The 60,714-nt window shown below is 37.7% G+C and overlaps 3 protein-coding genes across 3 annotated transcripts; 1 reads left to right on the top strand and 2 right to left on the bottom strand.

Moving 5' to 3' along the window:
• Window positions 1-12,285: 12,285 nt before the first annotated feature.
• On the top strand, window positions 12,286-15,957 carry SUT4 (sucrose transporter 4). Its single transcript, XM_087322147.1, has 5 exons — window positions 12,286-13,698; window positions 13,903-14,762; window positions 14,846-14,909; window positions 15,341-15,384; window positions 15,485-15,957. Exons 1-5 carry the CDS (start codon window positions 13,206-13,208, stop codon window positions 15,641-15,643), a joined length of 1,620 nt encoding a protein of 539 aa, XP_087178273.1. The 5' UTR covers window positions 12,286-13,205; the 3' UTR covers window positions 15,644-15,957.
• A 1,282-nt stretch (window positions 15,958-17,239) lies between these two features.
• Window positions 17,240-51,488, bottom strand: LOC147861537 (callose synthase 3-like). Its single transcript, XM_087322701.1, has 45 exons — window positions 51,407-51,488; window positions 50,901-51,026; window positions 50,255-50,339; window positions 49,918-50,092; window positions 49,710-49,810; window positions 49,491-49,597; window positions 48,361-48,448; window positions 48,158-48,262; window positions 42,002-42,121; window positions 41,822-41,905; window positions 41,651-41,745; window positions 41,419-41,557; window positions 36,898-37,011; window positions 36,736-36,812; window positions 36,586-36,658; window positions 36,376-36,492; window positions 35,367-35,484; window positions 34,950-35,284; window positions 34,793-34,845; window positions 34,646-34,706; window positions 34,448-34,529; window positions 34,320-34,369; window positions 33,986-34,072; window positions 33,391-33,471; window positions 33,150-33,241; window positions 32,978-33,071; window positions 32,721-32,890; window positions 31,315-31,453; window positions 31,077-31,231; window positions 30,863-30,980; window positions 30,619-30,770; window positions 28,584-28,693; window positions 28,354-28,494; window positions 28,214-28,264; window positions 25,875-26,055; window positions 25,695-25,797; window positions 20,364-20,483; window positions 20,117-20,232; window positions 19,894-19,977; window positions 19,677-19,789; window positions 19,331-19,560; window positions 18,340-19,137; window positions 18,181-18,231; window positions 17,693-17,878; window positions 17,240-17,612 (listed from the first exon to the last, which is right to left on the bottom strand). Exons 4-45 carry the CDS (start codon window positions 50,081-50,083, stop codon window positions 17,376-17,378), a joined length of 5,694 nt encoding a protein of 1,897 aa, XP_087178827.1. The 5' UTR covers window positions 50,084-50,092; window positions 50,255-50,339; window positions 50,901-51,026; window positions 51,407-51,488; the 3' UTR covers window positions 17,240-17,375.
• A 4,413-nt stretch (window positions 51,489-55,901) lies between these two features.
• LOC147861536 (rop guanine nucleotide exchange factor 3-like) lies at window positions 55,902-60,489 on the bottom strand. The gene is made up of 7 exons (XM_087322700.1): window positions 59,855-60,489; window positions 59,362-59,481; window positions 58,739-58,893; window positions 58,408-58,482; window positions 57,356-57,628; window positions 56,839-57,213; window positions 55,902-56,546 (listed from the first exon to the last, which is right to left on the bottom strand). Exons 1-7 carry the CDS (start codon window positions 60,120-60,122, stop codon window positions 56,298-56,300), a joined length of 1,515 nt encoding a protein of 504 aa, XP_087178826.1. The 5' UTR covers window positions 60,123-60,489; the 3' UTR covers window positions 55,902-56,297.
• Between the last annotated feature and the right edge of the window lie 225 nt (window positions 60,490-60,714).

The following is a 60,714-nucleotide window of genomic DNA, read 5'->3' as shown; positions in this document are numbered from 1 at the left end:
TGAATACATTTATTTTGTTTGGTTTATCGTTGGACATTCGTGCGTGCTTCTTTATGAGTGTTAATGAACTAGACAGGTATACGGTCACAGTACTAATGATGTAATTTTTTAGACGCCCCTTTTTGTTTTGGATTTTTTTTTTCTAAAAATAAAAACTCATTCCATTAGTTATAAAATTTTACAGATGAGAGTATTATATACAAATTGCTGTAGGGACATGATAGTTTCATCTTATGTGGATGCCCAATGACTCAAGAAAGGGAGAGGACGACCATGGTTGTTTGGATGATCAAGGGTTTTGATGGGCAAATTCAAAGGTCTCACATATTCCTGTTGTTGTGTTAGCAACATAAATGTGTTGTTAAACATTATAGCTAAGGTAGATGAAAATGGACTTCTCAATGGAATAAACAATTATCAATGGTTCTCAAGTTTATACAATCATGAATCCTATGATTATGTATGGTTGTCAAGCTTGAAACCATCACCAAAATGATGGTGAGTAATCCTACTGGTTAGCCAAATTTGCTATTTGTTTCTAGACAGATTTAATTTTGCCAACTAACACTAACCATCTCCATTTGACTAATGATATGGCATGAGATAGAGGACCTCAATGAAACTAAGGTTAATATTATAAGTACGCAAGTTTAATATATTACCACATATAAATGGTGGAGTAAATAATCCTATAACTGAAAATTACTACACTAAGATTTGCAAATTGTCTTTGATTAATCATCTTTTAAATAAAGGGCATTTATACATAATATAAAAACAAGATTGGTAATATGATATAACAAACTAACTATGGGACATTGACACACCATATCTTAAAGACAAAGTATAACTCTGAATGTGAGATAACCAACAATGTTTATGAGAGTTGTTTGACAAGATACCACATTATAAATACGATATAAACCCAAGTTTAACAAGTGGATCAAACCCAAATTCAAACAAAGTGTAAAGTTTAAACCCTTCAAAAATAACTTAACTCGGCTAAAATCAAGGGCAAGAACAGTGTGGGAGAGAGCGGATGCATGAAAATAACATCTATATAATATATGATAATGAGTATAGGTTGAATACATTACTAGCAAAAGCAACCTTGCACATACTAAGGTGGTTCAAACTTCATACATCAACACATTGACCATGGTGACCATATGTGGGGGTGAAAGTAACACCGAACTATATGTTTAAAGCATAGACACATATTGCAATAATGATACACTATGGATGGGCTAGAAATTTTGGGACTTGATAAATTTAAGGCTAGAGAACATTGTGAATGGAATGGTGATATAAAAAAACAATGTAGCAACATAGCAAAAGTATCATAGGAGAAGATAAAACAAAAATAGTTTATTAAAATAGTAAAACTAAGTATGAAGAGGTGAGGAGAGAAAAGAGAAAAGAGAAGAAAACAAAAGACATTATGTGCAAAGCATGATACGATGCAAAGCATTTCTACGTTTAGTGACTTAATACGGGATTGTTAATATGTTGGTTGCATCAAGAGATGAAGTTGCTTGTTTGATAGACCCTTGAGATGCGAAATATTTATCTTGTTTATTGATGAAATATTACTGTACATAAATTATGGATGCATTTTTAATAAGGAAATTCATAAAAAATATATACTAGAAATTTCAAGCATTTGTTATTTTGTTGTAACTTGCTTGGATGACACACCATTTGCCATTTCTTTCTATGAGACTTTGTTGTACAAGTTGCCACAATATTTTTTGGTAGTAAAGTGTGTGTGTGCATATTATCAGGTAGTGGGAACCACTTATATACCAAACTAAAACGTCCACCTACAAGCATTCTTTTCTAGAATGGGGAAAATTCTAGCATGATTGTTCTTATTTTTTCTACAAGATTGAGTCCCTTGAGGACAATGACCGTGATACAAGCACCCACTCATGTGTGTAGTCAAAAGTGTTCCTTACGTCTATACTTTACAATATTTTGAAACTAGGCTCCTCAAATTAGTAAAGTACACCTTAAAGAGACAATGCTTGGAAAGCGAGAGAGGAGATAAGATATATTCATAAAATTTAATATACATATGAATTTGGATTTTTGACGTGTGTATCGTTGAGTCGTATGAAACATTATGTTGGTAGCATGTTGGAAATAATTTTATCATTTGTGCATATGTGTGTGTGTGTGTGTGAGAGAGAGAGAGAGAGAGAGAGAGAGAGAGAGAGAGAGAGAGAGAGCTCAGTTGGTAACATGGGTTCAACCCCCACATTCCACAGTGGCATCTAGTGAATTAAGTAAGAGATATAATTATGAAGTATATAATAGACAGAAGTGAGAAAATTGGGTTTCGAACTCAAGACACAGTGCTTGTAGTGTTAACAACTTACCACTAGGGTAAGCTAATTACAAAAGAGAGAGACAGAGAGAATTCAAAATTATTAACAATATCATTCCATTTGTGACATTGTTAGTTGAAGCCATTGTTTGAGGCTATTCTACCTACCTTGTTGACCGATATATTTTTTCCAAGGAAAGGAAAAAGAAAAAGAAAACTAAAGGATATAATTTTGAGGGAAAGAGGAAAACTAGAGGAAAATTTTACCAATTAATGTTTGCCTTGGTAGGTGCATCATTCATCATTCCCATATAAGGACATTCATTCATGTATTCTTCTCTCTAGTTCAAATATGTTTACTATTATTTTGTAGATGATAAGATTGTTGATGATATTAATCCAAAGGGTCTAGTTTTTGCATGAAATTTTCTCTATGGTCTGGGAGACACTAAGAAAGAAGGAAGGAAAACCTTGTAATTACTTTCCAACTTGCAGGAACTCTATTATATTTGTGTCAACAAGATTCAAGTTTCCAAAGCCCTCACAAGGAACCAAAGATTAACCTACCAACAAAGTTTGATGGTACTTGATATCAATTTTGATGATTTGAAAACTAGGTGCACCAACTTGTCATCTAGATGCATATTTGTGTAACGTTCTAAACTATAACAAAATTTACACTAAGGGCCACAACAAACTTATGCATTTGTGGTAGTGACCCCACGTTCAAGTCCTACTCAAGCACCTAACATGGTTTTAATGAAGGGTGGTCCACTCTAACAGAGATTGATGTTGCACATCATCAAGGCCTGTTGACGGAAACTAAAAAGTAGAGACGTTGAGCAAACCATATATGTTTGTATTGTGGTTGCCCACGACAAAATTAGGGATAAATTGTCCTCATCAACCTCGACATAAGTAAACCAAGTGCGTGCTAGTGGTAAATTTGATGTTGACTCTCAAGTTAAATCTAGCAATCCTAGTAACCCTACACCATCCTATAGGTTTGAAGTCCTTTGCAAACTAGATGGAGTGTTAAACCAATACAGATAGCCAAAAAAGCGTCATTCGTTGGACAACTCATTATTTGTAGAGTCAATCCAAAGTAATGGTTCCAATTTGCTGAATTCAGTTAGTAGTGTTTTTACTACACAACTTCTAGATTTTAGTCCTTGCCTCTAATATATTGGATTCAAGAACCAACTCTTGCTTCATAGACCAAAAGTTTTCCTTGACACACAAAATCCTCTTGAAAAAACCATGTTGTCCATCTATTATAGTTACAGATGGTCAATCTATTGCCTCTATAGATATAATTGATGCATTTGAGTCATTTTATGTAGATCATGGTGACCTAACTTGTGTGATTTCACTCAATATAATCCATAGTTTGAAGCATCCATTAAATGTCATTGGTTGGGTTTGAGGTTCACAATCTAGAGATTTCTTAGAGAACACAAGCGTATCCCCAGAATACCATAAAATCATGCATCTAACTTCCATGTTGTTCCAATATCAAGTTCTTTCTAGCAACGCTTCCTTTCAGTTTGTAGAACACAAGCTTATCCTTTCAGGGATTCAAACTGTCACGGACACACCAACTGCAGACTACGACGGAGCATGGATGACGAACGTAGAACTAGAAGTGACGAGGCTAGGAACTCTAGAAGCTTTGAGTGATGAGACTATGAACTTAGGAAACTATGGAGAGCATGAAGACAGAGATGAAGAATGAGACAAGATGGAATGGAACAAGAATACTAGATTGATGTGTCAATGATTGGTGTTGAATCCCTTGAAAGGGACCAAGGAGGTTGCAAGTATTTATACAAGTTTCAAGATTGAATATACTCGAGAAATATCTCTAAAATATACCTATCTAGAATATATCGTACAATATTTCTAGAATATACTAACAACTAGAATATTTTGATTCTGAAATGTACTATATGCTAGACCATACAATGCTAAATTATATACAAGTACATGCTCATATCAAAATTGTTGAGCATGACATCTTGTTGATGTGAGGTTGTAGGTTCAATCCTTACTAACTATGTATTTTATGTGACTGTGTTGTGACACAACGTATCCTATGGAACCCATGTATCAGAGATGAATTTGATAAACTAATTGGATCAAGTAAGGGGTTGTCATGGGGATACATTGCAGATGGTCTAGGAAAAAGTATAGAGTTGGAGATGGTTTATGTCATTGCCAATACAAGATCAAGCCAACATACTCCATGGAATTAGGGATGGATGGACTATGAGATTTGAAATTATTAACGTTTTACTGCTTAGGGAAGTTGTTAATCAAAGGACGACAATGGATAAATGGATAGGCTATGAGGAGGAGGGTTCTTTGATCCCAAGAGGTAGGGAAACACTGGACATGATCGAAGGCTTTGAATTGTGAGACAATGCGACACTAACATTGAATATGGCAATTCGAGTACTCGCATATACTGGTCATAAATGGATTGTAGATCCCGATCCGATCAAAGTACAACCAGAATGGCACATATGTAATCATGAAAACACATGGTTATGTAAGGTCACTTGGGACCCTTTGTAATGGACATGACGTGATCCTTATGTAAGGTCACTTGGGACCCTTTGTAATGGACATGACGTGATCCTTATGTAGGTCAAGGAAGCAAAACCATCCCTTTCTTCCAATTCACGACTAGATTAGGTCACCACATTCTAGCCGCTCAAACTGCTTGAGAGTCAGCTGCTGCAAAGGTTTGGCACACATATCATGTTCCTCACACAATTAGTACCAAGTTTTGGCAGAAAAACTAGAAACAACAACATGTGAGGCGAATTACCACGTTCCAATGGCTATTAATACATAAGTCACTATCGGCTGGAGTGTGGCAGTGTGTTAACCGTAGCTCTCCTAATTGTGTAGCGTGCCCAAATGCAATTGAATCAATCCGACATGCTCTGTGGGACTGCCCAGAGACCCATCGAATATGGCGAGGGGTTGGCTGCCAATTGCAATAATGCTAGGTGCAAGGCACAATCAAGTGGGGAAATGTATGTTGGTTAGCATGGTAGGCCCCAGTTGACATGTACAAGTATCAGGAGGAGGGGATGACTTTGGTGATAAAAGCACGAGAGATTATTTTTTCCACCATCGGCAATATCCACTCAACACCTATTAATGCCAAATCTCAAGTTGTGTTGGAATTGGTCAACCCAACAACTCTTTGGATTCTATTGAAACAATGGTGTAAACGGGTGTTCTCTAACCAAACCGCACATCCACTAATGTTAATGCAAGAGATATGGAGTGAAGTTGTTGTCACTCTAAAGAGCCAATACGATGGCCTCAAGGGCGGTTCCAGTGGAGTTGAAAGACAACGACTAGCCTTCATCCAACAATGGTTGTTGTTACGGGCATGACCATATAATATCCCGTGGTGAGAATTGTCGTAGTATTCTATACACGTGGATAAGTGTGAGGGTTAAACAAAGAGTCTAAAGAAGGGGAGGATTACTTTTAATCCTCGGGATTGAGACAACCCATGAGGCCAAGTGTGAACATGGCTGGGGGCCTTGAGAATTACTATAAATAAGAGGCCTAGCTACCCTCATTTCATCATGCATTGACTACGTCGAGACTCTGTCCGTGAGTGGAACGACTCTTGTAGCAAGCGCGCTATCATCCAGGTACGACTCGACGCCAAGGCGGTGGTATGGGACGCCGATCGAGGCTCGAGTCCGTCTCGATCCCTTCGCTCGGGGGTGGTCGGGTGGATCGGCACCCTTCTTTCTCTCTTTTCTCTCTATTCTTTCTAGATCTATCATTGATATATCCTTATTTTATGCTTACTTTAGTACCTAATCTCTAATAGTTGTCCTCTCCCTTTCTTGAGTTAGTGGGCATCCGCATAAGATGGAACTATTGTGTCCCTATAGGGATTTGTATATAACACTCTCATATGTAAAATTTTATAACTAATGGAAGGAGTTTTTTTTTGGAAAAAAAAGGTCAAAGAGAAAAAACATGGTTATATTATACATTTGAGAAGAGATCCATTGTATATTTGTTTTACAATAGCCAAACATAGCATTCCTTGTTCACTGATGTTGTAATTCACTATGCATGCACATTACAAACTTTGTTCGTTGATGCTGTGAATCACCACACACATATTTTATTGTGTATCAACTCATTTTTGCTTGCAATGAGATAATTTGTATTGCGCCTTAAGCATTGAAGGAAGGGGTGGATGTTTCAACATTAGAATGTTGTGTGTAATTGTGGAGTTAAATTTTTTCATGTAATGTATGGATGTATTTACAATACCACCATAATATTAACCTACTCCCCTCCTCTAGGTACCATGCAAGCTATACACATATGTTAGTAGATGGTTGAAGAACTCTCAACATCAGAATTGAGATCGTGGAAACACAAGAAGTTCCATATGTCATTCATGTAAATCTTGTGATACATATCACAAAGTTCTAGAATTTCTCCTTATATAAGCATATATCATATTAGCTTCCATTAGTTATAAAAATTTACAACAATGAATGTTATATACAAACCCCAGAAGGGGATCAATAGTTCCATCTTATGTGGAGGCCCATTGCTTCAAGAATGGGAGAGGATGACCATCGTTGGATGAAGGCTAAGCTTGTCTTTTGGGTCCTTCAGATTTGCTCATGAGGCCATCGTATTGGCTCTTTAGAGTGACAACAACTTCACTCCATATCTCCTACAATAACATTGCTTGTGAATGGTTTGATTCGAGAAGACCCACCTACATCATGGTTTCAAGATAGTTCATAGTGTTATTGGGCTGACCAATTCCATCACGACTTGATATTTGGTAGTGATGTGGGTTGAGTGAACATTGTCGGCAATGAAAAACAAAATCTCATGTGCCTTTATCACCAATGTCATCCCCTCGTCCTAATGTTCGTATCTATCAATTGGGGCTTGCCAAGATAACCAACATACATTTCCGCACTTGATTGAGCCTTGAACCTTGCATAATTGCAATATTCAGCCAACCCCCTTCCATATTTGATGGGGTTTCTAGGTAGTCTCATAGAGCATGTTGGATGGATTCTATTGCATTGAGGATCCGGTGGCGCCCCGCATCAACCAACAATTACGTTTATATTAATAACCATTGGAATGTGGTAATTCACCTATGTCACGACACACCAAACACGGACTAGGACGGAGCACAGATGATGGGGCTATGAGTGACAGATGAACTTGGAGCTCGATGTGACGAGGTTAGAAACTCTAGATGTTGTGAGCGACATGAGGGCATGAAGACAGAAATAAAGATCAAGGAGACAAAGATGAGGCAAAACGAGAATACTAGATTGATGTGTCAATGACTGGTGTTGAATCCCTTGAAAGGGACCAATGATGTTACAAGTATTTATACAATTTTCGAGATTGAATATCTCTAGAATATACTCGAGAATATACCCGTTTAGAATATACCACAGAATAATTCTAGAATGTATTAACGACTAGAATATTCTTGAATGTACTATACATTAGACTCTACAATATATACAAGTGCACAATCCATGTGGACAGTTCATAAGAGTTTCCATATGGTTGACACAACACAATGTACTGTGTGTTAAAGGTCAGAGATTCGAGTCTAGAATGTGACAACCTAGCTTGCTATTGTTTCCATAACTGCTACCAAAACTTGTCAATAATTGTAGGGGGATATGATATGTGTGCCATGTCTTTGCAACAACTGGTTCTCGGGTTGTTTTAGCAGCTAGGATATGATGACCCAATCTGGTTTTGAATTGGAAGAAGGGGACAACTTTGCTTCCTTGTCCCGCAAATGGATCATGCCATGTATTTTCATGAACACATATGTGCCACTATGGTTGTACTTTGACCAGGTTGAGATCAACAATCCACTTACTACCTGTATACATGAGCACTCAAACCGTCATGTTCATTGTTATTGGTTCCAAATTGACTTGCAACTTGTGGCCTTGGATCCTAGACGGTGTTTCCCGACCTCTTGGAATCAAGGATCCCTCCTCCATGTTGTTGGACTTCTGCAATGCTTCCTTGTGACATCCCCTTACTTGATCCAATTAGTTTACCTAATTCATCTTTGATGCATGGGTTCCAAAGGATGCATTGATGGAGCCGAGCAAGTTTGGATTTAGACTGATCGCACTTGAGCCCTCATCTTATGTCACACCGGGCCTTCCACATGGATGCACTGAATCTATCCTCCAATTGGCATGAGAACCTCGGTTTGAGAATAATGAAAACCCAGAACATGCAAATACATGATCCAACCTATGTTAATTGGATGACATTTATAATTGTGTCAACTTCACTTGGATCCAACCATCTTAGCCATGTAAGGAGAGAGAGGTGGCTTGGGAGAACATGAGTATAGCTTGTTTATTTCAATGAGAATGAATGTTTTTGAGCAAATATTCTAATATATACATTTGTTTGAAGCAATATTGATAATAATCATAGTAGCAAAGGTTTTCTCTACGTGCATGTAAACATATGACATATGTAGTGGAAATGGAGGACCAATGGAAAAGCACTGGTCTAACCATCACCTCTCCACATTATCCATCATGTGGACTCCTTAACCTTGATTGCGAAATCCACAATTATATTGTCCATAATTGCTCTTACATGTCTATATACCTTGTTGTTTTTATTATTATAAAAAGATACTTTCCATTAGTTAGATAGAGTGTCTTTACCAATAAGTACCATAGAAATGTAACCATAGACATTCAGAAACATTACCCCATTATGTGTTTATCATCCTGCAGTATGTAAAATTTATATACCTTATTGTTACTAAGAAGACTGCAAAACTATTGATCTCTAACAAGTCTCCTATGGTTTATGGGCCTAGATGCTATAGAAACTTTAAATGTTTTAGCTATGTTTTGTAATGTGATTAATGTTAGACCCAACACATCAATTTTTGACATTTGACGTATTTTTAATTAATTTAAGTTTGTTAAAATGTGCCTCAATATGTATTTTTTCTCTTGGCAATGCATGGTTCAATTAGTTCTAAAATATGTGGCAACTAAACATGCAACTAAATGATGCACACAAATATTACTCGAGCAATGTTCGAGTAATATTTGTCCTTTTCGGAGACCAATATATAGATTAACTTAGGATCTTGGAGAACTGTATTGGAAGGTGTGGGTACAAGATCACATCAAATACGTGCCGTTCTTTCAGTATTCTGTGAAGATTGGTAGGAAAATATTAGGTGCTAGATCATAGAAAGAACCAATTGCAAATGTTGTTTGGAGACAAAATGGACTTTCTCCAAAACATCTCAAACAATTTTGGAAATGGCTGTGGGGTATAAAGATGAGTAGGAAAATTGTTTGTTTTCGATGGTTGTTAGTTCATAATGCTATACCAATTAATGGGTGGCGAAAAGGAACTGTAGACAAGATGTGCCCTTTCTGTATAGATGTAATAGAGACTGCTAAACATTGTTTGTGGAGTTTGTGGTTTTGCTATGGACATATGGAAACGAATCATAAAATTATTAACTCCAGTATATCCTACAACGGTGTAGACATGGGGTGCAATATTATAGGCGGTGGTACATGATAAACCTATGGTGTATTAACAGGAGGAGGTTGCAGATGCTATTGTGATGAGACATGGTTTGATGGAATTTTTTTGATCACTTTGAATCCACAAATACAAATTGATAAACCTCAAATATGACAATTGGTAAGTAGTATTACAATTTGGTATATTTGGAAGGCTCGATGTTTGAAGGTATTTCAAATGTGACTACAAGACCTGCCCAAATAAATTCGGGAATTTGGATAGAGATTGTGCATAATCTCAGAGGGGTTTTGGATAGTATAAAAGGTAATACGCATCAAGTGGAGCTTAAGCGTTTGGAGTTTCATGCCATTTGGGACATAGGTATATTCTATAGACGACGTTTTGATAAGGTGGAGTGGTTCTACTCAACACCAAAGTATTTATTTAAGCCGATGGTTAGAATTTAGAAAAACATAAGAGATTGGTGGTATATCTTGTATGTTTAGCCTTATGGTGTTTTCTAATACTAATGTAGTATCTTTTTTGGGAATTCTTTTTTGTCCTTTTCGTTTTTTGGGAATTCTTTTTTGTCCTTTTCGTGTCCCGAATGGTTAATTAAAATTTAAAGAATAAAACAAAGGGGAAATTTCTTAAAATAATACTTATGAGTTTTTGTTTATTTCTTGAAACGTCCCTAGTCAACCCAAAAAGAGATAAAAAGGAGACAATTTGACCATACAATCGTTCCTATTGCACATGTGATTGAGATAAGGGGATGAATCAATTGTATAATTGATCATGTAGTACATATAAATGCGGAAGAGGGCATTGACCAAAGGGCATTTGGGGAATAAAGAAAACCTCACCTTTTTCCTAAAAAGGACATTTGATTCATATACTATTCTATAAAGAAATAGAAACAATTTGCTATGTGGATTGATTCCCTTAATTGTCTATATTTGTTTACCTATGAATCGTTCTACATCAAGAAAAAAATATCACACTGAGGCCATTAGAGCCTTGCCGATTTTTGACAAGCCACTGCAAGTTGAGCAATAGATCAATTGCCACAATTTTTTTGTGCCCAAAACTTTTGCCCCACAGGGACATGAATTACAATTGTGTGGTTGAATCTCGACAACTGAACTCTGGAGTCTCTAGAATGCTTAATTTTTTTGAGCAATAGAACTAGTGTTGGTGTGTACCTTTCGCTTTAGAATCAATTGTCGTTTTTCTTCTCTCAATTTGTTTTTTTCCTTTACTCGATTATATTGCGGATAGTAGGATCATGAAATGCAACAAAGATGGTTGGTTGACCAATTAGAACTGGGCAGTGTTGGTTGAACTACTCGTGCTCGGTCCTTACTTGTTTTTGTGGGGGAAGCTTAAAATATGTTGTACAAGAAAATTTCCACCTTGCATAGAATCAATCTCAATTGTCGCCCATTCAATAAGATCATACATTGAAACAAAGCCTCCATATTCATGCGAATGAACCATATACAATTCGAGTGTGGGCAGGTGATGCCGAGATGAATGATCAGTTGTGGGGAGTGGTCGTAAGCACTAACAAAGGAATGGCATTCTTCAATTCTTATATAACTTCCGCGAATGTGATCGTATTGGCATGATATCCTTCCCTGCACACACGGATTTCGCTTCCGAAGCTTGGCATTGAGCAAGCTTGTCCTGTATCGAGAACGAGGGATCGAAGCATCCAATCCCTGGTCCTGCACGAGTGTGAATGGACCCAAATGATCCCCGGCCCTGCACCGGTGTGAATGAACCCAAATGATTTGTAAAGTATGTAGCCCATATCTCTCTCTCTCTCTCTCTCTCTCTTTCTCTTCTTCACTTCACAAAGCCAAATTTGTCGCGCTCGTCTCTGCAATCCTTCTCGTATCCATGGAGGAAACGAACCCACTAAAAAGACGCAGACAGACGCCTTCTTTCTTCATTCTATCCTCTTCTTGTTATCTCTGAGATGAGCAGAAACAGAGTGGGATACCCGAGGGCTTCTCCATCGATATATCCTCCCTCTATCCTCAAAAAGGTGTGCGTAAAATCCTTTCTGCCCATGATCATTGCCTTCTCTAAGATCCCATCGCCGCCATTATGTTTTGTCGCCAATTTATCATCTTGCGACTATTCTCTTCGTGCGTTGTGGGTGGTTTTTGTGTAAGGGTTTGATATGATATTCCATAGCTATCAGAACTGTATAATATTGTATGTGTGTGTGTGTGTGTGTCTCTCTCTCTCTGTCTTATATATTTAGGTGCTGGTAACCCACTTTATCGCACATACATCAATTGCTAACATACACCTTCATATATGCAATCATATACCATCATGGTACCTATATAAGACGGCAAGTACATAGATCACATCACTATACTCTACACACAAGTAGATATATTCAATCTAGAAGTATAAATGCATTAAACATACATAAAACACCTCTCTGTATGCATAAGTGTGTATCATCAATGTTACCATGTTTTATAAACACGCAGCACCACATGCGTAGACCAGCTCAACGTACCCTGCACATAAGAACATATATTCAATCTATCAGTTTCCATGGTATTTGTGCATACTTAGTCTCCTCACTAAACCCTAATGCAGAAGTCTGCTCACTATACTCTATACACATATGCTCAATCTAGCTGTATCATTGTTGTATATACATAACACATGACCACCTTACTGTACTGTCTACATAGCTATATACACAATCCAGCAGGAAACATGCTGTATATACAAACACCACATGCATAAACTACATTACTATATTGTATACATAAGTACATACTTTCAATCTAGCACTAGGTCTACCAACGTGTTTTTGTTCATACAATCTAAGCAAGCAAGATAGTGCCTGCATCAACCATCAATATATTTATGTATCTGCTTAGATATAGTGGAGCAATGTTACATAATAGACGCAGCGCAAGAGGTTAAACGTAGGTAGATATATTCTATCTAGCATTATATCCACCAATAATAATTGATTATACATTTTGAACAGCTGAAATCTCTCTAATTGTAAAACCATCTCAAGGTGTAAATGTTCTATGAGGATGCTACTTTATTGAAGAAAAACTATATGGACCCTGTGGAGGAGCTTAAATATAGGTAGGTATACTCAATCCACCAACAAGCCTTATCATAGGTATACTATCTACCAACAAGACTTATTATACGATTTGAGCAAGTAGGTGATCTCTCTACTTGCTAACAGTCTGATCAAGAAGTGCTATAAAAAGAAGATTCATAATTGAAAGACCATTGAAAAAAAGGAAACATGGCTACTTGGGAGGAGACTGCGAATGAAATTGAAAAGCCTTTATTAAGTAACAAAGGTAAGAACAGAGTACCGTTGAGAGCATTAGCCAGAGTGTCATTAGTGGCAACTGGTGTTCAATTTGGTTGGGCGCTTCAACTCTCGCTTCTAACACCGTATGTACAAGAACTTGGTATTCCCCATGCTTGGGCAAGCTATATTTGGCTCTGTGGACCTATATCTGGTATGCTCATGCAACCCCTTATAGGGCATTTTAGTGATCAATGTGAGAGTAAATGGGGCAGAAGGCGGCCTTTCATAGTCACTGGTGCGGGTTTTGTTATTTTGGCTGTTCTTGTCATTGCCTTTTCTGCTGATATTGGCTATGCTCTTGGTGATAGCTTGATATCTCGTCCTCGTGCCATCATCATTTTTGTTGTTGGATTCTGGATTTTGGACCTAGCCAATAACACCCTTCAGGGTCCTTGCCGCGCCCTTCTTGCAGATTTTACAGGTAAATGGATGGTGTAAGTTTCATTCAATTTTCCAACTTGATTACTTGAAGATTGATACTGTTCTTGACTTGTTCTGGTCCAATAGTCAGACAAATTTCAGAAGGCATCATGGCTAGATAACTTTGTTTCTGAATTGCATACAGGGTCATTAACTCTTGATATACAATAGTACTCTTATGAAGCTGTTTGATGTTATGGAACAGGGAAAGATCATCGGAGGTCTCGCCGAGCAAATGCCTTTTTCTCATTATGTATGGCTATTGGAAATATCCTTGGATATGCCACTGGTGCATATAGTGGCTGGTATAAGGTCTTACCATTCACCTTGACCATAGCTTGTGATAAGAGTTGTGCCAATCTTAAATCTGCTTTTCTTCTGGCCATCATTATGCTTACATTGACAACAATTATGAGCATCACAGCAGCGTCTGAAATACCGCTGTGTCCTTCAGTCACTTGCACCAGTAAGAAACTTACCAATTCCACTGTGCCAATGTTGTTATGCATGGAGTCTTCTACTCAGATATCTCATGACAATGGTACAAAGGAAGCATTTCATGTAAGTGGAGATGAGGAAGAGGAAGGTGGATGTGAGCTTGAGCAAGAAGCTTTCTTTTGGGAGCTTTTTGGCACTCTTAGGGATCTTCCAAAACCCATGCAAATTGTTCTTCTAGTCACGGCGCTAACATGGTTTTCTTGGTTCCCATTCATACTTTTCGATACAGATTGGATGGGACATGAAGTTTACCTAGGTGAACCCTCTGTTACAGATGCTCATTTGGCAAAGCTTTACCATACTGGTGTTCGAGTGGGTTCTTTTGGGCTCATGCTTAACTCTATTGTTTTGGGTATTTTTTCACTACTCATAGAGCCCTTATGCCGAAAAGTTGGCCAGAAATGTGTCTGGGCTGCAGCCAATTTTATAATGTGTGCCTGTTTTTCTGGCACTGTTGTTATATCAGTCTTATCGAAGGATGGTTCTTATTCAGCATCAGGCTACCCTCCTCCTGGTATTTTGTGGTCAGCCATTGGTATCTTTGCAGTTCTCGGTATACCACTCGCTGTAGGTTGTCAATGCCTTAACATGATTTGAAAGCTATTTTCGCAAGATGATACAGGTCTTTGATTGATGTTGTAATGTCTCAGGTTACCTATAGTGTTCCCTATGCTGTAACGACAACTGTGACAAATACAACCGGTGGTGGCCAAGGTGAATTCATATGTTTCAGTAACATGTGCCTTAATTGATTTGTTAGAAGAAAAATACTATCCTTTTGCAACCCTTGAGTTTTGGAAAGCGACTTTGTAAAGCCATTTTCGTTGTAAAAAACAACAGTCTGTTTTACAAGAGCATACCATTGGTCACACTGGAATTATACTTTAACCCACAACCTTAAGGTTATAAAGTATAATCTTTAACACTATACTATCATGTTTCTGCTTTTAGTTTATAGTTGCAATGACTGCCTAAACATTCTAGTTTAGTAAGTAATGTTTTCTCTCTTACTTGGGGGGTTAATTCCAATCTGAGGATGGGTGTGGAAGCTGAACTGCTAACCTGTGAATTACCAGGCGAGGCCATGGTCCTGGCTTATATTTTAAAAATATCTTAATATCAAGAACTATTTTTTCACCTTCCAGGTCTTTCCATGGGCGTGCTCAACTTGGGAGTAGTAGTTCCTCAGGTATGATGTATCTATCATCTCAGATGACTCTTGACATTTTTCTTCACTTTGCAAGACATTCACCACTCAACTCATCTTGGATTGCTTCTCATTATTGTAGATTATTGTTTCCCTTGGGAGTGGTCCGTGGGATGAGCTTTTTGGTGGGGGTAATATGCCAGCTTTTATGTTGGCTTCTATAGCTGCTTTAGCGAGTGGTATTTTGGCTGCAATTTTATTGCCTAAACCACCACTAGATTACAACTCCCTGCCCAAGTAGTTTGTTCTGCACACCGCTAACTATTCCCCTAGTCTGCCATGAGAGATTCAAACACAATTTCTTCTCCTTGTATTACGTACATCACTTTGGCAGTGCTTCCTTTTCTTTGACATATTGCTGTGTTTAAACCATTCCTAAATCTGACATGAAAGGGTTATACTCGATCCCCCCCCCCCCCCCCCCCCCCCCCCCACCTATGTATTATGTACAAATGTCTACTTAAACTGTATACGAGAACACATTGCACCTTACTCTATGGTGATGGTTTTTCTACCTCTTAATTAGCAAGAATTATCAAAACATTTGATGTACTATACCTGGATTTTTTGAGGTTATTCTCTAAGGCATTATTAGTACATGCGTATCTATGCTTATCAATTCACGCCCATGTACGTAAATACACACATGTACATAGGTAATTATGATGATTTGTACTTATAGGTCATCATTTCATGATACATTTTTGAATCTAATAGCTGTAGTTCCATGTAGGCAATGTTTTGAACATAAGTGTTAAAGCCTGAAATCTTACAAATAAGATCTAATGATATCATAGCTATGACAACACTCTTATGTGATCATTTAGAATTCTTACCAAGAGGAATAAATCTTTATTCTATAGATGATGGTTGTAATGCTAAATAAAGAGGGAAATGCTACAGCAGTAAGTTAATGTACCTCATATTGGCAAATAGTCTATAACATGTCCCTCAAGGATGGTATCGTGAAACTGACAAGAGGGCATAAAAGATGTGCAAGGGACCACGAGGTATTGGACCAAGGAAGATAGTAGTGAAGTTGTTGGCTTTGTAGCGTTTGTTGGAGTGGAGGAGGTAGGTTGGCAGATGGGTGTGCTGCATGATCTTGGGTATATATACCATTCTGTACATGCGTAGATGACTCACATGTTCATATACATGTGCAAATGTCCTTCCAGAATAAGTGAGTGTGCACATGTATTTGTGTACTTGTATTAAATTGACTTTGTTCATGCTAATAGATGTGTAAATATTTTAGCTTGTATAAGAGCATAGGGGTAACATTCACATTTAAAGGGGTAACATGCATTTGTGTGTAATTATTCGATTATTTTTATGTGCACATACATGTTTGTTTTCATATGCACATGTGTTTTAGGTATATGTACGTGTGTGTGTGTGCAATTAGGTGTGTGTTCTTAAATTGGTTTGTTGCATTTATGATTGAGAACAATGACATCTTGTTCATCATAAGCCTCCCACACACCCTCATGATTCAGAAAAAGGGAGATGTCCTTAATATTGCTAATCAAGAATAAGACAGTGAAATGTAAGAAGCAAATAAGGAAAGAACATATCAAGAACCTTCTGAAATGAAAGGAACATCTTAATTAAATTCTGAATGTCAAGGGCAGCTTTTTATGTAATGTACAATGTGAATGCTAGATATGTATTGACATGATATTACAATGAGGCATTAACTTCGTCTTATTCATGTGGAATAAGATTACCAAGTCATCTGAGCCTCTCCTTTCGCCAGCCAAGATCCTCTTGGTTAAACAAGAGTCAAGGACTGAAATTCAGAGACAAATGGAAAACATGCCAACACTTCAATTGGAGTGAAAATCTGTAACCCCATCATGTATTCATAACCTTGAGCAAGTGTCTTTATACAATCCCAAAACATAAAATATTTGACCACTGGTATTGGGGAATTTGTCTTATTCATGTGGGGAATAAGATTACCAAGATGATTAGTCATCTGAACCTTTCCTTTCACCAGCCAAGATCCGAGAAATCTGAAGCCCTCTACTGAATGCTTGGTTAAACAAGAGTCGAGACTGAAATTCAGAGACAAATGGAAACCATGCCAACACCGCAATCGGAGTGAAAATCAGTAACCCAATCATGCGTTCATAGGCTCGAGCAAGTATCTTTATACAATCCCAAAACATAAAATAATCGACCACTGGTTTGCAAGCGTGAGAAATCTGCAAGTTTCATATGCACATAACAGTCTTCAATGTTTCTTAACAAACATTAAAGTGACAAATGATGGGAGAAATGTCACCTGTAATAATGCCCATCCGGTAGGTAGAAAAACCACCAGGCATATAAAGAGATCACCAATAGTGAAGGATAAATCCACGAACATTAAAACAAGAGTGACGAGGCATCCTACACTAAAACAAACCTCGAGCAGCCTGAAAAGAAGATGATAGTCTGCAGAAAACCTCTGCCTCATAACAGATGCAACCTGTTTCAGTTACAAAATTTTGGATGTTTAGCATAAAAATATTCTAATACATGATAGGGAAAAGCCCCAAAATATCTGCAATTACTAGAATAAACCTACTGCAAAGGGTTTTTCTGGTATTCTAGTTATATCCCAAAAGTTAGGGGTATGTTCACGTTTACACTAGATCATATTACTGGTGGAAAACCTCATGAGGTGAAAACCCACAAAACATTCTTACAAAACTATGATCAGCATGTCATTGTATCTGGCTTGAGACTAAACATTCAAAAAAGAGGGCATATATGTCATCAAGTTTCTACCTTCAGCAGAGCAAGTATGACTCCAATAACAAGCCATGACCATAAATAAACCTGAATAATAAGTTTTCTGGAGTCAGTATACTGCAGCCATCAAATAATGGAACAACATTGTTATTTTGCACAAAGATATTATGACCACATATAGCTATATATTCTTGCCTTTAATTCTGTGTTGCCTTTCACAATATGCAGCTGGTAAACCAGCCCGTATTGATAGAGTAAGAACCGAACTGCAAGGAGAACTTCCAACAAACACCCACGAATGCCTGTGTGGCGTAAATGTTTGTGTTCTTCATTCCACCAAGACTCCCAGCTTTTGTTGCTTGGCACACCAATGCCCCCTCGTCTCTTTATCCATTTATTCCAGTCATCCCAATCCTCTACCATTTTCTGCCACTCGAACCCTGAGGGGTTGAAAAAGAAAGGTGCGAACAACCATGATACCACAAGAAACCACATTGAGAATTCAACCAAAATATAAGGAATCACACCCTTGCTTGCCTTTCCATATATACTATAGACCACTAAAAGAATCAATATTTCCAAGGCTTTTGTAAAATGGCTCCGTGAATATAGTCTATAATTCTCAGCAAATTTCACATGTTTTACCACAAAGCTGTGCTCTGTTGTCTGGTACTTTGCTCCCCCATGCAATATGGCTCGCCCAAAATAATGTGCTTTTGTTCCAAAGGTGAAGGTAAAGAAAACAGATGCTAACTGCAGCTCCATGAGAATGAAGTCTGTCACAGCCGTCCAGAATCCTCCTTCCAGACCAATCTCTACCACCATTGGAAGTGCCATCAGTATACCAAGCTGCACAAGTGATTGACAGGCTAGGGCTGCTTCCAACGGAGAGTTGTGCTCCAGGTCAGCCACTTTGGCGATAGATGTTTCTACGCCACTAAGAGCCAGATACAACCGCCCGTATAGGAACGAATATGCTGTGAGCAAAACTATCTGCAGTAGAAAGAAGTTTTGTCAACTGTGGCAAAACAGCTTATTAAACAAGATGTTTACAGAAATATTTACATACATCATGCTGATTGTTTCATTAGTACTAGAGTATGTCAAGATAATGTCATCTCACTAGATTCATGTGTCTATCTTGTTTTTATCTGTGAACAATCCATGTGAGACGTTTACCACATACCACATAGGTGAAATAATGCCCTACTGTTGTATAATAACATGACAGCATTCGGAAAAAATCAAAGCGATGGCCAAGTCGATATATATCTCTGCTTATTGCTTGCTCTCCATTTCCATTTGCAATCTTTGCTTCAAATTTAGAAATTTGATTCAACCCCACATCACGCCCCTTTCCAACTTGGATGTATTCATGATGTGTGATATTCCCTTCCCGCAACGTGGAATTGAAACCTGTTGCAAAACTCTGACTTAGAGAATGGTTTATGACTATTAACTATCCCTTCAGCTTTTTTACAAATGTTTTTGCAGCATTTTAGTTTACCAGGAATGATCTATATTGAAATAACCTGCAAATATATCTTCACTCAGGTTGATAACTTTTGAGGCTTTGCATATTCCACCCCTTGTAATGTGAAACAGCCTATCAAAGACATCTGGGTGTCCATAGTGGAATCGAGTTCTAAATAATGTCATATATCTTACTTTAGAGAACACTCACACAAATAGAATCAATTAATGTTTTCAAGATTATACCTTACGAACTATGGAATGGTAAATGCTTACTTTAATGGATTAGCTAGAAAACGTTGTCCAATTGTGACAAATGTATTCTCCTGTCTTGACATAAACAGGCCTAATGATGAAACACTATCACATGCCAGATAGATGGCACAAAAATCATGTCAATTCATAAATGGTGACACACTCATAACATATAATTAAAATCGAAAAATAATAGTAAATTCCCTTCTACTAGTATAGATTACTCATTAATAATGTTGTATACCTGCCCGTAAAAATGTTCTCTCTCATGCCTAATATAGTGGGACATCTAGCTCCATGCTTGGTAGTAAATTGCTGAAGAAGATTGCGCATCTTAAAAGCTTCCTCCAGGTAGTTATCCTATCAAAACATGTTAAAGGTAAAGGTATCATATTAAAGGACAATCCCAATCCAATCAACCAATTATCATGCCTTTTGTTCCCTAATTGACATAGGTTGGGGGTGAATGGGGGAGAATAGGATCAGAGTACCTGATTCATGTCTATTGCTTGCAATGCTTCACCACGTGTAAAGATAATGGCATGATTCTGATTCTCAGGTTTGCCTTCTCCAAGGATTGGAGGACCCGGAAGTTTGATTCGGTAGATTTCCTAAAATAGAACAACATGTAATAGGTTTAATTGGGACTATAATGATGTAAATATTTAATGTACGGTTCCACAAAAAATAATTCATTTCAATGCACACATAGATCAATTTAAATTCAAGAGAATATTTTGAAAAGAATCTAATTCTCGTACAGAGTTGGGGTATGCGGAAGCATAATGCGTGTGTGAGAGTGGATGTGTAAGCAAGACAAGGAATTAGAGAAAATAACCAGAAAATAGACATTAGGGGGATGACAACTTATGCGGTGAAGAGAAAACTATATTAATAAACTAAAGGTCATCAACAAAACACAATGGGCCAAGGGGGTTTTATATACAAGTCCTGAAGGGCCTGCCACATTAAATGTGGTTGGAGGAATCTAATCAAGATATCCACTTGAGTGCGATTTTGTCATAAGAATATCTGATATTCTTTAACCACATTTATACTTGACAACTACACGGATTACAATAAAGTGTGCTCACGCACTTTTTCACAAATTGTGCTTTTCTTCATAAGCACATGTTTACACGAGTTGAGCTTGATTCTCATCACGCCCCTTCAAGGTCAATTGTGTCTCCTCTTAAGCTTGGCTGTCTTGGTGTAGTTACTCGGTCGCAATTGCTCAAATTGCTGGATTGTGGTTTTCCCGTTGCTCCTATGTACTCGATCTTGATTTGGCAAGGTTAATCTTGCCGATCCAAAATTTCGGGCTTGTCAAGGGTGCCGACATGGTCAAGCTTATCTTTGACTACAAAAATTCCGGGATTCGAAAAGTGTTCTTCCAACTTGCTGGGTCAAGTTAGATTAGATGTCCCGAGCTTACTTTGTCAATGCCAATCTCACTGTTCCTCTTTTGTGGTGTTGATCTTCATGTGTTCCTTCATCTTTGTACTTGTACTCCTCCCCAAGCTCAGCATACCGGGCTTAGATCCACTGAGACTTGCCATAGCTTGTTGAGACTTAGTGCCTTTGTAAAAATATCAGCCACCTGCTCATTGGTGCCGATGTATTGAAGGTCAATATCTCTGGCCAATATGCGCTCACAAATGTAATGATAATGCACCTCTATGTGCTTAGTCTGGGCAAAACACCAGATTCTTTGCGAGCTGGATGTTGCTGAGATTGTCACAGTGGATAAATATTGGCTTGTTGACCAATTTGTTGAAGCCTTTAAGTAGTCTTTTAAGCCATACAGCTTTGCACGCAGCTATAGTTGCTCCCCTATACTCCGCCTTAATGCTTAATAGAGCCATTGTTGGCTCTTGCTGTTCCAAGAGATCGTTCCGCTACCGAGTGAAAACATTAATCTCAAATTGGATCTCCTGTACGATGCATTGGTTGCCCAATTAGCATCCGTGAAGGCTTCGAGTCGAAGTGGTACTCTGCGCTTGTAGAAGATACCATTGATCAAGTGTTCCACTGACATATTGTAACATGCGCTTAGCACAATCCATGTGAGTGTCGCGGGGGGTTTGCATGAACTTGCCAAGGAGCCCAACCGGATAGTTGAGGTCTAGTTGGGTGATAGTTAAGTAGATAAGACTCCCGATTATTGGGCGATACTGTGTCGGGTCGCAGAATTTGCCGGAATCTACACTTAGATTCATATTTCAATCATGGGGTGTCGACATGGACTTGTAGAGCAAGTTCAAAACATAGTGTCGTTGTGAGAGTAGGAACCCTTCTGGAGTTCGAATGACCTTGACGCCGAGAAAATAATGAAGTCATTCAGGTCCTTCATCTCGAACTTCTTTGAAAGTAGCTTTTTAATCTTTTGTGTCTCAGTGAGGCGTTCTCCACCAATGACAAGGTCATCGACATACAAGATGAAGAAGACGGGGCTTTTGGGATTGGTTTGGATATACAACGAGTTATCAGATTTAGACATCCGGAAGCCGATGTTGTGAAGATACAACCTGATCTTTGAATGCCATGCTCTTGGGGCTTGCTTCAGTCCGTAGAGCGGTGTCTTCAATCGGAAAACTGCATGTGGATGTTTGCTTCATTCGAAGCTGGGTGGTTGCATCATGTAAACTTCCTCCTCAAGCTCGCCTTGGAGGAATGCGTTCTTCACGTCCATTTGATGCAAGTGCCACCCTTCTGCTGTTGCAAGTGCAATTACCGTCCTCACGGTGGTCATTTTTGCCACTGATTGTCTTGTTTTGAGCCGGGTCCCATACATCTGAGTGGATGACGTCCAGCAGGCCTTTACTCACATTCCTTTTGATCGGGAATGTGCGTCTAGGTTAGAGTACTTCTTTGTATAAAATGCTCCTAAGTTTCCATGTCTTCATTTGCAGAATCTCTCAGCTCTAGGTATGTTGTCCTACCTCGATCTCTAGATGGTAGGAGGAAACTGTGAATTGGCCTTGCTTTGCAAGCACTGTGGGGCATGTAGACATCCATGTACCTTGGTCTCTGTATAACTCATCCTCTAAAATGTTTATGAAATGGTTTTTGGAGTAGGCCATCTTTGGAGGAATTGGCTCCTTAGTTTGAATCAAGTGTTTTGAGTATAAATCTGCCATAGATCCTGCAGCATTACCTTGTTTCTTTCATCATTTGGGAGGTATACAATATTGAAAGGGTGGCAAGTACTTGATGTCGTGGGCACCTGTGGGTATCATTATCCTTCTCTATGTTTCGATGTCACCATCTTCGTTGATGCTTTAAACTCCTCACAATTTCAGATGGCATGGTTTGAATCTGTTCCTATGTTGCTGTCTGGAATAATGCTTCTACATCATGGAAGATGATGGCAATTCGGTTGGGACTCCAGAACTTCTCTGTGTGATAAATACCTCTGCCTTCTCCCCTCCTACCATCCATTCAAAGACCAGGTGATTCTCCAGGTTTAGATCTCGGTCTCGTTTTTGCATATTACTTTGTTCCCTCAAATTTTTCCAGGCGTCGGGCACTTTCAACATGTATTATTAAATTATCATCAATACTAAATCAGCTGTCCCCATCGCAATTGCATGCACGACATCTGCATTCTTCCTTAATCAGCTGCATATGCTGTGGTTGGAGGGATCATGACTATCAGGTTATTTGGTGGATATCTTGAGCTTCCATAGCATATCGTTTCACTTGCAATCAAACATAAATGGAACCTGTGACATCACCATCTATGCCTCTTGACCCAGCACCGTATGTTATTTAATCATTGCAGCTTGCGCTTGAATCTCCTCCAAAATTCTTGTTGGATAACAAGTGGTGAATGGTGGCACTTGTTCATACAAACAGTTTTACATATAAATAACAAACCCCAAAATTGTGTGATATTCCCATATTCAACGAAATTCTAATACTAGATAGATACCTACTATAAAGATGATATTTCTTGAAAGTGAATGCATCCATTAAACAAGATCTACAAGTTCCATCAAAAGAATATGATATAGCCAGATATTCACATTAATACCCATTCAAGCTGTATCATGGAACAAATTAGGATTTCCGTTTTTCTCTATGTAACATTTACAGGGCCTGTGTTCTCTGTACAGGAGGCTGATTGTGCCTGACTTTCTCGTGGATATGCAGCCTTGGTGCTCTCCAGAGACAATGTGCACATTTGCAGTTCCAAGAGCCAAGAATTAAGCTATGGTTATTTGATACACTCGTCACACCAACTCTTCTCTATGGAGTAGAAATGTGTGGACTGAGTCTTAACAAGGCAAATCATTGGAAAGATTTAGAGAGACCTTTATTGACAATGATTCCCGCATGATAAGGAGCAAAGCATCAGTGCCCCATGATATAATCTGGGCAGAGATGGGAGCAGCACCTATAATCACCAAGGCATTGTTTTGAATAGTGACATGTATCCAACGTCTTTGGGAGCTCCCTAAACGAAGGTACCCAAGGTTGGCACTTATGTCATCAAGACAACTAGCTGAAAATGGAGACGTTCATTGTTGGTATGCTGAAATGCCGCAATGGTTCGAGTCACATGGCATGCATATAAATGCACTACCCCCATTCCAATATCGCTTGGACTCTCCCCATCTAAATATGACCAAAGTGGAAAAGGATAGAGTGATCCAAACTGATATTATTAACTTGGAAAACAAGATAACATGGATCAGCCCCAAAATATCACTTGGTACAAAGATGGCCCACTACAAGACGCTTTTTACATACATCAAAGGATGGATTCATCATCAGGCCACCTTATATGGATATACATTTATCCTATACGTTGCGCAGTGTGATAAGGCAGTTGTGACCTTCATCATATTAATTAGAGAATGAGGTAGGCAGGTATACACGCATACCTCTAGAAGAAAGAATTTGCCAATTGTGTCATCAAGGACTGGAATCCGAAGAACACTATGTTTGTCACTGTAGTGTCTTTTATGAAATGAGGGGGAGATACCATTGCTTCTTTAAACAAGGCTTTGGACCGTTATGCAAGATAATGGAATATGAGGACCAACGGTGCCTAGGACTTTTCTTGCTAGAACTCAAGGGACATAGGAAAAAGTTGTTGAAGGACAATAGTACAACCACACAAGCTCTCCACAAAGAACAATCACAACTTTCTTTAGCCCCATCACTCCTAATACTACAAGTCAATCAAGGGATACACAAATGGGCTCCCAACCAGGACATAACAAAGGGGTTACAATAGATCAGGCAATAGCAATTTGTCGTGCACGTAGGCCCCGCCCCATGGACCACGATCTCAGCACCCTTGTCGTCGACAAATAAAGGCCATTCTCTCCCGCCATCGCAAGTGCTTACCTCGCTTCGGAGACCTCACCATTCTTGATCGACCTATGCTAGAAATCTTCTGAAGCCAGAAGTTATACTATATCTAACATAAGAACCTCACATGAGCCAAAAACCAGATTCTTTCGTCTCATTTGTATTATATTTACTTTTAGATTTACTAAGTAGTATTTATTTTATTTTGATTTGTTGTTGACAAAGACGAGACACCAGTTAAGATGCAATCTCTTGTTTGGTCTTATAGGCCATTTTGGCATCTTAAAAGACGTTAATATTTCTTTCTTTCTCATCCATTCATATTCATTGGAGGTATTGAATTATGAGAGCCTATTTATGAGAGTCATTACCACCATAATATCAGTGCTCTAATACAGATATATTATGAACTGTGAGTTCAAGATGAGAGTTTCTCGGATCACCGAATATCAGAAAACAAAACACTTTATCACTGCTACAAAGAAAAAACAATGGATTACCTCATCCAAACCATTCACAGCTTTCACTAGAACTGAAAAATATTCTGTAACCTTATCTTTTATCTCCCTTTCATCTATATATCCAACCCTTAAAGAAGGGTACCTACAAAATGTGAAAAGGTGAGTACTTGCAGTATCTTATCTACTTAAAACAGTGACAACAATATTCAAATGTCTTACTTCACCATAAGGCTTAAAATATCAGCTGCATGCTGATCTCCTGAACGTTTTTGTGTGCCGTAATTCTGACAAGAAATGATGTATGAAAACTTCATGTTTACCACGGCTTCAAGTTTGGATGCGTACTGATGCTTCTTGTTGGCAGAGACTATACTTAGCGTGTTCCGATCCTCCAGTTCTTCTGATTACATTAAAAAGAGATAAACAAAGACTTATATTTAGGATAACACTAGTTTGTCAAGAAAATGACAATGCCAAATCTAGGTTTCAAGCAATACATAGACTAAATTATCAAGGCATGTCCAGTAGGGCTCAGTTCCCATTACTGCAACTTCTGTGAGAGGATCATCTTAGAGATGGAAGCAACCCCAATAATCATCCGGGAATTATTCTGACCAGTGACCAATATCCAACTGCTTTAGGAGCTCCTTAAATGAAAGTACTCAATGTTGTTACTTAAGTCATCAAAACAACTTACTGACATGGACATATATATTCATTGCTGATATGCTGAAATGCAACAATGGTTCAAGTCACATGGCATAAATGCACTACCCCCCTTCCAATATAGCTTGGATTTTCCCCATCTAAACATGATCAAAGTGGAAAAGAATAGAATGATCCGAACTGTATTAAGTTGGAAAACAAAATAACAGGGAAGTGAATCAAGGGCTACAAAAATGGCCTCCCGACCAGGACATTGCATAGGGGTTGTGATAGTTTAGGTTTGTTGTTTACAAAGACGAGACGACATTTTAACATGTAATCTCTTGATGCACGTCTTTCTTGTGTATATGCAGCCCTTGGTGCTCTTGAAACTGCAAATGTGTTCAAAGAGCCACAAACTAAATTGTGACTATTTGATACACTTTTAACACCAACTCTTCTCTATGGAGTAGAAACATGGGGACCGAGTCTTAACAAGGCAAGTAACTGGAAAGATTTAGAGACTTTTGGTCTCAGTGATTTCCTGCATCACAAGGAGCAAAGCATCGGTACCCCATGATATAGTCCTGGCAGAGGTGGGAGCATTCCCAGTAATTCTCGACCCATTATTCCGATTGGTGACCTGTATCCGACGGCTTTGGGAGCTACCTAAATGGAAGTACTAAAGGTTGGCCGTTCTGTCATAAAAAAACTTGCTGAACAAGGAGAAGTTCATTGTTGGCATGCTGAAATGCAACAATGGTTCTAGTCACATGGAATAGCATAAATGCACTACCCCCATTAACTTGGAAAACAAACTAATATTATTAACTTGGAAAACATGATAACATGGATCAGCCCCAAAACATCAGTTGGTAGGAAAGGACCCACTATAAGACACTTTTTACACACATGGGAGGATGGATTCATCATCAGGCCACTTTATACGGACATACAACTATCCTATGCACTGTGCAGCCATGAACTTTATCACATCAATCAGAGATTGAATAGCTCTATAAGAACGCCATGTTTGCCAATATACTGTTTTTTATGAAAAGAGGGAGATACCATTACATCTTTAAGAACGCCTTTGGTTGACATTCTACGCAAGGTAATCGAAAGTGAGGACCATTGACGCTTGGGCTTTTCGTGCTAGAACTCAAGATACATAGAAGAAGCTGTTGAAGGAAAACAGTACAGCCACACAGCTCATCAACAAAGAACAACTTTCTTTAGCCCCGTCACTCCTGCTCATGCTACAAGTGAATCAAGGGCTACACAAATGGGATCCCGACTAGGACATGACAAAGGGGTTACAATAGATTGGGCAATGGAAATTTGTTGTGCACATTGGTCCAAACATCATGGACCACAATCTCAACACACTTGTCATCAACAAATAAAGGCCATTATATCCCACTGTCATAGGTGCTTCCAATAGTTTTTGTGATGCTTTGCTTCCTAAAGACCATTAAAGCTTGAGATTTGGAAACATATCTGGGACATTATGGTAGAGAGACTTAATAAAATTCAAGCATACTACACACTATAGTTGCTGTCCCTTGCAAGATGACTTATGTTTAACTAATCTCAGAGCAATTTGTAGAAAAAGTACAGAATTCTGTCATAAAATTGATTAATGATCGTCAAAATTAGAACCAAAGTAATTGTAGAGGTAAGGTAGGGAGTATTCGGAGGGATTTTATTTTCTTGTGACTGGAGTCCCACTTCTATTCATATTTCACTGTCTGAATATAAAGCATTATGTAGTTTTTATATTTTGATAGCATGCTGACAGAGCTAATTGGTCATGGTTGCCCACACAAATAAATAATAGTGGACAAGGTTTCAAGTATATCTTTTAAAAAAATGTATATATCTTGTTATACAAATGCATGTTTTTTCTTTACCTTGCTCCAAAAGGTTATTCAATGCCTGCCGGTAATACATCATTCCTTTCACTACAAAAATGAAGTTATGAGTCATATAAACGGGAAGTATTGATTTAAAAAACAAAGTATGATAACACACATGGATGACAGAGGAATACCTGTCCGGAACAGAGTTTGCCCCCTTGTTGATGCCCAATGTCTTAATGCAACTTCATTTTCACCTTTCCACAATTCAGGATCTTTTAATTCATCCCCAACTCTTTCTAAACCTAATCTTTCCAAAAAGTTCTCCCACTCATCTAATAATAATAATAAAATAACACTTCAGATGTAAATACAAGTCCGAATAGAGATGGATATTTAACTGTATGTAATTGCAAATATTAACCTGGGTATATTTTTTGGAGGTAAAACAAAGTGGAAACACCATCTTCATTGATCTTATAAATATGCTCCTTTGTATAGATAGTGTCTTGCATATAGTAAGGCGTCAGCACACTTCCACATGCCATAAAATAGTCAGCCTTAACTGGATGCAAAACTATGAACAAACCAAATGGCAATATATGGTTCTTAAAGAAAGTTATATTAATGTCTTTTGGGAGGCAAAATGTCCAATAAGACCGAATAAGAGATTACACCAATGCAAAATAAATATAACTTAACTAAAGAATCTAGTTATCTAGGTACTTACTAATGAATCTAGTTGAAGAGGAGATGAGAAGACAAAAGAAGTTTTTCTTGGTATGCAGTTAAGAGGCGTTTCTTTTCAAATATGTTCCCACATTTCATATAATAGCATCCCCTATGAACATGAAGGGTGTGAAGAAGGATGGAACTTTGCCATGAAAAGCATCAACTTGGGATCATATAGATTAGATTACAGGGTATGGAAGTGTGATGATGAAGCATAGTAAACAATCTATTAAATTTATACTCATGTGACATAATGGAGAATCAAGAAAAATAAGCCCAAGTTCATGATTCCATCAAAACACAACAATCTTGTCCTATAGTTCCTATAGGAAGAAATAAGAAAAATATCCTTCAGAAATCGAGGACATCTAGGATTAACTTTTCGCATGGTGTTATGCAATCTAAGCATCTACAAATCTAGACATGAAAGAAAGAAAGAAAGATATATTAACATCTTTTAAGAGGCCAAAATGGCCTATAAGACCAAACAAGTGTTGTCTCATCTTTGAGAACAACAAATCAAAATAAATAAATGTTATTAAGTAAAATAAGCAAATAAGATAAAAAGAGACTAAAGGATCTTATTACTGGTACAATGCATCAATGCACTGATAATAAAGAATATGCATGGGAGTTGGGATGCCATCTCCAACCATGTATGCCAGGAAGTATTCGGGATTCTGGTAGATTGGCTGTGCATAAAAAGAGGAGCTCTAGCAAAAGGATGTTGATGCATATTATATGTTACAGTTTGCTACTTTCGACCTACCTACTCGATGTTTGCACCTCTCAGAGAATCAGAATATTTACCATTATACTATCATATCATATGATATGTTATTATAGCTTTGACCCACCACACACGGCAATGGAATGTGGGAGCCAACAGTGATTGGGATTTTTTTCATAGAAGTTGATAGACATGGAAAGAAAGGAATCTATACTCCCAGCTTTTAAAGGTTAAAATGTGCTCTTAAAATGTAAGTAAAAACAATATAACTAAATATAGGTCACTAAAGAATCTAGTTACCTAAGCACTTAATATTCAACAATATATCAAGAATCTAGCTATATAAGCATCAAAGAACAGAGATATTTTGGTGAAAGATAACAACACAACCACAACAGATCATCAATTTTCTTTAGTGCCATCATCCCTTCTCATGCTACCAGTCAATCAAGGGCTACAAAGTAGGATTTCGATCACATGACTCAAAAGGGGATAATTTAGATAAACCAATAGCAATTTTTTATGCACATAGGCCACATGTATTTCGACCATAACCCCAGCACCCTTGTCATCTAAAGGACATTTTCATTCAGCACCAAAGGTGATTCCCTCCTTTTGGAGAAGCCTAATTTCAGTCTAAGATATCAATAATCTTGGATTGGTTCATGTTTGAGACCTTCCAAAGGCAGAGGTTTCAGTATATCTAAGTTTAGAATGCTTCAATAACAAGGTCCTGTGGTACCTTACCCAGTTCTATAAACTTTGCTATATTTATTTTCTGATTATAGAAATTTAGTGCATCTAACTTTAAAATGCTAAGCACTCAGTTATCAAGATTCTCTCATATCTTAGACATTTCTATAAATTTATTCATTCATTTCCCTTGCACCAAGTTATGGGTAGAAAAATCCTCGGTATTGTCTTATCCGAAAAAGAATGGCACCTGTGCACCTCCTTATTTTAAACAATAATATCCAAGTGCAAAAACAAAACGCACCTAAAAGAAAGCATATTGCGCACTGGAGGAGCTTTAGGCATACTCATGAACAAGGAATTGGTGAAAAATGTAATACGACGCTGTGCTTCACGATTTGAAGGCACATCCATTGCAGCTTCTTTAATAGTAAGCAGTAAGTGAAGACGTTTGATCTAGGATAAAATACACATCAAAGGACTTATTAGAAAGTTTAAAGTTAAACAAAATACATGTCCAAATGTAGATTTTTAAATCATATGCACACTTGCTCCCGCCAAGGCTCAGAATCGAGAAGTGAATAATTAACAGCTCCTTTATCAGTGAATATCAGCTTTGGCTTGCCATCTGATTCCACTCTTCCACGGGTATACCCAAGCTTAAATCTATTTACACAGAATTTATTAGGGTAATGCACTTATTTCTGCAAAATAAACAAAATAAATCACTATAAAAAAATGATACAATGTCATTAATCATACTTTGGAGCTGGAAAGTTTTGCTCTTGTATACTATTAATCTCTGCAATAATTGCAGCACATTTCTTCCCCACCATAATATCTTTTGTGGTTACTTCAACCATATCTTGTAGTAAGCGGATGACATTGTTACGTAGCTCATCACTGGAGCTTTCCTCCTGAAATCATGTTATTTAAAACTGAATGGTTCCACACAGCATGGTTCAAGAACCTGAGAAAACCTTGAGGGTTGTGGATTTACCGATTGCAGAGTTATCAATGTATCAATCAGGTCAATAAATTTTTCGCTTAACGGATGGATCTTATTTATGTTGAACTGTTCTGTAAACTTTCCTTCATTGATGCTTTTGGCAACTCCATCCAAAATTGATGCTATTATCCTAAACCATTAACAAGTAATTTCAACTCATAAAATCAATTAAGCACATCATGAAAATGAACAAAATAACACCAGTGTCAGTAATGATGAGGAATTACTAACACTATTTAAGCAATAACAAATGCATTTGCAAACGTATTATAAGTTTTTGTAAAATGGAAGTAAATAAATCACAAAGAATAGGCGACAAGATTACTGGTAAAGTGGAAAATTACCAGCAGAACGGGAATAAGAATAGGAAATATGACAAATCAGGGCAGTGCATCTTATGACCAACAGAGGTGTTGGCTTACACTCATCTTCTTCAATGAGATAGGAAGACGTTCTCAATATCAGAAGACATTCCCCTCTTCCTTTTAAAGCTAAGGTTTTTTGAATGGCGGTGATAGTGGCAGGTTTTACATTGGTGACTGGCTTACAATGAGTGGCATTTCTGTGATAGTAACATTTCAAGATAACCCTTGTATATTTATTCAATGTCCTATGACAAGTCATATGCAGAATTTTGACAGCCATCTGGATTTCATCTCCCTACTAGGTTTTCCTCTGTTGAATATGTTGATACCATCTGTGGAATACCAGTTTGTTTCTCTTTTTTAAGATATTTGGATTTATGGCATATTGGCAAGCACATGATACATTTCTTTGCTAAGGGAGTTGACTTCATTGCAGCCTTCAGGCCATTTTTCTTCAAACACACTGTTTGTCATTTAGTTCTACAGAATATTCAGGAGTGCAGTGTCCTGATATTTGTCATTTAGTTCAGTACAGCTGTTGTTACTCAAGGAGCTTGGAGTATCTACACTTCTTACAAATGTCCAAGGAAACAGAGAAAACCAAAAATTTATCCACATAATCAGCAGCTTGACTAAGTATATACATATATCTACTGCAAACTTTAATACAAGAAAGGAATCCTTCTAAGGCTGTATAGACAAAGACTTCCTCATTCACACTACAGACGAGGATCTGAGATGCAAGTCTGAATCCACAATAGACATTTAACATTCTATGCTTTTATGCTTCTAATGTGAAGGTCTGAATTAAGCTATTCATATCCCCTTTTCAATTCTAGAAAAACACAGGGTGGAATTCAATTCCTAGGACATGATCATGCAAGACAGTACAAGTATGCTCATTCAAAGGCATAGGTGCAATGTGCATACTGCAGAGATTATAGATACATGTAAATATGTTATGTGCAGTTCTAGATGTTAATGAATTCTCACTCATGAAAAATAACTAGGTCGCTTGCATTTTTATATTACTTCTTTTCAGGAGTTCCAATAATTAGATGTTCTAGAAAAATTTTGAACAGTTCATAGCATTCTTCAACAGCAACAGCTGTAAAATCTTCTGCTGAAATACGCTTCCAAACTTGAGTTTGATCCTTCCCTTCAAGCTCCCTTTCAGTTAACATTTTCAAAGCTATAGGTAACTGAAGAAAAGACAACCAAATAGGCTTGGTTATGCTGCAAACACTTGTGTTTCTATTCAAGTAAAAGCTAAACTAAAAATATAATACCTTGCTTGCAAGTAGAAATGGAGGCCACTGTTTGGAATTTATTTTTAATGTGGGGTCAAATGTAGATTCTGGAACCAGGAGTAATTCTAAATCCCTGCATTAATTATATGAAATGGGTATTAAGTTCCATTGGTAATTAAATTCTCCTTTTCCGTTTATTCAACCCATATACCTGTTGCTGATAATGTCTTCATCTCTGAAGCTATTAATAACTTGATTCCATAACTTCGCAAATCTCGAATGATCAGACTTGTTACTGAAAGCCTATATTAATCATTCTGCCTCAAATATATATTCTTGATGTTGCTTTACCAAAATCTTAGCTCTCTTATCAAACAGATAACTTAAGAATGCATTCATTAACACCTAGTGACTATCTGTCTTTGACTCCATTTCAAAACATAAATGAGTACCTTTCGCTCTGAAAACAGACGTTCACTAGAGGCTTGAGGTAGGTGGATGAACCTTGAACGCAGCATCCGCAAAGTACGAATCTACACTTGAACAAAATTGAAAACTTAAGATATGATTAGTTCAGCAATAAAAGAACAGGTTTAAAAAAACTTAGTTGAATACGAAAACTAAACAGAATGCTAACGCAAATGAATGAAAAAAGTTATGATATTAATCTATCTCGTTGCTTTCTAACATATCAAAAAGAAGTGGAAGAAACAAAATACCCAAATGCCTCAATGGGCAGTGAACCATGGATCAATGTAGAACCTCAATTTTATGATGTTGTCACTTCAGTTACTCAGATATGATACTCATGTCTGGGGTATTCCAGCAGTGTGCACTAGTCTACAGCTTAACAATAGGCATATGATCGTAGGCTACCATCATGGAATATCAGTATGCATAAGAACTGGATTGTGTACAAATTAATATGGTAGCTACCATCATGAATATCTTTGTATGCTTTCCCATATTGTATGTACTAAATATGTTTCTTTTTCAGGAAAATGGATTGATCACTATCCTACAACAGCATATACTAATATTACTCACCTCACCAAGCCGAAGAAATGCACCACTTACTCCTCCAACAAATGTAGATAATACTGCATACCAGATCTGAGTATCCATAAAATATACCTACAAAAGAGTTAATTTCATTGTCAGCCCTGAGAATTAATTTCAATTTCCATGTAGATTGAAGGGTTATTAAGTTATTAAGTACATAAACTACCATTTTCAGAAATAGGTTGGTATCAAGTAAGATTTTAAGAAAAAGTGTGATTAGCATACACTAACACTTTCAGGAATAGCATGGCACCGATACATTCATAAAAAACAAGCCAAAATAAATATTTGGTATTCGTTTGAAGGTGTTAATTGTTACCAATATTACTGGCACCCAGACAAAAATGACAGCTCCAATGTTGTTGTTTGCTGCAAACATTTGTCAACATTTAGGACTCAGTTGATTAGAAAAACTTTATTACATCACATGCTGTATATATCACAGACCATGAGGGAATAATTCATGCCATTCATATTGAATGTTTGTGACCTCTGTGATTGATCTTGTAACTTCTACCAAGGGTTTTATCTGTTTTCCAACTCACATAATGAGCATACATATGATGAAAAAGATAGATGTCAATTTGATAATTAATCAAAACATTCAAGGAAAATAACTGCACATAATCAAAACTGTGCATATACCTGAACATAATAACTGAAGAGAAGTTTCGCGATCAGCAAAATTACCCAAAACATAGTGTATCTATAAGGCAACACACATTTGATATAACTCTTAAAACTTCTCAATAAAATATGTACATATTCAAATGTGTTTAAGTAGCATAGTACCTAAATACAACAATAGTTTCTTCATGCATGCCACGACCAATATATAAACGAGGCTGCCAACAGTTTAATGCAGTGTCAAAAACCTATGAGAACACATTACATAAATCTTGTTTGTTAACAATATAGCTACTACAGACGAAATAAAGGAAAATCTCACTTCTGACCATGACAGCAAATTTTGGATTATCCTCCAGCGTGAGTTTTCAGCGCATTTTCTAAGAATGGGAAACAGAAAAAATAGAGTGCCAACAACATTTGGCAGCATATAGACAATCATGGCTGTAGTGTATAGATAAGGTACTTTTTGTCTTTGTCCAAACTTGCTATTTATCACGTTAACCATCCTGGTAGAGATTTCCGATGAATGAACATAACAGGCAGGCAATGCAACAACCCAGAATACTGCAACAAACAACTTAAGGAATGGCCTCTTTATGTCACTTAATCTCATCCAGCAGTAAGCTTTGAAGTTCAATATGATATCCAGTAGAGCTGCAGTGCAGACAATTAACATGAGACAACATCATACAGAACATATAGGTTCAAATAGTGACTATATTCATTGATTATAGACCTTGAAGAAGGCGAAGTATAGCAGCTGTAATGAAAATGCTTAGGATGTTTTCTAAAACAGGAAGCTCAAATGTGGCAGTAGTGAAGGTAAAATTGTTCCAAGCCAATATAATCATTGCCTGCAAATGTATTCATATAAGAAATCTAGTAAAAGACATATCTGCAGAGGAGTTTAATGAATGTCATACAGTTTTCCAGTCAAATGCATTTACACATTGAGCTTATATGCTACAGCTCCGGTAATGAAATTGGAGTAGAATATCCTCAATTTGAAGCAATATTTAAATACAAAATCATTGACTATCATATGAAATCGATTCATATTCATTTCACATCTTCATGATAAATAGCTCCTGCCATTAAACCTTAAATACTAGATACATTTGCATATCCAAAGGGCATTCAATAGAAATACAAACTCCTTTTTGATCTCTATGAACAATTCTAGGGCCTCAAATGTCTGATTGTACCAGAAGCAATACCATACTGTTGAGAGTCTCCGGCAAAAATCTCATTGATGATACTATTAGAGATGGATAAAAGTTTTTCTGAGGTGACTTCCACCTAGTAATGTGTAGTAATCAACTACCAACAGATTTTGTATCTTTCTTCCCCCATAGACCACGTGCATTGTTTTTTCATGCGTTGTACATTTAAGGGATGTCAAGAATTGAGTGATTCAGGAAACAAATATTTCATTCTTTCACCAGTTCTTAACATCATGCTTGTTCGAGTCATCTCCAACCAGACTAGTCCAAGTTCCCTGTTCATGATAGCTGGTTCCCACATCTAGCCACGACCCCACTTTGTGGCCATTGTGGTTTGAAGGTAGCCAAGGCCATCAAACATTGGTCTTCATTTGAACACTCAAAAAGGTCAAGGTGAAATGCCAAACCAAAATGTACATCATACAATATTCTGTAGATTCCTCTTACTAAATTGATATTTGATAGTCACATATTTTATATGCAATCATAATAAACTTGCAACTTGTGCCTTTTATACCAAACCTGCAAGGCAAGGATGTAAAATGTCCACATTCGATCAAAGCTTCTGAATAGATGCCAAAAGGTTCGAACTTCAACAAAATTCATTTTCCGGACATTTTGAAATGATGTTTTTTTATCCTGGAAAAATAGGGTGTATATTAAAGAATGCCGTAAATCTAGGTTTCGAAAGGATAAACAATTAAATACGAGACTGCATGCCTTGGAAATTACAGAAGTTTTGCAAGTTTGGAAATACTCTTTCGACTCATCCCATGGCCACTTCAACTCAAAGCAACACTTAGACCTACATGAAGTATTTACATAAATTGAACCATTACCACATATATTCTAAATTTAATAATCCAAGACCCAAACTGTTACCAGAAATACTCGTTCAAGTCATCATAATTTCTCCATAGAACATGTGGAGCAGTTCCATTTCTATTGTTTTCGGCCTCCTGATGTGATATTTCTCAATAACTCAAATCTTGACTAGACTTTGATATCCTATTTTTACCATGAAAAAGAATTAAAAAAGTGGACCTTTTTCACTAAATTATATATTGGTGTCACAATGCTGCGCAAAAAGGAGCCTTCTCCACCACCATATGCCGTTTCCATATTATGAGATATCATTGCTGGAATTTCCAATGCCATCTTGAAAAACACACACCATAATCATTTCCAGGGATTTTTTTTTCAGAAAAAAAGCTCTCATGTTTGTTTTGCAACATTGTGTAAGATAGCAGTCATGTGCGCCACCATTATACATGATGCATAAACATAAATAGCACACAGCCATTTTATTCACCCTAATAAAGAGTGATGGCTCCATTATAAGTAGATATAATTCATTGCAATCACAGAAGCCCTCGGCATCCCATTAGATATGCAGTGGGGAATCCGTGCACTATATGAATCAATCAAAAAAATCTGTGCTCCTAATGGGTTGTCGGAGGTCGTGGATAGTACCATTGGAGTGAAACTACAATTCCCTATTATCAGTCCACTCCCTTCAGTCTTTATATAGATGAGATATCTATATACATAAGAGAGATTGGGTGATTCAGAAGCATGCTTGAGGGGGACAGCCATGCAGATATTACTGTATGATGATGACATTGTGTTGGTCTCCAATTCTCCAGAGGGACTACAAAGACAAGACATCTCGATGATTTCAAATCAAATTTTAAAGACAATGTCAGTAGACCTTACTAAAATTGATGTGATGGTGTTTAACAACACTCGAGCATGGGAGATGAGATCAAAACCGAAATTCTTCTTCGCAGGAAAAAAGCTGGCATACAGAAGATCATACATACATAGGACAAACACTCACAGGGCCTCAGTTCTCCCTACAAGACATTAGCAATACTTGAAGGACCTCATCGCAAGGATATGCAACCCTTGTTGCCATTGTGCACATATGCAGTTCCAAAAGCTGGAAATTAAAGTATACTTGTTTGAAACACTTGTAACAAGATCAGAACCACAATCCTTCTTGGGAGAGGAAAACCTGGCATAAACATGATCATACACATAGCTAGGAGTAACATTCACAGGGCCTCGGTTCTCCTTATGAGAGGCTGCTTTTGCTCGACTTTCTCGTGGATATGCAGCCCTTGATGCTCTGAAAGACAATGTGCACATTTGAAGTTCCAACAGCCATGAACTTGTTAGAAATATTGAGAATCAAATAGATCGGCATATAGAGTTACAATCACAGAGCACACGAACTTGTCATTTAATATGACCCAGCTCCCTAGATACAAGCTAGTGCTAGATAGTACTTATCTTTAAGTCAATGGCACATACTTCAAGACTAAGTAAATCTTAACTTGCCCACAAAATAATATTCTAGTTGAAATGACTAGTCAATCCTATTACCCTACTCATCTACATGTTCTTACATTGACACCTTATCGACCCATATGGTCGGGTTGCACAATAGCTACTCCTCATTTGGAGCACTATCACGAAATGTGCATTCTAAGAATACATGTGGGGATAAATTGACAATTTGGGGTTGATCATTGATTATATCTAACAATTCAGCAACAAGCCGAAGGAGATTCATTGGAAAGCTGCCCAACGTGTATTAAAGTACATAATGGGTACTTTACATTATGGAATCTTCTACAAGCCAACAGTTGACGAACTTAGTGGGTATTGTGACACTAACTGGGCTGGAGATAGTGATTCCAGGAAATCAGTTTCTGGATATTTTGTTTCAATGGGTTCTGGGGCAGTAAAAAAGCAACCAACAGTGGCACACCGGAGGCAGAATACAAAGATTAAGGAAAATCCTTATGGATGTGGTGGTTCAAATGAGGATGGCAACGGTATTGAGGTGTGACAATCAGAGTTTCATGGCTATGGCCACGAACCCTGTATTTCATGCACGTACTAAACACAGAGATTCAGTAACACTATGTGCAGGAGCTAATAGATAATGAGAATGTGGAGCTTTAGTACTGTCTAACATCAAAGAATGTTGCGGAGATCTTCACAAAAGTGCTTGGAGCAGAACAACTACAACGACACCTTCAACGACTAGGAATTGGCCCGATTCCAAGTCAACTCAATGGATTGACCATTGAAGGGGATGTTAAATATAATCAATGATCAACCCCAACTGATCAATTTATCCCCACTACTATCAACTCACTTGCACATTTAATATGACCCAACTCCCTAGATACAAGCCAGGGCTAGATAGTACCTATCTTAAAGTCAACGGCACTTACTTCAAGATTAAGTACATCTTAACTTGCCCACAAAATATTATTTTAGTTGACCTGACTAGTTATTCTTATTACGCCTACTCATCTACAATTTCCTACATTGACACCTTATCAACCCATATGGTCGGGTTGCACAATAACTACTCCTCATTTGTGGTCAAGGTAGATAAAGACTACCTAATTGGGATGGAGGTCGTGATAGAGACGGATTGTCTTCCAAGCCAGGAATGATATCAAGGTGTGCAACACTAGACTTAGCCATGCTAAGGTGAATTGCATACATCAAATCAATAAACCCAGAAGTCCACCACATATTAGGGAAGATAAATGTGATGGCAAACATGCTATTGAGGGTAAGGTATGAAGAGAGACACGGTGTCAAAAGATGAAAGATGTCCCTCTCCAACTCTTTAAAATGGCCCAAGCATTTGCAGAAGAACAAGGTGTGCAAGTGCTCAATGCCTTCAATGAAAGCGAGTATGAAGGGGAGTGGCTACACATAGGCAAGTTCTTGAGTTCAATGAAAGCGGATACTTCATGGTCGAAGAAGGAAGCACAACGGATCCTCAAGAAAGCATATAAGTCCTTCCTACAAGGAGGGTATCTCTAGATGCTCGAAAGCCACGGAAGAGCTTTTTCCTTCTTGCCAAACGAGATAGGGTGCATAGACCCTAGGATCATGGAACCAATGGTGATTTTCAAGCCGATCTCGGTGCTGAGAGCTCACATCCCAAAGCTGATTGAGCTACTCAAATCGATGGTTTACTGTGTTGAAGAAGAATAGCAGCTTATGCTTCATTTAGGACCTGCAACCCATCATCAAAGAGACAATTCACAATGCAGGAGTCAGACTAATTATCGACGAATTTTCCGAAGCCTTCGCCGGAAGGTCTATTTGCGAGATTGGTGATTTGTACTCAAGGTACTACCAATTCCAACTAGCCATGGAAAGTAGGGATATAGCAACAATGTGAACCCCGATCGGCCTATTGCAAATGTGTACCATGCTGCAAGGAGGCATAAACTCTATCGCCCACATGGTGAATGTAATGAACAAGGTATTGAGAGACTGCATCCCGAACATCACCATGCCATTCCTCAACGACATACTGATAAAGTGGTGCCCAGCAATAGACAAGGATGAGACTCTAGATGAGGACGGGTGCAGGCATTTCGTGTAGTGTCACATCGCTGATTGTGAGAAGGTTCTTCGGAGACTAGAAGATGCACATCTAACTTTCTCGGGCGAAAGTCGGCATTCGGTCAATCGGAAATTCTCGTGGTGGGACAGTTATACGAGGCGTACGGATGAAAGCCATTCCCAAAAAAGGTGGATGCCATCAGGGAGATGAGAGAGGAATGCAAATTGCAAACAGAGGTGAGGCGATTTCTTGGTTCTTGTGCATTCTACCATATTTGGATTCCCCACTACGCTCACATAGCCGAGCCCTTGTACAGGCTACCCAAGAAGGGGCGGAAGTTCAAATGGGAAGATGAACACACAGAGGAGATGAAGAAGGTAAAGGGAATGTTGGTTGCGGCACCAGGTTTACGAAAAACTGTGTACAAGGAATGCCCATCTACGTGGCGATAGATATGAGTCCAACAAGGATTGGATGGGTAATCAACCAAGCGGGAAAGGACGGTGCGCACCATGCCATCAAATTCGCGGCTTATTGCAAGAGAGAGGGAGAGAGAGGGAGGGAGAGGGAGGGAGGAATGTACAAGACAGTTCTCTCCCTTCAACTCTAAGCTCCCTTCAAGTTTGAGCTCCCTTTGACTTTGGGCTCCCTTCGAGTCTGGCCTCCTTTCGACTCTAGGCTCTCTTCGAGTCTGACCTCCCTTTGACTCTAAGCTCTTCCAGGCTGAGGATCCTCCCTACTCCAAGACCCCCGTGGTCCTGCTTGAGTAGCACACCATGCATTATCACGACACCAGAGTATTTCATAGGGCACTAATGCTTTGATCCATATCATGCACACAATCATCAAGACTAACGGACTCTCCAGATCTCTCCACTTACATGCCCCATGAAGGCTGGTTCCCCAAATTTTCACCCAATAGAAAATAGTGGGTGTAACAAGTGTATTGAAGAAAGATAAGTCAGAAAATTAGGGTTTCAACAAGTGCAACCAAAGAAGAGAGTTGGAGCAGCAACAGAGAGGTGAGGTGAGGTTCATCCATCAGCCCTAACCACCATCCTCAAAATAGACTGTGATGCTACACAGTAGATTGGTTGGGGGGAATTTCATGACACAATTGTACTCCAGAGATATACATTCCATTATGCAAACAAAAAAAAGTATGCTCAAGAACTTACATTATGGAAAATGTAGCAAAGACATTCAGGCATGAAACGGATATTGGCAGCTTCTCCCCAAATTAGAAGATAGAGTGCTATGAAGAGTAATTTACGTTGTTGAGTATTTTCTTGGATCGTGTTTTGGTTTGTTGAGTGCCTGCCATTTACCATCATAATCAGAACACATTTTCTTCAATGATATATTGAGCTACATTTGAATCTTTGACAAATTCCTCACCCTAAGCCTTACCATATAATGGCACTTTTATGATCTAGAAAGTTGCACCAATTCTCATAGTTTTCAAAAAGTGAATCCAGCAGTTTGGTCACGCTCTGCTCATCCAGCTGAGATATAAAATTCAAAATGATTATGGTTATGGATTAGAAAAGTTTTTGTTATATAACAGTTTAGATTGGATACCATGGCAGGTCTGTCTTCTACCCTTGCATGTATGTTAGCTAGTAACAGAACAAGGTGCTCCCTTTGATTTGAAACGTTGTCTTTCTAGTTTATACAAATAATAACCAGACAGTTGAGAAAAATAAATGTAAATCACCATTGCAAGGAAAAAAGAGTTAAGAAAGCTAAAGCAATGAGTACCTGGAATCCAAACTTATCCTGTAACCAATCTAATATGTCTAGCACATGCTTACTTGGGTCCCTTTCTTGTGGCCATGATAGAGAATGTGTGTTTCTAAGAGCAGACAAGGCAGCATTTATCTGAAATTCCCATAGGCAGAATAAGATGAGACATTATATTAATACTCACTAAACAAGGTGCTCATGGCTACAGCTCTAACATTTGTAAATTTACCATCTGCCCTGAAACATTCTGATCTGCATAATCTACTATTTCTTTACCTGTACTGAGTTGGATCACACCGAGGGAACCTCTTCGTCCAAAGATGGTCTAATACAACTATCGTTTTATGAGCTGCTCAGAGGAAATATTCATGCAAAGACAAGGTACATGACGTCTACATGCCACAAAGAAACTAATAGGCCAGCTCAAGATTTCCTCCTACCAACTAGAGATTGAATCAAGACGAGCACTTCCCAAATATAAATCTTTGGCTGGAAAAGTTTGTTTTTCAAGATGTGAATAGCTTGGAATGCACTCATTATAACATATGTCCAGCAGGGACAAGGCCACAAAGCACTCAATTCATTTGAACAAATGCAAAGCATGGGTATTTCTCTGATTTGGATAATGGTATGGCATCATTGTAATTTCTTTGCCTATAAAGATTGGCGAGGGGATTTTTTCTTACTTATCTTACCTAGAAAGACTGGCTAGAGTCATTCAGCATGGCTTTACAATATTCGAAGTAATATTAGACTATTTTGTACATGGCCTCTGGCCACTTTCATTTTAATACCAATGGAGGATATTTTTTCAGGAATATATATATATCTTTGGCAACTAATGTGAGGGAGATATCAAAAGCTAGGAACATTTTGCATTGCACATAGATCACCAACTTACAAACACATCATAGAGAAGCATCCCACACTCTACACAAACTCCATCACCATTTTACAAATGATGGAGAACACTAACCCACTACACTTTTTGGCAAGATTTTACTCGAGCTTCAAAAAAATAGGGAATCATCCCTTATCTTAGCATGTGAGATGCAATGTCAGTCGCACATAACTGATTTCTTCCATAGCCCTGCACCTCCACTGAAAACATGTGAAGGAGTCACCATATAGTGAGAAGGGGAATGCAAACAGAAACCACAAGTACCAAGATATAAAGCACATGGGCCATATCATCACCAGATTTTGGAGATCATTGCTCATCTTTTTCATATAACCTTGTTGCATTACATCACCTAACCTTGGATATTCTTGCATGTATTTTCAATAGGGGTCTCGGTAGAGTGTCTTCCCAACACATCGGCCATGCATACAGCTGTACCTATCCATAAGACAGGGAACCTCTCCAACCATGGAACCATCAGACTATCATAATTGGCTGCATGCTCACCAGACTTTATGAAGTGGTGCTTGAAGCGGAACTCAACACATGCAGCGAGGTTGAAGAGATGTGAACCCCAAGCCAAGCAGGAATTATGAGAGTCTTCTCTACCACCAACCACATCTTTACATTACGTTGCTTGGTGTACCAAGCAAACACGTAAAAAGCAATGGTATGGATCTTTTGTAGAATTCTGCAAGCCCTTTGACATTGTACCATTGGAACGTCAACTACAAAGTATGTCCATTTCGAATTCCTTTTGACTCGATCTGGGCTATGTATGCGCTAAATCTGCAAGTGGTGGGACGAGTTAGGACTCCACATCTTCTTTGGACTCTACATCGACAAGGTAGTGAACTACATCCGATGTGGAGGCGGCAAAGAAATTGACATATTAGGTATACCTATTGATGGCATTGTCTTGGTCTCTGAATTTCATGTAGGTCTACGACATCATCTCAATGCCCGAGATGGTAAACCTAGAAAAGGCAAAGCCCATGATCTTCCACACATCCACTGACTCACTGACAAGTTGTCTTTACCCTATCATGAGAGTGAGATGAAGTAGTGGATTACTAAGCATATCCAGGATGTAACTCCCTGATGTACAAGGATATAGATGGGAGTTAATATGTTGTCCCCAACCTCGAACACCGGGAAGCACTAGAGGCTCAGGAGGAGTGGTTATGTTATACAAAAAGGAGCTCCATGGTAGAGCGCATGTTGTGCATAAGGACGTAGATGCATGATACATGTGGATATGAATCAAAAGAGGGGATCTTAGGGAGCTATATTTTGCAATTTGCTACTTTCCACCTGCCTACTCAAGGTTTGCACCTTTAGGTGAATCACCATATCTACCATTATATGATGATATCATAAAATTGTCTACTATGGGGGACATAATACTATTCGGGGACTTTAATGCAAGAACTAAGGATGAACAAACAACTATTTTGACACCAACGATGCTGTTTATGGAGAAGTTATGGCAGAAGAGGTTGATCTAAAGCGACAAGCTCAAGATATCAGTGCTATAACTGAATATGGCAAGCACTTTCTAACCTTGGGAAGTGTGCATGGATTGGTGATATATAATGGATTGTCACAATAGCCTGGATTGCATGCTTTGACATGCTGGAACCCAAAAGGAGGTGCAAGTACAGTTGATTATCTAATGGGATCCCCATCTCTTATACCTGAAATAAAAGAGTTCACTATATCAGGTAGACCTATTGGATTGGCAGTAGATCATGCATATCTACGCTTCGGGGTAAAGGATGGATGCACAAGGGATATATATGCTAAGGAGAGTGGGCTAGCTACATATCGATTTACTTGTGAGACAATTGATGTGTATAGTTGTGGAGTGTACAAAGGCATGCTAGATTTGGATCCTTTCATACCCTTTGATGAAGTTACCCAAGGATTGTCAAAATCATCACATAAAGCAGCCACAAATGACTTTCCTCACACAACGGCCAATCCCCTCAAACTTGGTAGGTAATACAAAATAGTTGGTATGATAAGGAATGTTGTGATACAAGGAGATGCTTGCAACGTGAAGTAACTTGAGGCATTTATACACACAAACAAGCGAGAGCAACCTTCCAACACCTTGTAAGGAAGAAGAAGAGATTGTATTTAGCTAAGTTTGAAGATCAGTTGTATCGTTTGTTTCTAGGACAAGAAAGTAAAAGATCATGGAAAATGTTCAATGAGAGGCAACCTACTACACAAGTGACCTCACCTTTGGTGTGCCATGAATATGCAAAGGTCATGTATGATATCCCGGGGCAACCTCCTCTTCCCCACCCACATGGCTCACACCCACATGAATACACATTTTTTACTCCACAAAATGTCAGAAGTGCCATTGATCGGTTACAATTTGGGAAGGGCCAGGATCATGATGGATTGGTTGGTGAACACGTGATCTATGCCTATGACACCTTGCTCCCATTGCTAGCACACATCAAGGTTTCCCTACTAGATGGACTCAGCATACCATTGTGCCAATCCTCAAGAGTGGAGACCCCATGATGCCAAGCAACTACAGGACAATCATGGTTGGTCATTACTTGGCTAAACTATATGGCTCAATTCTAGAATCAGAATTGAGCATATGGGAAGAGTGGAATGGCTGCCATTCAGCTGGACAGGCAGGCTTTCGGAAGCAGTTCACAACTTTGGATCACATATTGACCCGCCGAGCCCTTATAGAGGAGGGCAGAGGTCTTAATAAGAGGACTTATTGCTGCTTTGTGGATTTCCGAAAAGCCTTTGACACTGCCACATGCTCAACTTATGCAACAGCTAGAAGCCCTTGGTGTTCCTACAGATATGAAATGGGGAATCTATGCACTCAATGAATCCGTGTCAGGAAAAGTGTGGTCTTCCAAGGGTTTGTTAGAGGTTGTGGCTAGCACAATCGGAGTGAAGCAAGGTTGTCCACTATCACCCACTCTCTTTGGTCTCTATATAGATGAGGTATCACATTACATAGAGAGATTTCGAGGTTCAGGAGCATGCCTAGCAGCTATAGCTATACAAATATTACTATATGCTGATAATATTGTGCTGATTTTTTACTCTCCAGAGGGACTACAAAGACATCTAAATGCCTTAAAACTATTTTGTACGGACAAAGATTTGTCAATAAACATGGATAAAACTAAATTGATGGTGTTTAACACCACTCAAGCATGGGTAACAAGATCAGAACCAGAATTGTCAGATCTTGGGAGAGGAAATGGTGGAATACACACGCTCCTACACATACCTAGGAGTAACATTTACAGGGCCTAGGTTCTCCTTACAAGAGACTGATTGTGCCTGACTTTCTCGTGGATATGCAGCCCTTGGTGCTCTCGAGAGACAATGAGCTATGGTTATTTGATACACTTGTCACACCAACTCTTCTCTATGGAGTAGAAACGTGTGGACCGAGTCTTAACAAGGCAAATCATTGGAAAGTTTTAGAGAGACCTTTAGTGTCAATGATTCCCGCATGATAAGTAGCAAAGCATCGGTGCCCCATGATATAATCTGGGCAGAGATGGGAGCAGCACCTATAATCACAGGGGCATTGTTTCGATCAGTGACATGTATCCAACATCTTTCGGAGCTCCCTAAACAAGGGCACCCAAGCTTGGCACTTAAGTCATCAAGACAACTGGCTGAAAATGGAGACATTCATTGTTGGTATGCTGAAATGCCGCAATGGTTCGAATCACATGGCATGAGTATAAATGAACTACCCCCGTTCCAATATAGCTTGGAATCCCCCCATCTAAATATGACCAAAGTGGAAAAGAATAGAGTGATCCAAACTGATATTATTAACTTCGAAAACAAGATAACATGGATCAGCCCCAAAATATCACTTGGTACAAAGATGGCCCTCTACAATACACACTTTTTACACATTGGAGGATGAATTCATCATCAGATCACCTTATATGGACATACATCTATCCTATGCACTACTCAGCATGATAGGGCAGCTACGAACTTCATCACTTTAGTTAGAGATTGAGGTAGGTGGGTATACATGAATACCTCTAGAAGAAAGAATTTGTCAATCGTATCATCAAGGAGTGGAATCCAAAGAACACTATGTTTGTCACTGTAGCGTCTTTTACAAAATGAGGGGGAGATACCATTGCCTCTTTAAACAAGGCTTTGGACCGCTACGCAAGGTAATGGAATATGAGGACCAACGGTGCCTAGGACTTTTCTTGCTAGAACTCAAGGGACGTAGGGAAATGTTGTTGAAGGACAATAATACAACCGCACAAGCTCATCCTCAAAGAACAATCACAACTTTCTTTAGCCCCATCACTCCTACTAATGCTACAAGTCAAAGGGGTTACAATAGATCGGGTAATAGCAATTTGTCGTGCAAGTAGATCCGGCCCCATGGACCACAACCTCAACACCCTTGTCATCGACAGATAAAGGCCATTATCTCCCACCATCGCAAGTGCTTCTCTCGCTTCAAAGACGTCTCCATTCTGGATCGAGCTATGCTAGAGATCTTTCGAAGACAAAAGTTACAATATATCTAACTTGAGAATCTCACATGTACCGAAAACCAGATTCACTCGTCTCTTTTTATCTTATTTATTTTTATATTTACTGAGTGGTACTTATTTTATTTTGATTTGTTGTTCTCAAAGACAAGACAACGCTTAAGATGTAATTTCTTGTTTGGTCTTATAGGCCATTTTGCCCTTTTAAAAGACGTTGATATATCTTTCTTCTTTCTTTCTTCCAATGGCCCAATCATGGAAGGATTGACTCACTTGAGGATATACAGCTCTAGCCATGCTAGAACAACAATGCCACTAAACATACTTCCAAGAGCCTTGTACCAAAGTATGGTTATTCAACACCATGGTCACCTCTGCCCTCGTGCATATGGGCTTTGTGCTTCCCCATGTACATGTGGACACAAAAAGAGTATCCATTAATCATGATGTTATAACAGATGATAATTCATTGGGAACCCCAAATTTAAAATAGCCTCTCCGGGCATGTATTCCAGAGGCCTATTATAATGGGCTTGATTCAAAACTATTCTGCTGCCAAAGAGACCATATTCTAAGGGTGAAAGAATCTAGAAGGCTTTTTTGTCTCTCAAATATTCAGCTATCAGAAGGAAAATAGAAGAAAAGTTAATGATATTTACTCTTTCATGGTTCTTCTTTAGGTAAAACAAAAGTATACAATAAACACAAGAATAAACGGGGCATATTCATCGAACACACCTCATCTGAGTGAGTAACTGACTTGCTATCTTGCCCAAGAGGAATAACATTATAAGTGGGGTAAGTTTCCTTCTTTTCTTCCACATTCTTGCTAGCTTCCATGATCTGTGGTTAAAGCTACGCTCATAAGAACCTTCATACGCTTTGACATCAAGTATACACCATCCAAACAGGTTAAGCTTCCGAATTCTTTCTAGTTATACCTCTTTAATGATGACTTCATCCTTATCCATTGACTTAAGTACGTCGTAGATCACCTTTAATGTCAATGATTTTTTCGCCAATTCTACTCTATAACAATTGAGAAAAAGCTGTAAGAACTTAAGAGTAACAATATTCTCATAGAACAGAGAATCTAATAATAACAAAGGTAGAAATACATTAACATCTTTGATTCTTTGGGTAGAAACTAAACCAAAACCCATAGAAAAAAACTCAATATGAATACTATGGATGTGATTTTTTATCAGCCACTTACATTTACTTTTAGCAAGATAATATCTATGGAACAATAACTACTCAATCTCTAGAAAGAACAAATGAGCATATAATAACAAGGAGATGATGTAGTGCTTAAGAGTTCTTTCCATATTAGAAAGGTACAACCAAAGGTTGAAGTTTATGTAAACCAATAGCCCGACTCTTACTTGAAAAGAACTATTTTAGGGTAGCCTCACACATGAGACAGTAAGCATCAATATGGGATGCATGAGCTTGATGGTGGATCCAAAAGAGTGCTACCAATCATGTGCTTTCAAGAGGATTGGACAAAAGTTGTTTGGGCTCACTGCCATTATGATAGTTAACATGTTCCTTATAGTGCTATTATATTAACACTATTATTTTATTTTAATCTTTACAGTGGAGACACTCAATCAACCTCGTCCCTTGATGACGGCTTCCCTCGCACATGTGTGATAGAGCTAATGACATGGCACCCTCATAAAGGATGTGAGATGAGATGGTTTTGATTAAATGTAGGCTCAGAAACTTATTTGAACAGTATTTCATTATGGCCTCATGGTTCTTCATACTAGATAGTGTACCCTGATGAGCACACAAGAACTCCAAACATCAGTGGCAGGGAACCAGTGGTCACATAAGAACTATATATTGGAACATAAGCCCCCTTCTTGGCATCAAGAGAGAATTCAATGGCATTATAACATAGCTTTGAAGATAGCATCACATTAATCCTACACCTCAGCAACGGTCAGATGGTAGGACTACTGAATATCATACAAATGGAGGTTCTTTCTTTGGCTGGAAATGAGTATTGAATACGCATCATCAAATACAAGTAAACGACTTTTATGCACCACAAAAGACTAACCTGTCATTGTCCTCAGCTTCATAGCCTTCATAAGTCTCTTGATAGAATTTATATAATTCCATCACATCTCTAGATTCAGATCTCTCCAACTTAGTTTCATCATCTTCCTACCACCAAAAGAATAGACATTATCATCTTTGAGGCTTTCCAGATGGAAATTGACTAGCATGACTTGATTATCGAAGTTATCAATATTGAGAATTCAGAAAGCCTACATACTTTCTGCAATTTCTGCATCAACGCCGTTTTAAATTGACGAACTCCTCTTCCTTTCGAACGAGGATCCAACTCGTGCGCTTGCTCAAATGCATAAAGTCTGCCTATAAGTATCTCATAAAGTTCAGGATATATTAGTGGATACAAGCTTTCTTCAGAGAAAAGACATCATACTACTCATAACCAAATTAAGCTGTAAATATGTACATACATAAGAATGCAGCCCTAGGGCTTCTTTCTTCGATCTCATCAGCAACACGTAAGATGTTTACTACCTCAGGTAAGCATGAAGGAACAAGTTCAAAGTCCCTAAACTCTCCTGTATTTGTTAGGGGCCTGTAGATACGCCTCTGCTGCAAACCTTCTCTGCTGTTCATCTTTGCCAACTATTTAAATAAACAATAACCCCTTTGCATATACACTGTTTGGCTTGCTGATGAAGATTAAAAAGGCTTCTGACCTCATCAATATCGGTAAATCTTACGGGATAACTTTCCCATTGCTTCAGCAAATTCAAAGATAAGCAAAGATGTTGCACATCCTTTTACCTTAATGATTGAAAAACTTCAGGAAGGTTATTTCAGAAACAGCTGGTTGCAGGAGCAAATGACTGCCAAAACCTTCGGAAAAAATCTGAGCACACATATCCATCAAATATACAACATAAAAATTATGTCAGTGTTTTCAATTTCGTTGGCAAACCAGGAAGAAGCAGCAGTATATCAACAATGTGTTTCTGCCTCAACCATACTCAAAGAAGAAAGTCAAGAATTAGATCAGCAGCACAAAACCAGAGGAATGATAAGCCTTCTTCTAATATACCTGAATACATGCAGTATGATACAGTAAAGAAATATATCTTTATGCATGAACAAGATGAAACTTTTCGTAGTTTCGCAAGTTCTTTAGTAACTATTTCAAGAAAGAATACATCGATTCCAGATGAATGAGGAGATTCTACAGAAATGGACGTCAATTAGATGATAATTAAACCAGGAAGAAGATACAGCGGAAACAGTAACCATACTAAAAGAAACTAGTCAAGAAGGAAAAAAAACGCAGAAAGCTAGAGGAATGGTAAAACATTGTTATGATATATGAAGGCATGCTGCATTATTAACATCAGGAATTGTTCAGAACGGTCGACATCTTTATACATCAAGATGATGAAACTAGTCTGAGTTTGGCAAAAACCTTCATGAGTAAACCAGGATGAAGAAGTTCAGCATGTATGTTAACAACGCGTTTCAGCTTTACTCACAGATAACTTCGTTGAGAAACAACCAGAGAGAAATTGGTCACTAAGCTTTTGCCTGATACCTAAGGAATATAGATAGAACCGAAATGAGGGATTTGTTTGATATTTGTCGAGGGCACATATACAATAATAAAAAAGCTAGTTTTGAATTAATATATATAAGCAAACTAGTCCAGAAGGACATTAAGAAAGACGAAATCCAATCAAATTGACGACGATTTGTTTGTTTCGTTCATGAATTAGGCATTATATGGATCCAATCAACAAGAAGGAATGGAAAAACAGAGAAATTAACAATTATAGCTTTATTTAATGATAACCGTGAAAGTTATGAATATTGAATTAATTAAACCAGTCGAGAATTAGAGGAGATCATCAGGCAAATACCTATGGAGCCATGTGAATACTTTATTATTATAGGCAAAGCGTCGTTAATTGATACCTGCAGTGAAGGGAGAGATGTGGAATCAATGCGAAATGGAGAAGAAGGAGCCAAATCAGAAGCAGACTGTGCCAGAGATGGAGGGTGGGTTGTTATTTATTCTGGTTCATTACTTTACTGGTTCTGCGAAATACGTAAAGTCTTGACTTTCTAAGGTCGTTAAGAAAGAACGATGAAGAATGGACGAGGCAGAAGAAAAGCAGAACTGAAAGAGAGAGAGAGAGAGTGAGTGTGTGTGATTGTGTGTTATTTACGAAATGAAAAAGGAGAGAGAGTGACTGCTTTCTAACTCTTGACTCACAGTTCCTGCTTTCTGTTTTCCTGTCTTTTGCTTTTTGCTTTTTGCTTTTTCGGATTTTTGCTTTTTGCTTTTTGGTCTTTCTGTTTTTCTATTGCCCCTTCCGGTTTCAAGATTTCTTACCATTTTTCCTTTAAACCTTCTCATTTGGATTGTTTCTCTTGCCCTCTCGTTATTCTCAGGCCAGATCGATGGACCAACTCACCGTGGCTCACATTTTCTCAACTGCGATCAACATCAACACCACCACCACCACCGCATGCCCATTGCTTATATAGTGTTTTTCCGTCGCGCACATTTTGCTTTTTCTTGCATTTCCGTCGCATGCCCATAGTAGCTCTTCACTTTCATCAGCTTTGTGATGAAAAAGCATTGAAAAGCAATGGGCATGCAATAGGAAAGCAATATGCGCGTGATGGAAAAGCACTATATAAGCAATGGGCATGATGAAAAAGCATTGAAAAGCAATGGGCGTGCAATGGAAAAGCGCTATGGGCGAGCCCATTGCTTATATAGTGTTTTTCCGTAGCTCACCCATCGGTTTTATCATGTTTCTTAGTGCACAACTCGCCATGCAATTGAGCTTGTTTATATCTGCATATTTAACACCTAGGCATCTACAACTATGTACCTCATGAATGGTACTTCTATGTGTATTAGACCTCAAAGTTGCGCCACTAAATAGATGTATAATTAATGTGCTAATGCAAAATATATATATATATATGTATTTATCAACAACTACAAAAAAAGTTCAAATTGTCATAAATATTAAAAAGAAGCCCTTCAGATCCAGCACATTCTAGAGCTTCCTAACTTTATCGTTTTAGCTTTTGTCTTCTTGCATCATTCTAGCAAGAGCATCTTAGGACCCACTCCCAAAAAAAAGTAGTCTTGAACTCTTGCTAATCTACGTCATCATTCGAGGAACTTTTTGACCTTCATGAATATCATGTTACTTAGCTCAATTGTAATGATGTTGAAGAAAAATATGATAGTTTTGAGTTTGTCTACACTATTAGAAGTTAAAAGGCAACCACGATCATTGACCCATTCCCCCTCCCTTCAGTGACTCCAACCTCACTATTGTTATTAGTCACATTATTTATAGTTTTCTCGATGGCTTCAACGATTACAATTAAGTGTGCATGGCACCCGAGGATCGGGTGAAAATCACCTTATTCACAAAATGGGTGTTCGATAACCATCATAATGATGCTCGAGCTAAAGACTGCACCAACCATGTTTGTCAAAACCTTCATAGCCACTATCCCCATCCTATCTTTATGCAAGTTAATTTTATTTGATGAGGTTTGAGCTTTCCAAATTATGTGCTTAATTCTTTCTTATTTCAAACTTTCACAACGTGCTTTTGAATCAACATCATAAAGAAATCTACGATTGTAGGTGATTGCTCAAAAAATTAAAAAAACCTTTACTAATGGAACAATTTCTTTTTTACACATAAAACTAGACTGATTTATCAATTTCCTTATAATCTATCACACTATCCTTTTCTTTACAAATCCATAATTTTCCTTACATGAGAAAATAGAGCTTTCACATAAATTTTATGTCCTTTGAAGATATATTGTGATCTTTATAAGCTCAAGATTCTGCACCTATCAAAATGAGGGACACCTTTTTCCTAACCCTCAAGAGATTCATTTTTCGTGTCTTTCAATCCCAACCTAAGACATTCCCCTCAGAGTTTCTTCTGAATGTGCTGCCTCTTTTTTAAGAGCTCGTGCGATGAGAATCTTTAAAGGCAGAATTATAGCGGTGGCATATTAAGAATAGACCCTAGAGTGGATCCGCAACACTAATTGTGATCACATTTTAACCAAGACATGTACAATGTTGTATTTTCTTTTATATGTGTATATTCAGAGAGCTCCTACTTAATTTCATTAGTTTCTTTATGCTTCTTATTATAAAGTAGTAAAATTAGAGACTCTTTCGTTAATTGTTTATTGGCTTGCCATCATAATTATACATTGTAGGATCAAACCATCTTTACATGGTAGCTACACAAGTTTCCACACAATCCACATGGTTCACCCCTTTCCTAGGTAATTGTTTGCTAGGTTGTATCATTAAGATTTTGAGTTTTCTAACCATTCTTTAGATGGCAATGTTCCCTCATTGAAGAGACAAATAAGTGAAATTCGAATATCCAACATCCATGGCCTATAGCTACCTTCTTTAAGGACCACAATTTTGTTCATATAACAATTCAGTCAAGGGCATGAAGTGTCACACTCTACTTTTAACTTTTTCTTCGAGCAACTTGCCCAAAGCCACAACTACATGCAAGTTCGAATCAAGAAGAGGAAAAAGAATTCCAAGTGCTATACGCGTCATCTAAATAATTGAACTTCTTTATGTTAGTAATGGAACTTTTTGCTTTTTCAAATTAAGGTGCCATAGTTTCACTAAAGTTGAAGTAGCCTTTGGGATCCAAGATAATGTTCCCATCAAATCATCTCCAATCCTAACTCCTATGATTGCATTCTCTAGCATAAAGTAGGTTGAACCTTTAATTCCACCCGCAAACAGGTCCAATCATTAACAAGTCATTTTGTGCCAAAGCACAATGTGAAGCCATTGTTTGTCTAAAATGATTTATCGTAGCATCATCGGGCTCCCTTATGAACATCTCAAATACACATATATGTCTTTTTGAAACTTGTGTTGTGCACCTAAACTTCATGGTTCAAGTTCCGAGCTTTTGTCATAAAAATTCTTCAAAAATATTAAATTATCATCACGCGCACGTACAAGGTACAACGATTTCCTCATAACAAAAAATGGCCTTGCAGCTTTGATATTGTGACATTTTCCACTATACAAAGAGCGAATATGGTAACATTTGCCCTTTAATAGGTAATGGCAACAAACTTGAAGGGCTATTTTGGGTCTTTCCATTCTATAAGGATGAAACATAGTGAATCGACACATTGAATAAATAATGTATTTACAACTATTTCAAAACAACAATGAGACAATTACCTTACTATGTTTATATGTTACAAAATTCGACCATTTGCATTTATTTGTATACTATTATCACAATAAACAAACATGGCTCTTTGAGACTATTACCTCAATATCTTTACATGTTACGAACTATGACCATGCATTTATTTGTACACCTGGCACCATTATCACAATAAACAAGCATTGCTCTTTCTTTTTATTACCTTATTTATAATATGTAATTTCCTCAATTGTTTAGCTCTAAACTACTAAAACTCACTTTATTTGCATTTATTTTCATACTATGTATTATCACAATAAACAAGCATTGCTCTTTGAGACTATTACCTCAATAGCTTTACATGTTAAGAACTTTGACCATGCATTTATTTGTACACCATTATCACAATAAACAAGCATTGCTCTTTCTTTTTATTACCTTATGTATAATATGTAATTTCCTCAATTGTTTAGATCTGAACTACTAAAACTCACTTTAAAAAAACTTAAGGAACTTATTAAACCATGCTTGCATTATTAGACATCCATTTAGCTTTTTGTCAAAATTTCCATGTACATTTTCAAAAGTTGGAACATATTTTAGGCCACTCATGTGAAAAACGAAGTTTCAGAAAATAATTCAACATTAAAATATAGTTTATATTCAAAGTGGCGTAGATTAATTCACAGTTATTGGGAAATGATAACTTTCTTTTTACTAGAATCAATTTAATCATTTTTTTCCATCCTAGAGAAGCCAACATACCCTTACCCGTAAATTGGAATCGTAAATTGCTAACTTTATTTTCAGGCATAAAATTAAAATGATACTATCTCACTAATTTCAACTAGAATCAGAAAAAACCAAGATTCGGTTGGAACATTATTCTTAGATATGATTGCAATGCTAATTATTTTTCAATGTATTTTCAGGATCTTAAATTCCATGCAGTTAAGAGCCTGAATTTTAATCAAGCATAAGGAAGTATGAGAGAATTGTTTCAGCCTATCAAGGAGCAACTAAACTGTCATGAAGATCCAACTTGAATCCATGCTCATCATCTTGTTAAATATAGTGTTACTTAACTATCTCAAACATGTATGAGGCCCAGATCACTATTACTATGTTTTAGTTAGAGTTAAGAAAACTTCATGACAACCTCTCAAGCACATTCTTAAGTAGTCATATCATGACTACTAGCATCATAGTTTCCTTAGTGACAAGTTTAGATCTAGGATACAAAAAGTTAATTTCACAGTTAATATAATGTTAGAAATGAATGGTGATTCATGATCAATAGGCTATGCATGATGCTAGCCTTTTTGTTGATCATGGAACCATAAATCTCTATACTGAAAAAGTTGCCCTCGCAATTTCCGAAGGTTTCAGATATGTAATCACAAGTTTTGGATGATTAAGCTAATTTCACGATTGGCAATTAGGGTTAAAAATGAATGGTGATCCATGATCAATAGGTTGCTTTGTGTGTGTAGCCTTTCCATTGATCATGGAACCATAAACCCCTATATCCTTCCGACAAAGTTGTTAGCAGCAACACTTCATTTGTTACACTTACACTCTGTAACTCAAGACGCGAGATTATTTGAGATTCTTCATAAAACTTCCTCCAGTTGCATACCTAAATGTACACTATTCTCATGGGCAGTAGAAGAGGGTTCTTGAGTCTCCAGACAAGGAGCTCCAGGTGATGTAAGAGGATCGGAATTTGCATTCAATGAGTGAAGTCGAGACAAAACGGCATCTTTATCAGCTGACAGGACTTCCACAATCCTTGTTTCAATCCTTGCACCCAGGTTTACCAAAGCCCTCGAATAGCTCTCTAACACTGAATAACCTACATCCTGCATGGTTATATCATGATCACTGGAAGTGAATAACCCGGAAGCTTTAGTTGGATAATTTTCATCCAAAAACTTAAGATTTTCACTAGTATTGTTACACCAAACAAAAAAAGAACTCTTCCATTCTATTTTTTTTCCTTTCCATGTAATGCTAGCAAATCTTAGTGGTTCAAAAGCATGCACCATTAACTGATATATATATATATATTACACAAAAGTTTCCTTCACAGAAATCATTAGCAGCATAGTTTTCCATGCCAATAATACAAGAACATGATGAAGAACATTAAACCTTGTTATGTTGGATTTTGTTCAGCTCCAAAGAAGTCTGCAACAAACCAGGGAACTTATGCCTCAGCTCTGCTAGCAAGCTTCTAGCTCTTTGCACATACTTCTTCTTCTTCTCCAACTTCTTCATGGAAGAATCTTTGTTCATATGCACCCATGTTGATGTTGCCCTACAAGATGCATCTTCTGGATGAGGTGCATGTTTCAGCCTATTCCTTATCTTCAATGTCCACACATGGATAAGAGATTCTAATCCATTCGCAAGGTTTGATAGGTTTCTATACGAGGGATAATCCAGCCCTGACAGCAACATCTCAAAACAGCAAGAATCCGAAGTGACAATTCTCAATGGCGAGTCCGCTATGACTTTTTTCCCGCTCTGCAAGAGAATAGAAAAAAACTAAGCAAGTTTATTTTGAAGAAACTACCAATACATGTTGAAATCAAGACTACCATATGCTACAATGATGCATAGAGCCTACACTATTCTAGCATATAGGAAGAGCATGGCATGAGCTTACTTTTGGTAATGATTTCCAGTAGCTTTCAGGCACTTCCATCTCAGCTAATACATGCTCATTGATAGATTTTGCAGCCTTTAATATCTGATTCGCAGATTCTCGTTGCTGGCAAAGATGTCTTCTTGCCATCTCTGATAGGCCACACGAAGGCACTTCTACAACAGGTACCCACACATCACAATCCCTAAAATTGCCACCTACACTGAATGTGGGAGTCTCGTGCACACTTTCGGTATACCAGAATTCATTATTAGTGAAGCTTCCCAGTACATCCTGAAGTTATAAGAAATTCAATATAATAATCAAAATAAGTATCATATTTCTAAGGTGAAACTTCCTTGAAGCATTAAGAAATTGATGTAAGCTTCCATAAACATGTAATTACAAAATGATGATTCCCTATTACTTCCTAAGTATTAACAATTGAAAGTAAGAATATACATACGCATTGCATTTAAGTGATACATCCTAGTACTTTTTTGAAGAATTAGGTATCAATCTTAAGTATCCACACAAACATTGTACTTCCTATTAATGCTTGAAGTTTAAAGGATTCAAGATAAATATTCAAACAAAAATTGTATTTCAAAACGACACTAAGTATTGCATCTTAAAGCACAGATGATTTAAGATGAGTATCAGCAAACTAATATTTATAATTCCATATAACTTCTTGAAGTACTTCCTGAAGTTTTAACAAACATCATATTTCAACATTCCTTATTTTACTTATTGAAGTTCTTTGTGAAGTATCAACAAAAATCAAACCTCTAAATTACAATTACTAGTATCCTGAAATATTCTGACTTCAAAATAAGAAAATTGACAAATATTAAATTTCTAAATGATGATTCCAAATTACTCCTTTGAAGCATTAAGGATTGAAGATAAGCACATCAACAAACAAAATGAAGGTTCCTAGTACTATAGAGAGTATTTACATCTCAAAATTAGCATCAACAAACATAATATTCGTGAAATAAATGTTTGAGAGTTATCCACATGCTTCATGTTTCCACTGGTAAAAGAAAGGATTGCATTCAGGTGCTTACCATCAACATGCCGTCCAGCTTCTGGAGAGCGGGAAGACCGATATATACATCAGACCGAGGTTTGCTTGCCATCACCTGCAAATATAATTGAACATGTATATATGACAAATCCAAGATTAATCATGAAGATTCCCAAGTTTGGTATAGATAGGACTATCAATTTATGGTAATTTGAAGGAGAAAACAACCCCCCAAATTGTTGAATATTAACCAGAATACCCTTTAATAGAAAAGTTTGACCCGTATGCATGGAGGTATTTTGGTCAATAGCCAACGCATTTTGGGGTACTATCCTGATTTGAAATCCAGAAATTTTGTCACAAGTACTCACTTCAACTGTCGTTCCATCTTGAAGAGATTGACATGATGGTACAAGCTCGACAATATAATCGCATGGTGAGACGAGCCATTCCATCTCTCTATTCCATTTAATCTTGCTTTCATCATTCAATGACTCAAGTCGTGGAAGATCACCAAAGATTGCCACTGCAATACCCATATCATAATGTCAATTATATATCAACCATCATCATAATTATAACAACCTATTCCAAACACCATTACGAGAGTAACAGTATCATAGGTATTCAATCTACAAGCTACAAGAAAGATGAAACATATTAATTTCCAGATACCTTAACTCGTCTATGACTATCTAAAACAAAAGCAATTGTTGGATATTCCCAAGAATGCTATTACCTAAATCTCCCTCTTAGCCATAGATTTGAATCTCCATTGAAATACTCCATACACAAGGCATCATATCCATAGAAACTCGACTGGGTGACCAATATAAATACAGTACACTCAATGACATCACTCAAGGAAAGTCAGTCATCAATGAGATGCATTCATTATGCATACGAGATTACCTGCAAAGCTCATTGATACACGAGAATACAACTTCTAACCAAGACACACATTCATATAACTGAGTTTTCTATTCTGGCAAACCTGATAGTTTAGTTATGGCGTTTGAGATTGTGAGAGCAGTGTTCGATCCTTTTGAACCTCCAGAGAAATCTTCTCCCAGAAGCAACTTTGCAAACCTCTCTTTCATCATCAAAATTAGACCTGTTTATAAAAAGAAACACACGAAGAATTTAAAAAACTGATATTACAACATGAGCCATATCTCTGCTAAATATTTAAAACAATTAAGTTACTCTGTTATACAGACATACATTTTAATTGGATTGACAAGAACAATTAAGTTGGTCTGACATATACGCATACATTTAAATTTAGATTTACAACGGCAATAACACTGCCACATGAAATCTCTCTCTACCTCACATTAAGATTTACAACATCAATTAAGTTATTTTCATTAAGATTTACAACGATCGATTTACTATATGTCCTCTCAATAACTGTACACACATGCATTTCGTGTTAGATTGTTTCTATTTCAGATTACGATTTTGACATAAAAAGAATTCCTTACTTGAACATTCTTTGTCATGTTGAGACATGGGAAGTCGCTTAGAGAGAAGGATGTTAACGGATTCACATGAAGGTGGGAAGCCGTAACATTGAGATTTAGCTTTACACAACACTTCTGGCTGTATAAGAAGTGGAGGAGAAGCCACTTCTTGATCTACATGTCTACCAAAATTGTTGAATCCATGAAATTCGTCCCTTTCTTCAGCAAGATCCGAACCCCAACTATGGAGACTTATACTAGAGCTCACACTATCTAACGCTCTTTCCATAAAAAGAAAACCCAAATGCTAAAGTTGCTATGTTGACCTTAGTTGATGTGCAAAAACCAGAACAGGAAAAATAGAGGAAGAAGAATAAGAAAAAAGGACAAATACAATCTTTTCTTTATCCTATAAATATATTTATGGAAGCAAATAGGCTATGGAAACCGGAGAAAATAGAAATGAAAAGAAATATGAAAACAGAGAAGGCAGGATATATAGAATAGAGTGAACAACAGACAAAGAGATACCGAAAGACAGTATTCTTAACCCTAAAGATGTAAACGGAAACAAATGGGACATGGAATGGGGGAAAACAACAGGAATTAGGGCAAAGGTAAAAAAGAAGAAGCTCAAGTATTTATTTTCACTGTAAAGTTGTGATGGACGCAAATTTGCTATGAAGAATGGATGAAACGATAATAATAAAGAAATGCAGGGAAGACGATACTATGTTTAAATAATAATGAAGGTGGAAGCGAATGGGGTATGAATTAATGGAAAGCAGAGAAAAAAAATGGGCTATGAAAATGGAAAGCAATAATGTAAGTTAGGGATAAAACAGGCGAGACAATCATATAGGCAAGAAGAGGAGTGATAA

Source organism: Azolla caroliniana, unplaced genomic scaffold (assembly GCF_043228905.1).
Source record: "Azolla caroliniana isolate FFs.n. ecotype wild unplaced genomic scaffold, voAzoCaro1.0.p SCAF_7, whole genome shotgun sequence".
NCBI classification, from domain to species: domain Eukaryota; kingdom Viridiplantae; phylum Streptophyta; class Polypodiopsida; order Salviniales; family Salviniaceae; genus Azolla; species Azolla caroliniana.
Note: the sequence above shows the minus strand (reverse complement) of the source record. Positions and strands in the feature narration are given on the sequence as shown.

Excerpts from the sequence above, each read along its gene's own strand:
- LOC147861537 (XM_087322701.1), bottom strand. The coding sequence starts at position 50,083 with ATGAACAGCAGAGAAGGTTTGCAGCAGAGGCGTATCTACAGGCCCCTA. Across the intron at positions 49,598-49,709 it reads TGATGCAGAAATTGCAGAAA|GAAGATGATGAAACTAAGTT; the intron begins GTATGTAGGCTT and ends TTTTGGTGGTAG. Across the intron at positions 41,558-41,650 it reads CATAAAAGTGCCATTATATG|GCACTCAACAAACCAAAACA; the intron begins GTAAGGCTTAGG and ends GGTAAATGGCAG.
- LOC147861536 (XM_087322700.1), bottom strand. The coding sequence starts at position 60,122 with ATGGAAAGAGCGTTAGATAGTGTGAGCTCTAGTATAAGTCTCCATAGT. Across the intron at positions 59,482-59,854 it reads ACATGACAAAGAATGTTCAA|GTCTAATTTTGATGATGAAA; the intron begins GTAAGGAATTCT and ends TTTTATAAACAG. Across the intron at positions 58,483-58,738 it reads AAGATGGAACGACAGTTGAA|GTGATGGCAAGCAAACCTCG; the intron begins GTGAGTACTTGT and ends TTATATTTGCAG.
- SUT4 (XM_087322147.1), top strand. The coding sequence starts at position 13,206 with ATGGCTACTTGGGAGGAGACTGCGAATGAAATTGAAAAGCCTTTATTA. Across the intron at positions 13,699-13,902 it reads CCTTCTTGCAGATTTTACAG|GGAAAGATCATCGGAGGTCT; the intron begins GTAAATGGATGG and ends GTTATGGAACAG. Across the intron at positions 15,385-15,484 it reads TGGGAGTAGTAGTTCCTCAG|ATTATTGTTTCCCTTGGGAG; the intron begins GTATGATGTATC and ends TCATTATTGTAG.